Here is a 71130-nt window from a genome sequence, read left to right on the forward strand (position 1 = left end):
CAAGAGATTTGAACATTTGCTAAGAAAATGCTGAGCTTGTTTGGTTTGACATACGTGTGCAAGAAGACATTTTCGGTTATGAACATTAACAAGAACCGCATGAGGACGAGACTAAGTGACTTTCACCTGCGTGACATCTTGCGCATCAAAACCACTGTTTTTGAGCCAGACCTGGCCTATATAATGCAGTTGAGATCTCAGTATCACCCTTCACATTAGTGCAGTTAAGTTATTTGGTTAGTCTTTCATAAAATAGTTCATTTGCATTTAATGTTAATGGTTCAAAGAATGTCAGGCTGAATGGTCGGCCCCCACACATTTTCACCTCACCAAATCTGACCCTCCTTGCAAAAAGTTTGGAGACCCCTGACCTACAGCAAAGCACAATATGTTTATGTTTTAGATATCCCTCTCAACATCTTGTGTTGTGACAAGGTAGATAGTACTAACATAAACATCTGTATGATTACAGTAATTCCAATCCTTGAAGTAATCATAGGGAAGTTCATTAATTTGCATCTATGTTTTGTCAGCTCTCATCAAGCAAATACCTGTGAACTATGGGATATTGTCTGAACATTAATGCATACATAGAAGCATCCTCAGTGAATAATCATCTCTACAATGCCATCACCTGATTAAAGTAATATTTTAATAGGTGCCCAAAATGAAACATTGCTCCTAAAAATAATTATCAATCATATAAAATGGAAAGCATTTTTGATCCCTAGCAGTTGGAAAGGTTTTTTTAACCTCCTGGGAGAAATACCAGGTTTCTTACAATTAATTGCTATCCAACATTGATAATGGTCTACAAAGGGTTATGATCAGAGAAGATACACAAGTATCCAAAATAGTATAGACTACTGTTATGGATGGGTAGCTGTAGGGCAATATTGGACTTTGACACTGTGCAATGACTCTCAATAACCAGCCCTCAGTACTGTTGTTTGATGCTCTAAGCAGCTTTTCTTGTTCGCTGTTCCAACAACTTGTCTTATCAGGAATTGAACAGCTATTGCTTGGAGCTTGTGGTTTTAGGCCTGTTCTCAGTTGTCATTCCTTTTCAATGATAGTGTGATGAGAATTTTTTAAGTCTGTGCCATCCATTTGTCAGTCTGGAAATAATCAATATCTGACTCAAGTTGGTTAACTGCGGAGAAAAACTCATTGCTCTTGCAAACACTAGTAAGTAGTGTTACTTCATGATTGGGTTGCAGTAGCTCTAGTCAATTTGATCAGTCTGCAAATAAATGGCTTTACATCTGTATGGAAAAAACCTTTTTATGACTTTAATTTTAAATGACTTTTTACTAGATAAGAAGGGATTCTCTTTGCCCTGCCTAGAGATGCCAGAGTTCAAATATGGAACTGTGCAATGTTCCTTCTCTGAAACATTCCTGTCTGGCTAGGGGTGCTAAGCATCTGGCAAACCATGTTCGCTCGCTCTCTCTAATACAGGGTGCTTTTCCACAATTAAAGGAACTTATAACAAATAAAGCATAACTTGAATCAACAAAAGAAACCCCAAAAACAAAATTCATGCAACAAAGACTCTACAAAACAATAAAAGTGACTAACACCTGCTAATTTACAACTTGCCCAACTATGCTCATTGACTTTAAACAGGAACAGGGGCATCTTATCTGAACTGTTGAAACAAATACATGGTGCAATACAGATCAGCTACTGAACTATATTTGATTTAGCAGATCACTAGTTTGCAAGGTCATTTGAGAAGCTTCTGACTGGCCACAGACTGCTGAACTAAATCATTGACTTTTCCCTAATCTAATAAGCAGGTTACACATCATCACTGTTGCAACTGACTGACTAAGTGTGTTGCATTACAAAAGGGCTGTAGAACATCTCTTAGCTAAGAAACTGTGGGTTTCTACTGATTTAAGCAAAGAAAGTGCAGCATCATTTTTCATCTCAGCTGGTCTCAAGAGGAAAGAACAATCCCACAAAAAAGGTGAGAAACTGAATTTTAAGCTTGGGTTGAGATGCTTTACAACCAATTAATGTGGACCTTTGCTTTTGCAAACCTTTCATTTCTTAGAAGGATGTTTGCTCTACAGCATGAAGCAGCAGAAATTTTGGTAGGAGAGTCCTCATGCACCCTGTTCTTGATCACTCTGTCCTGTCCCCCAATTGCTATTGCTAATGAACAAAAGGCACATTAAATATATTCACACCCTTACACTCACATCTATTTTGGCCCTCAGTGTATCAATGCTGATTTTGTTTTCCCACACTGTGTTCTTGCAGTTTGTATTCTTTCAGGCCTTTCAAGACACACAAAAACCTGGCATTACCATTGCTATTAAAGATCCTCGGCTATCAGGTGGTATAAAAATGAAACAAATAAGCCATTAACAGGGGCTTGCATCAGTGATGTAATGCTACTCTTCCCCATAATTCAGTATAAGCAGGATCACCTTAATACTATGGAGCTAATCTTTATGTTAAGAAAGAAAACAGTCAAGGTTTTTGTTGTTTCAGCATCTTTAGAGAAGAAAGAATATTCCCAAAGAATCTACAAAATGACAGTGCATTGTTCTGTGAGTGGGGGCAGAGCATTAATGGTCTTTTTAATACGAGGCTGCATACACTAAGAATAATGTAACAGATATGAATCAGGGACTTGCAGTACATGATGTTATGTTCAGGATGTCACAAGTAGCACACAGGTGCCTGCAAAGCCCAAGCAAGCATTTTTCACAGTATGGACCCCATACTGTATGGATCATCATATACCCTGTTGTTAGACAAGTAGATTTCATTTGTCTGGATTGAAAACTGTGGCTTTAGCATCCTAATTTAGTAAATGTGTGATTTTTATTTAAGAACTCAGCAGCCTAGACACCTAGATTTCCTTGTTTGGAAATAGCCACTTTTCCAACATTGTCAGCAAATAATGTCTAAGATAATTCCAACATTTTAGACTGGTTTTCCTTGATGGCACAATTAGGCGATGAAACAATGTTTACTGTCTCTATTCCCTCTTTCTAACCCACACCTGGGAAAATAGCTTGCAGTTGCAGTTGTTGCAGATTGTACATTAAGCAAAAGCACATAGATGTAACTGCAAGGAGGACAGATAAGGGCAAAGCTATGTGATTTGGCTGATATGGTTCCTTTATAGGCCACATCCAGACGATCTGTGTAAGATTCTCTAGCTAACAAATAAGCAGCGGCAGTAGGGGAAGAAAAATCAAAGTGACACTGCCACTGTAAACAACAGAATATTTTTCCAGCACTCACTATGTGACTTAGCTGTTGGAGAAATTGCATTTTTTCCCCCAGAAAATGTCTCTGTTGTAACAGTATGTGCTAAGTGAAACAGTAAGTGCTAAGGGAATTGTAGGACTTCCTTAGATTTATTGTATTTTTGTTTTGCTTGGCAGTACTATGCTTAAAACAAATAACCTTCCACATTTTTTACAACTCCTTAATTTGATAGAAAAGAAATTGCTTTAGAATATGAATTCAAAGGGGAATAAAATTTCTGAGAAAATCTCCTAAGTTGCTTTTGGGATTCTTGTTTTAGCTAATGAAACAGCTGAGGAATGTGCACAACTGTCTGTCTTTTGTTGTACCATCCTCTTTCCATGAGACACCAGTCTCCTCAGCAATCTGTTCTTTCTTACATTGGTTTTCAGCAGCAGTCCAGATGATACAATTGTAGGGGCTCCAATTATTCCAGAAACAGAAAAGAAATCCATGATCTCAGTTCTTCTGTCAGACGCAGCTTCCCTAGGATTATGCCCCAGTATCCCATGTTTCCTCCCAGTCTCTCTAGAGGGGCTGAGCCATATTCCCAGTTTGCACAAGATAGTTTCTGGGCCTCGTCCTTATCTCACTCCTCTGTCTCAAGTGGCAAGAAACAAGCAAAGTATTAGCTATACCTACTGCCTGAGTGGATGCCTACTTGTACTCAGCTGTTCTGAATTTTATTGCTGACATGCCCAAGACTAGCAATTTATCTATATATATGTCCAAGACTATATATAAAGGCCTTGATTGTTTCCCAGGTTAACATATCATGACAAGAGGGGCAAGGAAGCAGCTTTTGCTTCTATTTGTTTGTGTTATACCCTGCTACATCTTGCTGCATTTATCTCCCAACATTTCTCACTCTATCGGAACCTGATCCTGAAGCCTGATCCTCTTTGACTGCAATATAATCTTTCCATACAGAGCTCTTCCAAGAACAGAAACCCCAAGAAGATGCTGAGGTTTTTGATGCTCCTGCTCTTTGCTATCTTGGCAGTATCCATCAACGAAAACAGGCAAGAATGTCTGAAAGGGGTTGGTCACAAGCTCAGACCAACTCAAGAGAAAGACTTGAAGGAATGTTTTATATATAAAGAATGTAAGTGCTGATAATTCTGCACAAGGACATACATAAACCTATACAACCATTAGCTGTTACCAGCTATATTAATAAGACACACCAAAAGAATTACAATTAAGCTTATTTCTTACTATTTCTTTATATAAAAACCAATGCCTAATACCTTCTCTTTTTGACGCCAGCTGCAAAACATCCATGTTTTGGTTTTATCCTTATGAAACCTGTGAGTTTCAGCCCACACATGAATTTTATCACTTGCTATAGGCATGATTTTAGTTTTTTGCAATTAAGGGCAGATGATATCCTGAGGCTGTTTACACATCAGTGCTTTACTTGTAAGTGGGGTACAGTCCAATCTAGAATAAAAAAGGGAAGGGAATTATATTTAGACATGAAACTGTGCCACCCAATTCAACTTGAGCTCACATTCCTACATAACTGGTCTCCATATACTTTTTTAAACATAGGGATGATATGTGCATTGGAGAAGTGAAGCCATATCCTTTTCTATTTTTTTCTTTTAATCTGTATTGATATGAGAGGAATTAGCTTTCAGTGCAATCACAATTTTTTAATCTAGAGCAGGGGTCCTCAAACTTTTCCACCAGGGGGCCAGTTGAAAGGTGCTAGTGCTGGGCGCAGGCTGGAAAGGTGGTGCTGGTGGGGCGCCCAGACTGGCTAGGGGTTGGGGGCGGTGTGTGTGGGCATGTGCGCTGAGGCGGGGGGCAGGGCGTGCAGTGAGGTGAGGCGGGGGGCGGGCACCCACCACGAGGTGGGCGATGAGGCAGCAGCTTGCTCTCTTGGAGAGCGTTTTCTCTGAGCAAGCAAACCCCTGCCTCCCCGCACGTGGGGCGAGGTGGGTGGCGGCAGGCACGCATATGGCGGGTCCAAATGGGCATGGCGGGCCGGATCCGGCCGTAGTTTGCGGACCCATGATCTAGAGGCTTATTATGTATATAAATGAATGATACTACAGAGGGGTGCCTAGCCTCTAAAACAGAAAATATAATGACACAGTCCAGGCATGGGCATGTGGAAGTTGCATTGCTTATCTCTAGTGATTTCATGGACAATTTCCTGTAGGTGCTTGTGATCGATAGATCACAGCTGCAGTTTACGCATTACCTATGTTTTTAATGAGAATAGTAACTGTTTTTTCAAACAATAAAATATTGCAAATTATTTCTGGAAAATGTGGGACCTATATTTCTAGCTTTTTTCTTCATTACATATCATTTGAACAATTTTCTCAAGTGCAAAATATGCATTCAAGCAGTCTTCTCCAACCTATTGTGTTAGAGTGCAATTTCCCCACAGCCAATCTATGCTGTAGAGCCTTTTTCTAACTATGCATAGGATTGCACCCTGAATCATCCAAGGGGATAACATACTCATTTTAACAGCACACTTCCATAGCGAAATGGATGTGAAATCCTGCTGGTATGCAAACTACCTGCATTGCACTTTCTGCCTGACAAGAAATGCCATGTACATTTAAAAAAAACTTACAAATGGTGCTTTGGAGATGAAGTTAGAAAATAATGTAACAAGAAATAATGGTATATTTCTGGCAAACAGTAAGCAACTAGCCATATGAATGTACATGCTCAGAAATCCTCCATTCTGTGACATTTATGTATATGCCACTCACAGTGCAATCTTTTGTGTGTCCACTCAAAATTAAGTCTTATTCCGCTCAATGGGACTTAATTTCAGGTAAGTGTGCATAAAACCGCATACTCAATCTCATGTTCTGTAGACAAAGAGACGCCAGTCCAGTTAATTACTTAAGGTGAAATTATAACCTCAATATCAAAATTTAAATAGAAAAGTTTCATAAAGAATTCCTTCTGAAAATGTTCAATGCACAGTGTTTAATTTTGCACAAAACTGCAAGTGTACAAAACTGCAAGAAAAATAACAGTGAACTAAGATTGTACTTCTCATTTTGAACTTCATGACTATTGGGAGCTCTTGTAGTTCTGAGTCTTTAGAGCTCTAACAGTGTTTAAAAGTAAGCCTTGAAGTGTTCTTTGTTTTTAATTCCCCACAGCCTCTTGTTGCTATGCAGAAATTACAGAAGAACTAGCTCATTCACCAGTAATTAAAGTAAACACCACCTACTGGAACAGATGTGGAAATCTCAGTAACTTGTAAGTTACTCATTGCTTTCTCCTACCAGGGCATTCTATTTTTTTTCCAATTTAGTCCAAGGCTTCTTACAAACATCCACCAGCATAACTCAATAGAAAGCAGAGTATAAGGCTGTTTCTCTTCTCCTGGTATAGTTCATATGTCTTTAATACAAATATGCAAAAAGCATTCCACCCAAGCATTTGTGTGTGTCCTAGTGCAGTTTTTTTCTGACATCCCACAGAAAGCTAATACACAAACATTACTGTCTGTGCACTTTCTTTTTGCTGACTCCTTAACACAGTCCGGTACAACAGAACAAAAGGCTACTTACAGTTATTAATTAGGCTATGCAGTTTAAAAAAACTCACTACAGAAACATAGATTATATAGATGCAGGTAGACAGAGATCTTAAAATTATTTTCCTTTGTAGAACATGTGATTTACATTTTCAGGTGATGTTTAAGTAGTAGAATGGTGCTAAAACTAGAGACAACAGAAATAATTTTCAACTCATAAACCAAAGTCTCTCAGTCAGTTCTAATTACAGAATGTTAATGTGTTATACTACATCTTTCAATCCAGTAAACTCTTGATGGTTTACAATATATGATCATGATTCCGTACACAGCAGTTCATTCATTTCTTGGTCGCAGAAAGATGCTGAGGTCCTCTGATTTAAAGCCTCTCCCCAAGAATCAGGTGATGCTGCCACTATTCAGCGACACTAACAAAGACCTTGGAATACTGATGGAGCACTTTCATTTATTGACTTTAATGGGATTATGCTTCATGTTACAGTGTTGTCTCAAGCTACAACGTTGTGTCAAACTGGCCAAATAGTATGTGTAATTATGATTTGGTGGAATGTCTAGAATTCAGCCTTTTTTGACCCTGGGAGGCTATGCTGAAAGTGCAGGTGAAAGAAAAGGAAGAGAAATTCTAGAGAGGGATCCAGCCGAACTGCAATCACTGCACATTGATTTGGGGTCACTTTCTTTCTCCCTCATCACTGGTATGGTATTCACCAATCCACATCAATGCTGGCAGCAAAAAGTGAGGTTACATATACATTTAAATTATAGCCAAAAACTGTACAAAAATTGTTCCTGCTCCAGGTGACCCTGTCAGTTGCAGAAAGGTAGCTGAATGGCAGGGAGAAGGCCTTTTTAGAGGTAGTTCCCCAGCTGTAGAATGCAATCTTCCAAAAAGCTCACCTGGTACCTTCTTTCTGGTCATGCCAAAGAAATACCTTTATATTCAATTATATAGTGGAAACAGCTCCATCTACACACAACAGACAAGTATCAGCAGGCTCAGGGAATCCACAAGTTTTGCGGAATTATAATGTTTGAGGGTGGGAAAACCCAATGAGGATTTAACATGCTCAGTGACTACACAGTGGTGAATAGGAAGGGGAGAAGAAACTAGGGTGGGATGTTACAGGATACCCAAGCCAAACCTGAGCATGACTACAACACTCTTGTTCCAGACTAGCTAATTCTAAAAATAACTCCTCTTTGGGGACAGAGATGGAATGCAACATTTTGTCACAGGTCCCACTTGAATACAGTAATAGCAAACTCATTCTCCAAGTGCTGGAAATGGCACCATCAACACACGAGAGAAGTATCGGCAGACTTAGGATTGCAGTTATACATGAAAATCATTAGGAGAAAAACCCAAGGGGGAAGAACCCAATGAGAACTGGGCATGATCACTGCTCAGAAATTCTGATTGATGGTGCAAGGATGGAGTGGAATATCTTTAAAAATCATATGACTGGCTGGAACTCTGAACAGGAGGACTCTGGACTGTAGGGGTGCTTTCAAAGGAGAGCTCCAAGTGCACAGCTATTCCATCTTTTCTTCCTTTACAGATTGTTTGTGGACATGAACAAAATAGGAAGGCAGGGTAGAAATACACAGGAGGGTTTCCAAGCGGAAGATGGCAATATCTGGATTCCAGGAAAAGTTCTCTGAAGGAGGCAGGGCAACTGTATGAGAAAAACCTCTTTTGGAAAACGTAAGCATTTGTTGCAGGTCCTATTAATCTGAGGCTACTTCCAGATGAGGATCTTATTATACCATTGCTGTGCCTCATCTACAGAATTTTACCTCAGCCACTTGTCATCTTCCCATGTTTTGCCACTGTATCTTTTGTCTTTTTTTCTTACTGGAGAAAATCCATTAAGAAAAAAAGAAGGAGCAAGGAACCCTCCATCCACACCCTGATAATAAAAGGCTCAAAGTTAGATTGTCAATGCAGGAAATAGGACAGGAAGAAGAAATAGATTTGACACACAATTTTCCTCGGTACTGAGAAATGTAAATGCATGTGTTATGTTGTGACAACACAGGGGTTAAAGAAGAGGGTTTTTATTTGATAACCTACTTAAAATGCTGCATGCCAGGAAACATATGCAGACTGATGACATACAGGAAGCCACATGAAATGGTAGTACTTTTTCATGTAACCAGTGTCTGTTTCTCATATAACAGGTGCGAGAGTTATATGAAGAAGATGGAATGCTTTTACAGGTGTTCACCACATACTGCTCGCTGGGCACATAGCCAATATGCAGGTGCTATTCAGTCTGTCCCTATATGCCAAAGTTTCTGTGATGACTGGTAAGTTGGGCATTTCCTTGTTCGTTCTAATAACACAAATACAATGCATCCACTTCGTGCTGCCTTGTTCAAAAAGAAAATTCTGTTTGCAACTAAACTCACACTTCAACCTCTTTATTCTTAATGACCTGGGGAAAACTTTAATTTAGAACTGAAGAAATAGGATTCATTTTGCAAGTTTGCCTTTCTATTGTGTGTTTAGTCCACTAGTAACTAGTGGACAGAATGCAGCAGAGAGCAGCAAACTGTGACCAGTTCAGCTTTGATAAGCTACAACACTGTTGCCAATGGAACCTGCAACACCCCTTTTCAGGTGTTATCCTATTACAATTGTAATATTTCATAATCACACAGTGTGATCATGAAAGTGTGCAACAGCTACTCCAGAGTGCAAGGGCTACTCCATTCTCTTCCTTCACACCAAAAATAATAACTAAAATGGGCAACTCTGTTTTAAATACTTATCACAAATACAAAATAAATGTATATTGATTGAATCAAAATTGGTTGGGGTAGGTTACACATTCTGCCTAACAGTATGATCCTATGCATGTATACTCAGAAGCAGGTCCTGTTATGATCCATAGGGCTTACTCCCAGGTAAGCATGTATTGGACAGCAAACTATGAATTCTGCCTAGCTAAAAAAATCCTTCCTTATTTTAATATTAATCTTTGTGACAAAAATGGTGGACTGCTTTTGGCAAAACATTGAGTCAATCAAAGTCACTTATCACTAGAATTTCATTCGGCTTCTGATGTCCAGTTTATCTTACCCAAAGGTTGATTCACATGTCTAAAAAATAGTGCATAGCACATTCTTTACCATTCAGAGAGCGAGTGGGGGAGACCTACTTCCCCTTATTAATGATCCACCTTCCACAAGGAAGTTAACATGTCAGGAAGAATACTACTAGTATAGGCCAGTGATGGCAAACCTTTAAGTAAACCTTTTTTTGCCCAAACTGCAACCCAAAACCCACTTATTTATTACAAAGTGCTAACACTGCAATAAAACCTGAATATTGAGGTTTTAGCTTAGAAAAAACAACCCACAGCCAGTCCAAGCATATATATATATTGGCAGCGCACTGACCAGCTATGGAAAAGCTTGGACAAGTCGCAGTTAATGGGTCGCGGCTCATGATGTCATCGCCTGGCACTACTACTCCTTTCCGAGCATGCGCATGGCCCCTATGTGCACTGTTATCCAATGCTCAGCTGCTGGGGCGATGCTGGGGTGACTTGGCTTGCGTGCCAACAGAGAGGGCTCTGTGTGCCCACTGCAGTACGCATGCCATAGTTTCACCACCACTGCTATAGGCTAAACTACAATCCTGTGCACACCTAGCTGGAAAGAAGTCCCACTGAATGGAATAGTACTTACTCACTTTTGAGAAGATATGTGTAGGATTGGTATTTAAAAGTTCACCCCAATATGCTAGTTTTTGTGGACTTTTTGTGTTTTTTTATTTTTTTTAATACTGGGAAGATTTCAAACATGCAATTCCCTGCCTGCACCTTGAAGTGGTACAATGCTATAAAGAGTGGGCCATGATGTGTTTACTGTCCATTTGATTCTGCCACAAGACACTTCATCATGGGGACAGTTCTCAAACTGCCTATGTTTACAGACCTCATTGATTAGTTGTTATAGAAAAAGCAATACTTATAAATAACTGTTGAGACTAGGGATGAATCATGCATAGGAGATCTTTTCTATACAAGTTGTTTTCCCCTGCACACCCAGGCAATGAACTAGAGGTATGAATCATTAGGTATGGTATAGCATGCCATATAAGAATAGATTTTCCTCTTTGTGCATGTGAGAGTCCAAAGAGCTTTTTGTGCACTGGCCAACAGTCTGAGTTTACGGGAGGTTATCTGTACACAGGTTGCAAAGCATACAAAAGGTGATGAAACCAAAATAAACATTGACATTTCACTTCCAGTCACTGATCACCTTACTAAAGAACTGCAAGGGTCCTTTAGTAAGGACTACACTAAAGCTACTTCAGTTTACCAGGGAGGGATGTTGCTCTATTTATGCAAAAGATATTTGCTATTACTGGGGCAAAAGCTAAAGAATACAGTGCTGTTTCCACTAGGCTGAAACCATGATCTTCTGTCACATAAAAGAACTGCAGGAATCAGAAAGATGAAGTATGCAAGGAAATGGCCCTTTTAAAAAGTGTTGTTGTTTTCCGCCCATTCAAGAAGTTACAAGCAACTGCAAACTAGCAGAATTTTTTAAAAAAAGGTGGGGGGGACTTGACAGCTCCTCCTGCCCTCTCACAAACAGTTATGAAGAAGGGGAAAGAAACAGGCAGGCTGGTTGCTTACTGCTGTCCTCCCATCTTTCATGGGATGAAGCCAGCAGGATCAGTACCTCCTTTCTCCTCTACTCAGAAGTAGTTCCTGAAAACAAGTGCAACCCTTCCCCCATGCTGACTTTCCTGCGATCAAGTTCAATGGAACACAATGTGCCTCTGACTAAATACATTGAAGATAATGCATGGGGGGGGGGGAATGTGATTTACTCTGGAGTAAGTGCCATTGAAAATAATGTGATTCACTTCTGAGTAGACATGAATATGGGCGCTTTAGCTAGTGGGTCTGGAGAGGAGAGGGCAGGGTTTAGGGCAGATGGTAAAGCAGCATTACATTTACTTTCCAGTTCACTGGGCAAGTTAGAGAAATAAGCAGAGAGAAGGTGGAGGAGGGAGGGAGGAGTATGTGGAAAAGCAATTGGAGGCTGATGAGCTTATTTCCTTCCTAAAGTAGCTGCTTTGTCAAAATCTGATGTGACACTTCCTCTTGCAGTACCACTACCCTGAGCCCAGCAAGGCCACCCCCTCCCCACAATATTGCAAGTTTAGCACACACTGAAGTATGTACCTTGGAAAAAACTCAATATATAAAAATGTTGCAATATATCTGGTCTGTAGAAATTCGGGATACAATGGCAGAAAGGACATGAAGAGGACAGTTTAGCATGTACATCATGTGGCATGCCAGTAAGTCAGGTATTATAATGTCAGTAAAAATGCATAGTTTGACACTCCTAGCTCCCAGCGGGAACAAGTAACTCCTAGAAATAACATAGCGCTACACCTAAATCCCAGCTGCACAAAGACTTACTTGGTATTTTGTGCATCTTTCATTTTAAGATGATGAGTCATGATAAAAAGGATTCTAAAGAGTATAATGAACATCCTAGTGCCATAGGTAGAAATTCCTTTATTTCCTAACACTACAATGTCATAGATACAATGACAAATGTCCATATTGTGTGGCCACAACTCAGAAAATCACACAAGCTCCACATGCTGATTGTTGTTTTCTGTTTCTTGGAAAGAAGCAGGTGGTGATATTCAAAGAATAAACCCAAAAATCCCAGTGGGCATGGCTTGCTTGATATCTATTTGTGGGGGATTATTTTAGTCACATTTTACCTTCATACCAAATGGTAAAACAAGTGTAATCCCTCCCAATATACAGTGTGGATATGCTGACAATTCCCTGAGTGACCCTGTTCATCTGCATGCACAAAATATGACTCTGACTGGACATGCCACCCTATTAATACTTCTTGAGGAGCATTTTGAAAAGAAAGTGAGGAATAGTGAACAGGACCCCTACCCCCTAAAACAGTTTGCCATCAAATTCTGTAGCCCCACATGCCTCTTCTCCACACTACTTTCCCTTCTAGGTTGGCAACAATATGGGTGGGATGGGGGGGGAAAGTAGTACTCCTCAAGGGGCTGCATTAATTAAGGCTCTGGTTGCCAACCCGAAGCCTGGGCATTAAATATTATTTCCATAAAAAAATGGTCTGCTTATGGGCAACTGTTTTATTTGCATTGTTTCTTCAAGTAGAAGCTGAAAGGGAATGCACACAAGAATCTATTTATGGTGCTACATGGCTTGTATAGATATCACATCCTTTCCTCTTATCTGGCAGGCACACTTGCTTCAAAAGCTCCTGCATCTATTCTTTGTGAAGTATTTTCACAAAGGGAACAGGGACTTGATTTTAAGGGGTTTAAGGAACCTTGCCTCAAGCTGTTTTCTTTTACTTGGAATACCTTGCTCCTAAAGCTCATCTTTCAGCACATGCATGATGGAGTTTAAAGAGGCCTTGGGGCAGCTTCCCTTTCCAGACCACCTTCCAAAGCATCCTTGGGGAATGACAGAGGAAGTTGTGAACTTGACACATTTAATAATTCGGAACACTAACATACAGTTTTATTTTAAATGAATGATCTGTGTTGAAGCAACCCATCTCTCTAGATGGGTTCACATGTCACACTAACTCACTCTGTAGAACAACCCACAGAAGACTCAACAGATGATTGGCATTATCATTGCTCCATCCCCCTCAGTCCTCCCGGCTCTGGTGCATACTCCAGTGTCCTTTGCAGTTAACCCACCTTGTTTGATCGCTGCTCTTATTTGTTCATGACCGTTTTTTCCCCTGGAGCCTCAAAAATGCACAACTGGGGTCATATTTTTTCTAACCCTTAAATTACCCAATCCTTGTGCAATGCAATGGTGTGAACAGTAGAGAAATGAGAAGGAAGCAAGCAAGCAAGCCAGCTGCTGAAAATGACTGTGCAGAATGAAGCCCACTTCTACCAATAATTCTTCCACTGGGTTCTTAATGGGAGTTGGGCCTTCTTCCCTATCAGCTTATTTTGGGTACTACAGCATTTTCCACCCTAAACAAATCAATGAAGTGATTTCTCCATTCCCTCTGTTTCCCTGACTCAGTTCTTTGTATGTTTGTTTTGCTGCTTCCTCGCTGTGTCCCCACCCCACCCTCTGTGTGTGGGTGTTTAGAGAGAGAAAAAGGGAGGAGCACCCCCGACAGTTTATAACTTGCTTCCATTTTGTGGAACCAGCATTCTACTTATACTGTAATTTTTCATGACCAAGCAGGAATCAAACTATAGAAAAGCCTCTATACTGTATAGTCTAGAGCAGGGGTCTCAAACTCGTGGCCCGCAGGCCAATTGAGGCCCATGGGACAATATTTTGTGACCCCCACTTGATATCAAAGTTTAGTGATAGTGCGGCCCGCGTGTTTTTCTCACACGCACCTGTGTGAGTTGTTACCCTGGGCGCAATGTTCTCTGTAAGCTGTGCGCCGGAATTTGATCACAGGTTTGCAGATTTCAAGACACACAGAGCCACTTTTCAAAATTTTGCTGACCCCTTCTCCTTTGATGTGGAAGATGCCCCCTCTGTGCTTCAAATGGAGCTAATTGACCTGCAGTGCAATTCTGAACTCAAAGCCAAGTTCAGGGAGGTGAGTGGAAAAGCAGACAAGCTTGGACAATTTTTGAGAAAATTGCCCCTTACCTTCCCTGAGCTTTCCAGGATGTTCAAGCGGACCATGTGCCTTTTTGGGAGCACCTATCTGTGTGAAAAGCTCTTCTCCACCATGAACTTTAATAAGTCAAAGTACAGGTCCAAACTTACTGATGAGCATCTTCAAGCCATACTGAGGGTCTCAGTTGCTTCCTCCCTCAAGCCAAATGTGGCTCAGCTGTGTAAGAGGAAGCACTGTCAGGTCTCTGGCAGCAAGGAGTAGGAGGAAGTAAGAGAAGCCTATGTTCTGAAGAACTGTTCATGTTCTGAATTATTATTAGTAAAGATTGAGAAGACTGGATCAGTTGTACTTTTTTGGAATACTTGAAATCCTTTTTTTGTGGAATACTTGATGCGGCCCAGCCTCACCCAGACTCTACTTCCAGCGGCCCCCAGGTAAGTTGAGTTTGAGACCCCTGGTCTAGAGCATGTTTAACAACAGATTATTCTCAATAATTTTTCTAAAGTGCAAAACACCTCATGATGACCTCCATTAATAGTGGAATCTTTTCTTTGATCCAGCCTCCTCCAGGCTAGTACCTTCCAGCTATTTTCAGTTCCCGTCAGTCCCAACCAATATAACCAATGGCTAGGAATGCTGAGAGTTACAGTTCAAAACATTTGGAGGGTGGCAGATTAGGAAAGACTGCATCTATAGGTCTCCTAAAGTAGATATTTATGGCAACTGATCTCTTTACAGTCATTTTTTTCTAAACTGTTATACTAACCGACCTACTGATACCATCTAGTCTAAGACTTGATTCTTTCAATATGACTGAGATACATGATACTTTGATCCTAACCTGTTGACAAAAGAAACTAGGTCAGACTGATAAAAGGTTGCTTCTGTTTGCTAGAGCAAAGATGGACAAGACACACATTAATTAGGCAAACGATAAAGAGAAAAAAACAAAATTGCAGGAGTAAGGATGGCCTGGACTAATTTTTTAATTCATATCTGAGGCAATGGGTAGGATTCAGATTTAATCTTATTTAGAGTCGTAGTACAATTTAAATACATGGGGCTTAACTCAAGACCTTTTGAAATGACATATTCTAGAGACCTTTTGAAATGGCATATTCTAGGTATGACTAAGTCTGGACACAACTCAATATGTCTATTATAGAATAAATTTACTTTGAAACACCAACAAATCATGGCTTGAAGGAATATATTCATCCCTTTTCATTGACCAATGCACATACTTGCTACAATTAAATGGTGTTAGACCCATTTTTCTTTCTGATGTGAATATCCTATTTTCATAGTAATGATGCATTATATACATAATGGTCAAAGCAACACACTACCTTTCTTTTTGTTTGAATGTATCCTAGGCACATTCCTTGCAAGAACTCATGTTTTGAAGTCTAATTTGTGCATACCTGTTTTTCTTTATGTATATACTGGCAGAAAATAAGGCCAGAGGAATTGTTACTGAGTCACAGTGTGGATTTGTAGGAGGTGTCTCCATTATGCCAAATAAAGTAACCATCTTGGAGCCCACAAAATGGAAATATTATCAGCAAGACCTGCCTGCCTTCCTCAGTGTTGTATTGAGAGGAAGGAAACAAAAGTACAAGCTAAGCAGTCATTGGTGCTTTGTTTCTTCACCTTGTAGGTACGAAGCTTGTAAAAATGATCTCACTTGTGTCAGCAACTGGTTGATGGACTGGAAAATTGATGCAAATGGAGAAAACCACTGTAAGAATGAGTGCATCTCCTACAGTGAGGTAGTGTATCATAAACTACCCATGAATCATAGAGAATATACCTATGTTAAAGAGTCAGAAGACTGCATATAATTCTGCCTTCAACTCATGCTGGTGTGCAAATTCATTGAAAGGCAACTTTTCTCGGTCCTCTGGCACATTTGACATTTTGAAAAAGTGTCTCCGTTACCAGTACAAATTTTTTTTTAAGTTTTATTTGAGATTATCCTAAAAAAACAAAAAGAAAACTACAAACAACATCCAACATCAAAAACATCGAGCCCGCTGGGTCAGCCCCCACACCCTTCTTTTTCCATTTATGATAACTTAAAAAACATATTTAAATCTATGCCAAGTCCCGTTTCTCTAGCCAATAATAAAAAAAAGTCCCAAGTTTGATAGAAGTCAGTATCTTCTTTCTCCTTCAATGATAAAGGTGTGTTGGTGTGTTGAAAGCACCCTTCTTTTATAGATTCTAACCTCCTGGGTTATTCTGAATTCTCACTTTTCTTGTCCCCTCCCAGCCATTTTTATTGCTTAGAATTATTGTCTACATCTGTTGAAATCTGTCGAGTGATATTGCTCTATTAACTTTAATATTTTATTTCTATTGCATTACATTATATGAATATCATGCCTTTTTCTGCAAGGAAGCCAGGGCAGTTTACTTAATCTCCTCCTCTCCATTTTATCCTCCCAATATTCCTGCAAGGTGAGGTGAGGTAAGATGGAGACACAGTGACTGGCACAAAATCATATAAGGGCACTTCATAGCTCAGGGACAAGAATCTGAGTCCCAGCCAAACACTCTGACCATTACACCATACTGCTTCACCTGTTGCCCCAAGAGTCCTTGGTGAGGGTTGGACTTCCCCACTAACTGTAGAAGATCCTTTTCCCTGTCTGTCAAAATCTATGTAGTGATCTCACTCCATTAATTTTAACTGAACCACTGAAAAGCTATGTGAATAGGGTCCAATGAGAGGGGATAAGCCCACTCACTCCCAAGGACCTTGTTGCTCATGACCAGTGGTCTTCCCTGCTGCACTTTAAAAACATTTCTTTTTAAAGCAGGGCATCCTTTTCCCTATCACGTTAAGGTCAGTGGAGTGAGACTGCTGCATTGCCTTTAATAAAAGGAAGGAATGCTGATCACAGCCATCACATCACATTAGCAGGTGCTATATTGCTGAATCCTGTTCTGATCAAACAAATCTTCCTTAGTAACTCTTGTACATGGCACCTTAATAAATAATAATTAACAGTATATGCAAAGTAGTTTAATTACATTTTTAAATGTGAAGCCAATTAGCCAAATGCTAAACCAGGTAAGGAACTGAGATAATATATTTTGATAATATTGAGAATATATTAATCTAAAACTGTGTTTTGAACACTTCTGAAACCGAGTCACACCTTTTTCCTGAATTGAAACCGCATAGTTATTTCAAGGTGTGTAAGAGAATCCTACCTCACATGTTTGTCCATGTCACTGTTCTAAGCAAACTTTTTTCAGTCAAAAGGCTTCAGATCAGTGATTTGTTCAGACAAAGCAGCAAACTTTTGCTGAAGGTAAGTAATTCTGCTTTTTCTCTGCACTGGAAATGATTGACTGATTCAGGAACATTTGATACAGGGACACAAAATAATTATCCATCCCAGGGAGGCAAAAAAGAGTAGTGAATCATACAAAGATGCATGAAGGAAGCCGTTTCTATACATGAGCATTCTTTCTGTATATTTTTCAGAGCCTAGTCATGTGCTCTGTTGGGAATCAGTGGTCTGGATTAAAGAATTTGGGTTTCTTTCATAGTGGTGACATTTAAATCCCGCCTTTCCTCTAAGGAGCTGCAGGCATTGCGCATGGTTCTTCCCTATTTTTATCCTTACAACAACTTTGCAAAGTAGGTTTGGCTGAGAGGCAGTTGCACAGTGTGTTGCAAGACTGAGTCACATCTGAACTTGGGTTCAATACAGTTAAGTAATTCTAGACTCTGGATGCAATAATTTTGCATTAGATGATGATGTGCACAGCTTCACTCACTTCAATAAGCAGTGAGCCATCTCTGCTGTTTTTGTGGGCTCTTGTTCATTCTGCCAAGTAGAGGTCCTGAACATCTGCCTTGATGTCCTGCCTTGATGGTACCATTGCATGCATCACACTGGTCCCAGTATGATGCTAACCACTATGCTATCATGGAACTCTGATAAAAATCTGGAATTCTGTTCAGGAAGTTATCAATGGTCCATAATTCATTGGCTTTGCCATTTTGCTGTCTGTTAATCAAGCCATTTTCAGGTGCTCCCCAAATACTTCTTGGATTGCGTGACTACATTTGGCAAGACAAAAAGAAAGTCATAGCTCAGTTGCAGAACACATGCTATGTGTGCATAAGGTCTTTGGTTCAATCCCTGGTATATCTAGTAAAAGGGATCGGGTGATGGGTGGTGGCGAAGAACTTCTGTCAAGTTGCCTTGGAAAGCCATTGTCAGTCAGAATGGAAAATGCTGGGCTAGACTGACCTACAGATTGAGTTAGTACAAGGCAGCTTTCTGGGCTCCTGAGAAAGGAAACTGAGATTTCTGTTTGAGCTGCTCATGCAGGTGAAAATAAAAGTGGTTTAGTCCAAATGGGATAGAGTGAGATAACACAGTGAAGACAGAGGATTTTCTTCTTTGTTTCTTATACTTTTAGTCCTTATAGTAAGGCAATCAGCAGCTTTCTGCTGATGACTGAAAAGGCTAGCTGTATCCTGAGTGAGCTGTTATCGCTGTGAAATCTTCAATCTGTCATCTGTCGTCATAATCCTGCCAAATCTTATCCTGCCCTAGACCTTGTTTTTCAAAGCAACCTGGTACAAAGATCCAGGATAGAAAGAAAACATGGCCCAGCTTGTAAAGCTTATCTGACAGCAAGAATGGGCCTGGCTCCTTCTAAGCTTGGCAAGCCAAGTGTTGTAAACTTTACCATCTTTGTCTCTCTGATTTCTAGATGTATGTTAATGGGACTGACATGTGTGAGAAAATGTGGGGGGAGTCACTGAAGGTGAGCAACTCCCCATGCCTCTGCCTACGGCTGAATGAAATGGATAATGCAGTAATCAAGCTGATGGAAGCGAATAGCAGGAATAGCAGTAGTGGAAGAAGCGATAAGGAACAAGACTGTCACCCCAAGATGGAGCTAAAGCAGAGAGAGGAAGTGGAAGCACACTAAGAGTGTGACAACACACCAAGTACTATGGTTTTATGGAGAGAAGCATTGTTACCTATTTGCTAAGATAACATCTGGTATCCTATCTTTCCACTGAAAATAGTGTTCAGCTTGGTTAACAACAGAAATGTAGTAAACTTACACTGAATGGTAGTCTATTAAGTGTACAATAACATTGAATCTAAACAAACAATGTACATAATTTAAAAATAGTTTATTGCTAAAAATGATAACCATCATCTGAGCCTTCAGCAAGTCATAATCTTTTTTCTCATGGAGGGTCTTGCCTCGATGCTGATGACTACTGACAGATCAGGGTGGCGGCTGCTGAAGGCTGGGCTGGCTGTGGCAATTTCTTAACATAAGACAACAATGAAGTTTGCCGCATTGGTTGATTCTTCCTTTCAAAAAGTTTTCACTGTAGGGTGTTATGCTGTTTGATAGCACTGCACCCACAGTAGAACTTCCAAAATTGGAATCAATCCTTTCAAAGCCTGCCATTGCTTTATCAACTAAGTTTATGTAATATTCTAAATCCTTTGTTGCAATTTCAACAATCTTCACAGCATCTTCACCAGGGGTAGATTCCATCTCAAGAAACCACTTTCTTTGCGCATCCATAAGAACTAATGCCTCAGCCATTAAAGTTTTATCATGAGCTTGCACCAATTCAGTCACATCTTCAGGTTCCACTTCGAATTCTAGTTTTCTTACTGTTTCCATATCAGCAATAAGGCTGTTTTGCTTTCTTATCATCCATGTGTTCACTTTTAATTTTCTTCAAGGACTTTTTCCTTTGCATTCATAACTTGGCTGTTAGGCACAAGAGGCCTAGCTTCAGCCTGTTTCGGCTTTTGACACACCTTCCTCACTAAGTTTAATCATTTCTAGTTTTTGTTTTAAAGTGAGAGACATGTGACTTTCAATTGAACACATAGAGGCCATTGTAGGGTTATTAATTGGTCTGATTTCAATTATGTCTCAGGGAATAGGGGGGCCTGAAGAGTGGGGGAGAGATGGGGGAACAGCTGGTTGGTGGATCAGTCAGAACACATACAATATTTATTAAGTTGGCTGTTCTTTAGTGTCTCTCCCAATGCCCAAGATGATTTGGTTCTCAGTCACTGCCTGACTAATCTCACTTGCTAATCTTGACTTTTCAAAGTCACCTGCCAACTCCTCCTGTTTATCTCTCATTCTGAACTTGAACTGTCTGGTTGTTAATGCAATATTGTGAGAAAGTTGGACCCCATCTCCACTGGCAGATTAATTAATTAATTTCTATACCACCCACCACCCGACGCTGAAGGTTTCAGAAGGATTAAAAAGTTTACTCACTATGTTGTGGGATTTGGTAGAGCCTGATAAAGGAATTGCTTAAACGTGGACTTTGAAATAAAGCAGTTGGTAAAGTTGCCACAAATGTTAATCATGAAAAGGAGAAAGGAGGGGCATGTGTACATACAATTTCCTCATTGCTATGATTACTCTCCAAAATGCCTCTACAGCTGTTATACTGTCAGACCACACCCCATTAACTCTCAGCCCTGCTTGTGTCCCTGGATTACATTGTGCCTGTAGAAATGGAAACACACTGAAATCTTGGCAGAGTGAGCCTTTGGTTCTCTTCTCACTCGTACAGCTGCAATGAATTCATTACACAGACTTGTTAGGTAATTCTCTTGCTAAAGAATTTTTCTTCTCAATAAGATGATCATTCTCAAGGGCACAATATAACAGTGAAATCTAACAATACATGTTCAGGATGTTTACCCATAAAATAAGCAGGCATACTGGATTCTCTCCAGATTTAGGATTTAAATACAGAACAAAGGATTAGTGGTGCCTGATCTTTGGTGGCACTAGTGGCACTCTCCTCCCATTATGCATCCCAGAAGTGTGATAATCTTAGCCGGGGTGAGGACTGCGGAATGAAACCTTGACAACATGGACACAAATGGATAACACAACCTTTTAATGTTTGATAAATTGCTCCCTTTCAGGGGACAATTATTGAATGAGGCTTTTGAAATCATAAATACTAAGGCAAAGGGGAGTTGCCAAAAGTTGCAAATGAAACAGAACAGTTCAAGCAAAAAGAATGAAATATTATACCACTCAGCACCACAATATCTGACAAAGTACCTCTCCAAGTCTAAATCTACTCATGTACAATGAACATCATCTGAGGCCCCTCTCCATGTGCCCCTCTCAGGGAGGTTCAAAGGATGTCAAGAAGGGAGAGGAAGTTCTTGGTGGTAGCCCCTGCTTATGGAATGCTTTCCCCAGTGAGGTCTGACTGGCACCAACACTGTGATCTTGTGACACCAAGTTAAGACCTGCCTCTATTTCTAGGCATTTGACGGGATAGGACAGTGTTTTTAACAAATCTGGTAATTGCTTACATGTTAATATTGCTTTACTTTTTGTATGGATACATTTTATAATATGTTATTATACTGTACTTTTAAGGTTTTAATTTTTGTGAACCACCATGAGAACTTTGGCTGTTGGACAATTTGAAATGTAATAAAATGCTAGAAAAGAATAACAGATAATAAAGAGCAGGGGTTGAAACCTAGGTCTCTCCAGCCAAAGTCCAATATCCTAAAACTTTTACTACCTTTATATATAATATTCTAGCCAGCTCATCCTAGTAAGTAAGTACCACACACACAAATGTACAGATATGGAAACATACAAAGCCACCTGCATTTTTTTTTTACTCTTCTTGGGGATACGGCTATGGAGACTGTCATGATGACTGCCTCCACAAAGTCTGCTTTATAAAAATGCAACAGAAATATTCTGTCAGTCTTCTGGTATGTCTTTGTACTGGTGAGTTGCAGCAATCTTATTCCATGAACTCAAAACACAAGACTACACTTGCTCACTCTCTCACATGCACACGTACATGCACTTTCTGTTCTCCATAAAGTTGTTCCTACCATTCTATCAATTACACTACAGCTAACATGTGAAACAATATTTGATTTATGAAATCTGCCACAACCATTTTTTCAACTTCTTTGTAATAAGAACAACTATTATGGCATGCAACTGCCATGAGTATTAAATTACTTGAAAGCACCACTATATTTTAAGATATGGGGCAGCTGTGCCCCCTGCTGGAAGTATCTACCTATCATATTACCTCAGGAACTGATAGGGATTTTTGCCTGCTGAGATAATTTTGCAGTCTTATAAAACCTCTTTGTAATATGGAGCTACATTGCAAAATACTCCAAGTAACAGTCAAGTCTCAGAGTTGTATTTAGGCTTTACCTAAATAGGGCAGTATGCATTTCAAAGGGTTGTAACCATTTATATCACAAAAATATAACTGCAATATACTGCAAAACTATCACTGAGAGTCAGTGTTGTGTAGTGGTTAAGATTGCAGGACTAGGACTCAGGTGATCTGGGTTCTAGTTTCCACTCAACCATAAAACCAAATGGGTGACTTTGGGTCAGTCATAGACTCTCAGCCCAACCCATTTCACAGGGTTGTTGTGGGGTAAGATTGAGAACAGAAGAGTATAGGCCTCTTTGAGTACTTTAAAAAAGAAAAAAAAGTGGGACATAAATCTAATAAATCAATAAAGCAGCTAAATGCTTTGCTTTAAATTCCTATCATAATTGTTTGCAGAGATATCAGTGAAAAAATAATGTTTTTATTAATTTACCCATTATTTAAATACTTATAATCTGCTTTTCTGGACATCAAGGTGGCAACCAAAATACAGGTGTAAAAATACAAAATTATAAGTATAGTATATTAAAATGATGCTTCAGCCAATATAAAAAAAACACAGTATCAACAAAACAGCAGCATGGCCAATAAAACTTACCAGTGACAAACTGTTTGAAACTGGAGGAACAACAATTTGAAAGTGTTTTCAGTACACAGGAGCGCATTTCTGCATCTTGGTAGAGCAGAAATGTAAGGTAAACATAAACCATATTTGGGGTTGGGTGAGAGCACAAAATTTGAACAACAACAGATCCCATCCGATTGGTAGGTTTACACATGGTGTACTGGTGGGAGACAAACATGTGGTGCATAAAGCATGGGCTTACTCATGGCGCAGCACACGGCATGCCAAGTTTAAATTTACATTTCTGCTAGAAATATTTTAATTTTTATTTAAAGTATTATTTCTATTTTTGCTGGTTTTTTGAGTTCCAGTTAACGGAGAGTCTACAGTATTTATGACTATATCAACGTAAATCAAAGTTTCACTATCTTTCAGCAGCCTAGTACGCTAACCCATATGTTTCTAGTGATTTCTTGAATATTGTTGATAAATATGATGCATTCTAATGAAATTATATGAAAAATTGCCTATCTCAAATATTAAGACCCCAACCAGACATATCTGGGGACAGGAAGGTAGAATTATGAGGTAGAGCTGGTGACTGAAACACTGACTGTAGTCAACATTTTCCCTACTACTGCTGCACAGTGATCTAGGAAAAACTAAACTCACAGTTAGGTAAAACTTAACAGAATATCAATTACTGGGTCACCAGTGAGTCTATTAAGCTTGTACCAGGCCAAATGTCCAACAGGTTTGCCTTGCTTAACAAATTTCACAACCTAATAGGTTATCTATGATAGCAAATTCAGTAGTTTCATACATATTCTGGTAAATTTGTTCCTTGGAATAAACTCAGCTCCCTAGAACTGGCTGTGGCCTGGCATAAAAAATGTTTGCTGAACAACAGTCTTTATTGAAAACCGACCTGTTACAAAATTTCAACCCTTGTAATGACGAATGCAATACAAAGTGACTAATGTCTAAACTGCCAACTTTGGGGTGAAAATATGTCCCTCAAAGAGAGATCAAGATGCCCACGAACTGTGCCTTAAGAGGCCCAAGGCAACTTAAACTGCATAAGGCAATTCAACAGATACTCAAGTAAATCAAAAAATTTAAGATAAAAGCCTTCAATTCGCTGACCGTGTAGCAATAATGCCACCTGAGGAGGCAGCGGGCGCAGCCGCCTTCTTACCTGGCCTCCCTTCCTAAAACGGCTACCACTAACCCAGTTCTGCAGCTCCCTCTCGCTGCTGCTCGCAAACCCGACTAGAAAAAGCTCTACACGACCCGTTCCCCGCCACCGCCCGGCAGGGCTGCACGCGCCGCGCTGACGCTGCCTCAAGTTGACTGCGCAGGCTCGGCCCACCCCCGCCTCGCGGCCACGCACGTGCACGCGCTGCTCCGCGGAGCCTGCTCGACTCCTCCTCCGGGACGACCGCCAGCCCATCCGTCCGCCCGTCCCTGCATCTGCCGTCGGCAGCCGCACCTCCAGGGGAAGGTAGGAACGGAAGGAAATCTGCTGGGGGTGGGTTGCTGGCTATTCGCTTACGTGGGCTTGGTTTTTTTTTGTTTTTTTTGTTTTTTTTTTTTTTTAATAATACTCCTTTCCGCTCGCTCCTGCCCTGCTCTGTTCGGGCTATGGAGAGAAACCTCTCGGGCAGCTCTTAAATAGAAGAACGGCAGAGTCGCGCGGCTGGTGGTTGCAGGGGCCTGACCCCGTTATATATTTATGTTTATAGAGCAAGCGAGCGAAAGCGAAAGAAACACATATTATGAAAAGTGGCAGGGCTTCAAGCATTGCACCCTCTCTGCCTCTTTCCCTTCTGGCCTCTTATTCCCATTTTGAAGATCGTGTGTGCGCGTAGTGGGGAGTACCTTCCTACCTCACCCCTTGAAGTGAGACAGTTAAGATGAACCGTAATTGTATTTTCGGGCATTTCTGCTATCTCGGCAGAGATAATAATGCTGCTTGTGTTAAGCTGTCATGTCTCTAGTGCTGCGATTTGCGTCAGGGCTGCAAGTGCGCGCGTACACATACACACACGACATTGTCACATAAAATAGCTGGATGTCCAATCGGTTAGACTTGGTGGGGAAAACTGACATGTTGTAGCTGACAAGTTTAAAATAAGGAACATTTGTAATTGGGAGACTATGCCGTGAAATGCACAACTTCGAAAGTGCATGGGTTACTTACCTGTGTGTTAAGAGTATGTCATTGTGTTCCTTTGGTATGAAAATCTGCAGGGTTTCCCCTAAGCTATAATGCTCTTCTCTGTCAGCTAAGATGTTTTTTTTTTTTAAACTTATACTGGGTAACAAAGATAATAACAAAATTGTTCCAATATTTAGAGCTGGTTTATTAAATAGGTCTTCTGGAGGAAAGTGGAGGTCTTCCAAGGCATGGAAGTGGGAGCAGATGGGAGCATAATAAGATGATAGTTGGATAGTGGTAGGAAAAGCCTGAAGAAAATGATTATCACCAACCTTTGCATTATTGCTCAGATGGTATCTGGAAGTGTTCTTAGTAAAACTGATGGAGTTACTGTAACTCATTACGTTCAGCACTGACCACATAATCATATTTGTAATTTTCAATATGTTTCTTGTTCTTCCTAGGACCAGGTCATCTTTAGGGTGATGGGCATCAATCACACACTTTCTCTGTCAGTCTGTCATGGCTTGTGTGACTAGTCCCAGCACAAGTGAGTTCTCTTTCATGGCAGACAGACATGCTCGTCTTGTATTGGCCCAGATCAATAAGATGAGATGTGGACAGCACTTCTGTGATGTGCAGCTCCAGGTTGGTGAGGAAGTATTTAAGGTTCACCGGCTTGTCTTGGCTGCAAGCAGTCCTTACTTTGTAGCTCTGTTTACGGGAGGAATGCAAGAGTCTTCTAAGGATGTTGTGCGGATCTTGGGTGTGGATGCAGACATCTTTCAGATTCTTCTGGACTTTATTTACACAGGTAGACAAACTTCTTATTATGCTTTGTGGAAGTGCTTTAATATCATGTGAGTTTGTGAATCAAATGTCTTGATTCAATCACTACTTACAGTTTTCAGTTTTACCACCAACTATTCATAGATGTCCCGTCCCCTGCTATCCTATCGGAGGGGCTTCTAAGTAAACAGATGAGCATTATCCAATATCACATTGAGTGGATGTAGGTTTTTCTACCCATTTTACACATTACTATTGGCTGTCTCTATGGGAACACAGTGTTAATGATGCAATGTGCAGCTCACTTCTCTGAAAGTAAGTGCTACTTAAATAAGTAGCACTTTCAACCAAATTAGCATAGACAGGTTGAGGCTGTACTGTAAAATTACTGTATTAATTGGTTCTGCCTGGTTTTTTATGTTTGAAAGCACTTCTAAAAGAGAGAAATCAACTAATATATTAGCTGTTAGACTGGGAATTGCATGTTAAAATGTGTTAAAATTTTAATTGCATGTTAAAATGAGGCTGTGTATTTTTGTCCTTTGTGTAATATATTTATCTATTTATATTTTTAACTGTCTTCATATTTAAGTTTTAAACAGAAAGTTAATTTATTCACTTTATTATAGCATTTTTGTGCTTAGATAATTTTTGCATAGTATATTTGCTATTTTATTTGATGCTATTGTATTGTGATGTTGTTGGCCAATTCATGGTTCTTTTTGGAGGAAAAGCAAGATATAAATAAATAGTGATGATGATGACTATGTAACTTTTTTCAACAAAATTATATTAGAAGCTGCTGTGGCTGCAGGGAATACAGAATTTCTACAGCTTCACAGAACATAACAGTTCTTATTCTCATAAATCAAAGGTGAGAGAGTCTGGACATCACCACTTCAGAGTGTGGAGGCTTGCATGTCTGAAGGCTCTTCCATAAACAAATGGTTTCCTATGCATTGACAGGTAGCATGTCAGAGAGAAAGGTTCTAATTTAGCTTTCTCTCTTACATGTTAATTTACAATGTGCAGCAACTGGGGACAAATACAGTGGTACCTCGGCTCACAAACGCCTTGGTTCACGAACAAATCGGGTCATGAACAAAAATTTCATTAAAATGTTGACTTGGGTCGCGAACTCCACATTGGGTGGCGACCAAGATCACAGCCATCTCTGCCCCCCACCCCCAAGTGGGGAGATGGCCATAATCACAGTTGCTTTTGTGCAGGGAAGGCATGCGTGATCACAGCGCACTCCTGCAGGAGAGACGGACACAATCTCGGCCATCTCCCCCGCAGCTGGGCTGTGCTGCACTCATCTTTCCTGCAGCAGCACTCGGGTGGGGGGGGGGGAGATGGCCGCGATCGTGCTGGGGGTGGGGGGGATGGCCGAGGTCGTGCCCATCTCTCCCTCCCCCAGCACGTCGTTTGCGCCTGTCTCTCCCCCCCCACCCCCCAGCACGCCAGGATGACAGACACATGCAGGGATGATAGAAGCTATCTTGGTCACGCTGGGGGGCAGGGAGATGGCTGCGCTTGTGCTCGGGATGTGTGGGGGCGGAGATGGCCATGATTTTTGTTGTTGTCTCCTTGCTTCACATTTTTCTGATTTAAAAAATGGTTACAGAATGGATTAAACTTACATTGAAACTTATGGGGAAATTTAACTTGGCTTACGACCAATTTGGGTCACGACCAGAGTCCTGGAACGGATTAAGTTCATGAGCCAAGGTACCACTGTGCAGAGGAGTCTTCAAATGTATGAGCTCTTATCTACAGTCTGAAGATATAACTCAGACACAAACTTACCACTCAAGTGCAACTTCTGAATATACAAACAGAGTTAGTTAGTGGTATGTTAATTTAACATTTTTTAATTGTTGGTTCCCTGTGGAAAAACTTTTAAACTATGCCATTCTGTCAATGTGGAAAACCCACTTAAATTCTAGTTGTGGCAAAACTGCCCAAGTTTACCATTTCCTAATCAGCTTATTATTTTAATTGCTGTTGGTTTTCCTCCAAGATATTGGTAATGAGACAATCGTGTGTGTGCATGTTCTTCAAGGAACAATCACAGCTTTTATGGGCAAAAAATTCACGATGGTGTTGACAAGGTTTCGTACTAGTTCAAAATCTGTTTCCCTTGTGCACTCAGGCATAGTCAGCATTGGTGAAAGTAATGTCCAGGAGTTGATTGTGGCAGCCGACATGTTCCAGCTCACAGAAGTGGTGGATCTTTGCTGTGAATTTCTAAAGGGACAGATTGATCCTATGAACTGCATTGGACTCTTCCAGTTCTCCGAGCAAATTGCCTGTCATGATCTGCTAGACTTCACAGAGAATTATATCCATGCCCACTTCCTAGACATCCAGAATGGAGAGGAATTCCTAGCCCTGACAAAAGACCAGCTTATTAAGATCCTGCGAAGTGAGGAGCTGAGCATAGAGGATGAGTACCAGGTGTTCACTGCTGCAATGCAATGGATTCTAAAGGATTTGGGTAGAAGGAAAAAATACGTTGTGGAAATACTGGATACAGTTAGATTTCCATTGCTACCCCCACAAAGACTCTTGAAGTACATAGAAGGTAACTGAGTATGTGGTAGCATGTGCATTTTTACTTCTTATACTTTCACTTCACTGTGTGACCCACGTAAGCTCTGTGGATTGATTTTGTCAAGGCTTAGCAGCTATGGACAAAGGTATTCAAGTAGAGGCACATTCTCTTACATTAAAACACTGCCACTTTGGGATCCATGATAATGTTGCAGTGTGCTACAATTTTTAAAATTTTATGTTGGTATTTAACCATTGGGATAAACAAGAAGGCATATATGAGTTTATTAGGGTTTTTTAAAAAATATGGACTACTTTTGTTTTTCAGTAAAGACAAGCTATGAACCCAACTAATCAGTCGATAAAAATGTAATCATGCAAAACATACACCATGGTTTATTTTAGATAAACTCTTACTAAGTATTACAATGTTTTTCTTCCCAAGGTGTTCCTGATTTCAGTCTTCGGGTGGCCCTTCAAACCCTCTTAAAAGAGTACTGTGAAGTGTGCAAATCTCCCAAAGAAAGCAAGGTTAGCAGTTTTCTGCAGGCAGCTAAGGCACGTCCTCGGAGGAAAGCCAGGAAGTACCTCTATGCAGTAGGTAAGGATCCTAGTTAGCATTAAGAGGTCTGCAAAACCTGGACTGTCAGGACCACCTTCTCCAACCTGGTGATCTTTAGTGAAGTGGACAGAAATCACAAGCATCCTGACCATTGGCCCCACTGGCAGGGGCTGAAGTCTAAAATGTCTGGAGGATCACAGGTTGGGGATGGCTGTACTAGGGAAATGCCTGAGAAGCATCTAATTGTTTATACCATTTCTGTTTCCTGCATAGGTGGATATACCCGCTTGCAAGGAGGCCGTTGGAGTGACAGCAGAGCACTTAGCTGTGTGGAGCGTTTTGACACTTTCAGTCAGTACTGGACTACAGTGTCTTCCTTACACCAGGCTCGCAGTGGCTTGGGAGTTGCAGTGGTAGGAGGAATGGTCTATGCTATTGGAGGTAAAGAACTTTTGAACAGGCATCCCTGTACATCCCTTAATGTACTTATGTATATATTTTGTTCTTTTATTTGTTGTTATGACATTTTAATCTCGCCCTATTTCCTCTTGCAAGGAACTCAGAGTGGCCCACATTATCCTCCTCCTCTCAATTTTACCTTCAGAACAACCCTGTGAGGTGGGTAGGTTAGGCTCAATGGCTGAGTGGCCCAAAATCACTCCATGAGCTTCATAGCTAAGTGGGAATAAGAACCTGGGTCTCCAGGATCCTTGTTTGATATGCTAACTACTATACTGCACTGGCTAATTTGCATACATGTATGCAGCCCTTTATAAAACTATGAAACCAGCAGGAACTTTTGCTTAACAAGTTGGTACCTCATATTATTTTCTTCTTTGTACTTGTATTACTGCTAAAAATCCCATTACTTGCTTCCATTCAGTAACAACAGTTTTCTGTGGGTTTTAGGAAACATAGGAAGCTCCCTGGTACTAAGACTATTTGTCCATCTAGCTCAGTATTGTGTACTCTGACTGGGAATAGCTCTCCGGTGTCTCAGGGCAGCAGTCTTTTTCATCACTGCTACCAATTCCTTTTTATGGGAGATGCCATACCTGGGACTGTCTGCGCGCAGAACTCTTTCATTTACCATTTCAAACACTAGTCCCTCCTACAAAGTATTGAACTTCAAAGCAGAACTGTGCTTTGACTCAGCTACTTTTGCAAAGGATGTTGTAAAATTGCTGCCAAAAACAAACTATATTTTGTACATAGTGGTGGTGAGAGTAACACTCAGAATGTTAAGGGTTTATATACATAGTTCTCTCCAGGCTTCTGCAGTTCTGTGATACGGAATTTTTTTTCCAATTCTGTTAATGGCTGAAGTAACCATTCATGAATTACGTCAGTTGGCGTGATATTCAGCAAAAAGATCCATTTTCTGCTTCCAACAAGCTCCTCTTTGGGTGTTGTTATCAGACAATAGGATTACAAAAATGAAAATTGGAGTCAGAATTTTATTCATAGATCACAACGATAGCAGGATTTCAGCTGCAAATTTTCAAGAGTTGGAATTTACTTTTTGCGGTGCTCAGACATTTCTGGCCCAGATTCCTGAGAACACTTGATATGTTCATGTTCTAAATGTTCCTTGAAGCATGCATGCCACAACAAGAAGAAATCAATAATTGTGGCTCTTGTCATCTGGCAATTTTTATGTTCTGTTTTTAATGCCACAGCTGTTTATAACTGATGCACTTAAGCTGCATAAAGCTGAGGGTATGGTCCAAGGGATCACAGAGCCAGAAAAAAGGGTAATCTCCTTGCCCAGAGCCTGTTCTATACACACAGCAATCCTTTCCTGTCCATACTCCAGATTACAGCATGTTTCACACTAAGAACTGAGGCATTACAAAAGATGATGGCAGAGCAAATTGTGCTAGACAAACAAGAAAGGCAGAACACACATACTAAAGCAAATAACTGCTGGAGCTTTATATAAAGGCAGAAGCTGGATTCCAAATGACTTTAGCTTCCTTCCTCTTCCTTTATATTTTTAAAAGCAAGATTCCATCCCGCATCTTTGTAGAGATAATACAGACTGGAAATTAAATTATAATTTGCTCCTATTAGCTATCATCCTGCCATTAATGTGCTCATCACTCAGTTTATTGCCTTCCTTTTTTCCATTAACTCATAAATAATTTCCAGGATACTTTGAATTTTGCACAAATTAAATTATTGCTTATTGCTTATACAGAATAGCATGATGGATTATCTATACTGAAGAACTTGCTTTGGGGAGGTTAGAGTATGGCCACCACAGTATAATACTGAAGTTCTTAGATTTGTGCTGCTATTAAAAATAATTTTTAAGTAGATCTCAGAATCTGTTCTGGAGTCATTTGAAGAGATGGGCCCAAACTCACAGAAGCAAAAAATGCAACTGGCTGTCATGAGTTTGGGATTGTTAGCCCTTGATTTTAGCTCAAGGGTATGATAGACCTAAAACACTACTGCTTCAAAGGTTTAAAGATACTGAGATGCAATCTCAGGTAGCTGGGATTAAGGTCTGCCAATCCTTTATGCTTTCATACCTATCTCTCTCAAAATATTTGGTAGACTTGCCAAACATTAAAATAAGGGTACCTCTTACCAGGACAAAATTAAAAGTTCCTCCTTTGGCAGATTGGGTGGGTTGGCATAAACGGATTCCTCAGAAGGATATGTGGTTGCAGTTTCATATCAGTTGAGGATATTGTTCACATACTCCTAGAATGTTCTATTTATAATGATCTTGGAACTAAATATATTCCTCCGTTGTTAGAATCATTGAAGGAAAGGCCAGCTCTTGTAACTATGTCTAATGCTGACAAATGTGTATCTTTTAGAACATATAAATTTCTTGTTGATGCTTTACAGATGCATACAATAAAATGCAAGGGATATATGGAGAAGTAGTCAACTTTCAAGTATTTATTACTAGAGCTATGACTGTGTATAATGGTGAACTACTAAGATACAATCAATTTTCCTTGCTTATTAAAGCATTAATTGTTCCCCTAGTGTTCTCTCTAATGAAGAATGTGTAAGAGTCCATTTACTGATCATACATTGTGACATGGAGAGGGCGTTAGCTCTGGCAACCTCTAAACTATTTTAAGACACTCAAATTGATGAGCCATTTTTCTGCCATTAGTTGAGAAGTGTGTTGAAGACAAAAAAAAGATACCTAAATTCTCTGTTTTTTCCTCTTCTAAGGTGAAAAAGATTCCATGATTTTTGACTGCACTGAACGCTATGATCCTATTACTAAGCAGTGGGCAACTGTAGCTTCCATGAATCATCCTCGCTGTGGACTAGGAGTTTGTGCCTGTTATGGGACTATCTATGCATTTGGCAAGTCCTTTGACTAATAAATCTACTTTCTTTAAGCTAGAAGCAGTTTGTGTTGGTACACCTGAGAATAGGAATATCACTGGAATATGTATGATGGCAGGAACTTAATAGGTTCTTAAAGTATCTTTTTTCGCAATGGCCAAGCAGAAATGTTTGCCTAAATAAAACAAAAGGACTTAGTTGTGAATTTCCTCACCATTAGCTTGCTCACTGTATGGTTTCTGTTTCCAGAAAGTTTAAAAACTTAAGCTGTTGCAAGCTATGGTTATACAACATAGTGGTTATAGACTTAGGTGCATAAAAATAATGATATCACACATGGCAGAAAAGTAAAAAGGACTACAGCTATAAAAATTGTTTTGGCTACTATTTAGATGCTTAAGGGTGCAATCCTGTATACATTTAGACAAAAAAAAGTGCTACAAAAAGTGCATCCTAAACAAGTTTAGATAAAATAATGTCTTATAACTTCAGGCATTCCCTATCTTCACTGGTTCTTGGTTAATGAAACAATACTTTTGGGGTCCATTAATCTAGAATCCTTCATTCTCCTTGCTTACCTGAGGCAGCCTTTTTAACCCAACTACAGATGTGGTTGCATCAAGGAGATGGTGAGCTCTTTGTGATGCATAGTATTTCTTAACCACATGCTTTCTCTGGTTTCCAGGAGGCTGGGTTGGAGCAGAGATTGGCAGTTCAATTGAACGTTTTGATCCTGAAGAAAACAGTTGGGAAGTGGTGGGCAGCATGGCTGTACCACGCTACAATTTTGGGTGCTGTGAAATGCAAGGTGAGTGGGCTTGTACTGTATATTTAGATAATCGTTACACATTCCTGTTTATGTCACAAATATTATTAAATGCATATTCATCATAGTGACACAGTCCCATTCCACACAGAGATAATTATAATAGCATTGAATACATTATTTGGCCTAAGTATTACCTTGTCCAGGTGCAAAACCTAGTGCTTCTTTGGCAACCATGTACACTGAACCGGCTCAATTTACCCATGGGGGCTTTTGCATTATGTTGGTCACCCATGGGAGCTATGTTTGCATGTTGTCTGCAGGCATCTGGCTTGCCATAGTTATGTCAAGTGGTAGCAAGTATTGTTTAAGGATTAGATGGTCCTGAAATAAAGGATGGACATCATGCAAAAATGGTCCCTACAGGCTCCAAGCATAATGCAACAGCCCCAAAATTAAAGTAAGCCATTGTGGGTGATTGTGTGCCATCTGGACCAGATCCACTTACTTGGGAGTAAGGTACATTTGCCTTGTGGGACTTCCGAGTGGACATGTGTAGGGTGATACTGATATCCATTCAAGAGGTGTGCTGTTAAGGATATTGCGCAGGTTGTGCATGATAATTTTAAATGTTAAGGTAAAAAATACTATGGTACAAAACAACTCTGACTTTGCAGAAAGCAACCTTGGTTTGCAGTCAGTAGTCTATCTAAACCCATTAAACCATTCATATTCTTGGGAATAACTGGCTGTGGGTTGCAGTTAGTACTGCCTGTTTTATTACCAAGTGTATTCAAGTGGCATGAGTTTAATGGAAAATACTTGTTTCCAGGTTTAATTTATGTTGTTGGTGGCATTGGCAATGAAGGAATAGAACTGTGTTCTGCAGAAGAGTATAACCCAATATCTAAGCGCTGGTCTGTACTCCCTGAAATGGGAACCAGAAGGGCATACCTGGGTGTGGCTGCTCTGGATGACTGCATCTATGCTGTTGGAGGATGGAATGAGAATCAAGATGCTCTTCCAACTGTTGAGAAATATTCCTTTGAAGAGGTAGCGTCCCCTTACAAGTTCTGTTCATTTTTAATTATGCTAATCTTTAACAGTTTGCCTAGATAACCATAAATTTCTTTGAATTGGTTATCGAGCATCAAAAGTTTTTTCTCCTCACTGTAGTTCAATCAGCTTGTTACATAAAGCTGTGCACAGTTATACATATTTGAAGTAGTACGCCATTTTGGGATAGATATACTAACTTCCAAACTGAATTGAGTCCAGGAATAATCAGTTCTTCATATTTCCAGAAGCTAGCTGGGCAGAGAGCTAATTGGCTGACTCTGTTTCTCCATCTGGCTGAATCAGTGGCCCTAGTGGCAGTCATGTGGCCTCCCCACCCCCCATCTACCCTTAACCAGACCATAAGTTTAAGAAAAGGAAAATGGTTTTGAAACAAAGAGCAAAATAATTCTTGTGCTGATCACCCTATGGGGCATGGGTAGGGGTGGAACAGAAGAATTAGAAACTGCCAAAGCAGTGTGTAGCATGACATGGGTAGAATGACTAACTATTGATGCTGAAATCGAAACTATATATATGTAGCAGTAGAGGAACTTAAGATGAGAGAAGCTGGGCTCCCCAACAGAAAACCTCTGAGAAAGATAATGTAGCCAAGATTACTACCTTCATTGCCCATCTTCTATATCTGATGAAGCACATTGATAACTACAAAATTCCATGTCATTAAAGAGTGTTGCAGCCCTTTTATCTTCTTGCTGCTACAGCCCAACATTGTTCTTGAAGTTGTGAACTTGGTAGCTGCAAAAGTATCAATTATTAATGTGGGCTGAAACACATTAAAATGTGTTAAGGATTAGCTTGAGAAACATACTTGCAATGTTTTATTTATAAAGGATCTCTTATTGGTGGTGGTGGTTGCTATTATTATTATTTTACATTTATAACTCACATTTCTTCTTCTTGCAAAAGAGCTCAAGGCAGCTTATAAGATTCTCCTCCTCTACATTTTACCTTCTCACAACCTGGTGAAGTACATTAGGCTAGGCATATGTGACTGACCTAAAGTCATCCATTGTGCTCCATGGAGGAGTGGGGACTAGAACCCAAATCTCTGGAGTCCTAGTCTGACACTCTAACCACTGTTCCCCACTGGTGCATGGGAAATAACTTACAAGGCAATTTCCTATTTAGGTTTTTCTTGGGATTTCCACTAACAGGAATTATTTTGAAAATCACTGCTCTTTTTAAGTTTAGAACAGAAGAATGAGCCTGCAGGGAACAATCTTGCTACCAAATGCTGCAACATGAGAGCAGCAGCTGTCTTTTTCAGTCCAGTAGCCTTTGTAATGGCTGTTGGTGAGCTACATAAATGTTCCTCTTCAATAGGGATGTGGAACCTCTGACCCATGAAGCCTCCATGCCCACCCAAAGAAGGAATCCCCACTGCTACCTCCATTCAGATTGTAGATATGAGCAGGAAGATGGACCAGACTACTCAGGAGACACCAGCTGCTCTTCCTCACACCATCTGATTGCTTCCATGCATTTCCTGAAGCCAGGGGCATGGTTAACACTGAAATGAGTAGCTTCTTTCCCCAGGAGCATTCAGATTCTTTCACCATTTGCTTGAACCCAAGGAAACAGTGCTGAAAAGACTGGCTGCCCCTCCCAGTACTTGCCAAAGTCCCTTTTTCCTTCCTGGGAGAGGTATGGAACTCTGTTCTTCTCCCAAGACAGAGAAAGGCAAAATAGGTGGGGTGGTAGGACATAAGCATGCTCCTGAAATCTTCTCCCCTGTGGAATGCCTGGTGGGGAAATTCGTCCCTACCCAATATTCTGCACCCCTGCACTACAGTCAGCTTCACTTCTTGGGGGGCAGGGCTTCAGGATGGTGCTAGAGCCCCAGATTGAGTCGGGGTCAATCTGTCATAAAGTGGAGCATGGTAGACTTTCTAGCAAGACTGCACAGTTCTATTTATTGTATAATGTATTTAGGTAGCTTTGATCTATGAACATTAAACTGGAAACCGAGTTACAAAGAGATCCCCTGCTTGGAGGAAGAAGGCAGAGTAGCAATTTCCCCCAATTTCTCCTTCCGCATGTGGAGTACAGTACTAGTTCACATGGGTGTGGATGGTTCCCCCAACCCTTCAGAGCAGATTTTTCAGGTGCTTAGGAGACTGCAGGGCAAATTGAAGAAAAATTGAACTTTACCAATAAAAAAACAAGTTAATTCAGTATGGCCTTTCCTTATTGCATAGAAAATGTATTTTAATACTTGTTTTAATCATTAGGAGAAATGGGTGGAAGTTGCTTCAATGAAGGCCCCAAGAGCCGGAGTATGCGTTGTTGCTGTGAATGGCCTCCTTTATGCCACAGGAGGCAGAACTGCTAGCTATGATTCAGCTGCCCCAGTAACTTCAGATTCTGTGGAGGTTTATAACCCACATACGGATACATGGACTGAAATTGCAAACATGATCACCAGTCGTTGTGAAGGTGGCATAGCAGTGCTCTGAAGAATGCAGTACTTGTACAAAATTTGGAGTGTGAATTAAGTGACTGAGAGATGTTGAGGTTTTTGGTAACTCCCAAGAAAGAGTGGCTACAATTAGAATACACTTCCAAAACACATGCAACTGTTCACTGCACTATATCTTTGTGAAGCACATGACTTTTGACACATGGGAAATCTGTCATCAGCTAGGGCAGGGGTGGGGAACCTTTTGCCCCAGATATTGATCAGGGATGATAGGAGTTACAGTCTATCCACATCCAGAAGACTGTAGATTCCTCACTTCTGTGCTTGAAGATAACTGGAATGAGTTTAGGCTTACTTGCTTTGAAACTGAGAATTTAACCTAGTTATTGTAACATTTTAAGGTGAGTGCAAAGTAGCCAAATTCTCATGAAAATCCATAAAGCTATTTATTTAAGAACAGGTTTCTGCTTATCATTGCATAAATTATTTTGCTTAGAAAGTGGCAACAAAATGACAATGCAGTTATTGCTTAGCAATATCTGTGGGAATTTTATTTAATTGCCAAAAACTTTTAGAATATAAGACTGTGTCTTTAATTCAATTACTTTCCATACATCCACAGAATAAGGGTAGCTTACATCTCACAGCTCGTTACTTCCTCTTCAGCAATCTTTACAATTCTTTCATGGAAAGGAAATCAAAATATTGTATGACTTGTAAAACACAACTACCTTCATCATTCCATTGACTTTGAAAGGATCCACTTCACATAGTGTGCTTTCATGTTGAAATGAGACATCTGTTCAATTAAAAGTATGTTCTATAGTAAATACTAGAAATTAGCTTGACAGCATGGGAGCAGTAGTAACTTAAGATCCTGGATTCCGCTGTACCACCTAAAATGCCTCTTCAGTCTGCAGACTGAATTGCTTCTATGTCTATTTATGATGGTGGATTGTTAAGATGATACGGGCATGGAGTAGTAAGAATTGACACACAACTTAGGTAGAGAAGGCTAATGTCTTGATTTTGAGCCTCCAGATACATGTGAATATTCCCATACAAGTTTCCCCATGCTTTTAAAGCCACATTCCACTGTTGTCCAAAAGATTAATTCTAATGCACACTTTAACTTGGAAGTGAACTTTACTAGTTTAAATGGAATTTGTTTCAAATGAAGTTCATTCAGACTCTCAGAAACACTTTGCTGAAGACTATTTCATGGTCAGGTTCTATTTTAAAAAAATAGGAAAAAACAAATACCTCTTTGTCTTATGTGTTCGGAACAGCTGAAATACAGTATATCTTATTGGAATGTGTTCTTTCACTTACATTTTTCCCTGTTACAAGTCCAACACAACGTGAAGCCTAGTGTGGTACACATGCTCCCTAGATTAAAAGAATTTCCTGACAGTTTGAAAGTGAATGCAATAAATATTTCTACTCCCCTATGTCATTTTGGGATCTTGGCAATTTGTCCTGCCACAAAGGTAAAAGAAATGCATAGGTAAGTTTTGAGTTTGAAAATGTAATTGCTTCACTCTGCTGTCCAAAACCTTAAGGCTTGCTCTTCGAGTTCCTAAGTGTATGTTTGTGGGTCCTTAAAAATGTAAAATTGTTTTCCTTTTGTTTTGTAATCATAGTAAGCAGAGATCCATATCCAGTACAAAAACTAAAGACCTTTTTACAATTAACATGAAAAATGCACAGCCTAACACAACTACAGCTTAACCTCCAATGGAATATTTGTTTAAAGGTTGTTCTCTGTACCAGAACCCTCTAAAATATGGAATGAGAAAACATACTGCCACATAGTTTTGAGCCCTTGAACCCTTTTAAAAATTACTCAGTTTCTTGATGCAGATTGTTTCCTGAGAAAACAACTATCACTAAAACAGCATGGTAATGATTAGCTTTAGATCCTAAGCTGGTTTACTCATGAGTGGGAACCAATAAATGAAGAGGGCTGTTGCCTTGACACTTAAAATTTTGATGGAGACTTAATAACCAGCCCTGTTATAAAGAGAACACTGAAAGTGTTTATGGATCCAGTAGATTGCTCTCCTCACAATATACTATACATGATTGCATTTTATATCCAAAAGCAAGCTAGATAAGTTTTGGCAAGTTAGAAAGTGCAAGAATGAAAACAAGCTCTTAATTATATACATGGTTTCTTGAGAGTAAATCCAATGTGTTCAATAGGACTTCTGTAAGTGGGTATAGGATTGATTGCTTACATTTATATGCTGCCCCATAGCCCATGGGACTCTCTGCAGGCTTAATAACATTCTGACTATAGCAAATAGTAACTTACAGAAGTTAAAATGAAACCTTGCACACAGAAGAAAGAGAGAGCAAACAAACATTAACCTTCGCAGAAGCATGATTATTTAAGTTGTAAATTAAAACAGCTGGTGATGAGATTTAAATAGCCTACAGAAAAAACAGTGTAGTTGCCCATAGCCATTTAATACTGCAATAACGTAATTGAACAACTGCTGTATCAAACTGGACAATTTCTGATGTTTTTTCAATATTCAATGCTTTCAAGTAGCATTTCACATTATCATGAAGCAAGGGAAGAGGAAGCCCCCACATATCCAATTTCTGGTTTAGCATGCAAATAAGTACATAAACATTTTTTGTACATAGAAACAAAAGAATTCTGCCTTTAAATGCATAAACTCTTTTCCAAATTACAGAAAAACCATATATGTAATCAATGTGTAAAGCTTTAGACCTTCAGCACCTATCATCTCCACCAACTTGTTCTTATTAAGCCCAAAACTACTAACAAGTTCTTAAACAGATGATTAAGCTGCAATTTTCTTTCTCAGCAGTCTTCCTGGAGGAATTACAGTGCATTTTCATGCAAGACATTAGTGTAAATCTTATTCAGGAGAGAACCCCTTTGGTAGGGATTGCTATTATTTCAATTGCTTCATTTCACTTACAATTTTACTTAAAGATTTCTCTGGATAGTTGTTTACAATAAATATTATGGTGAACAGAGAACCTGCAGCCACTACAGTTAAGACTGTTCTCAAGGCTTTAAACCAGCTGGGATAGGTGGGAAGGAGGGCCAGGTCATAATGCAGGGCTATCCCTAAGCCAATTATAACCATTGCTGCAGCTTGAGTGGGATCTTGGTAAAAAAGCAAGGCAAGCCAGGCCAAGAATGGAGAAACAACACTGTTAGCCAAATTAATCCAATCAGGTTTGGCAGGACTGCCTTCAGGAAGAGCAAATCCCCACCTGATACCTCCTAGGAAGGATACTATACAGGCACCATATGCAATATGAGCAAACACCAACTCTGAGTAAAATACTTCATTGATAACCATTAACAATGGGATTGAAACAAATGGAATTAATCCTGCAAAGCTTAAATAGAGGGCAGGCTTTGGAGAATCCTTAAGTGATGGCATGTCATATCGCACCAAACCCAGCTGGCGTGGCTCAGGTTCTTCAGGCTTTTTCTGCTTCTTCCATCTACAGCAAGAAGAATGAAAATACTGGGCCTTGATTATTGTGCCAGATGTTTGCTTTAACCACTCTAATTTTGGCAGGGCAACTTGGCCACACTCTATAGGGAGAAGATAGTGGACAACCTTACACCTTCCAGGCTGTGAAAGTCTTTGAAAGTGCAGTATCTGCAATTACAAATGCAATAATACATTAGTATTTGATAGCACTAAAGCTTGTGACACTTTAAAAAAGTGACCATGTTAGGCTGGGTCTCAGATATAACATTAATCTAAATGACCTAGAATGATAAAGGACCATGGTTTATGAGTGTCTTGATTAGACTAATACAATTATATATACCTTCTAGTCTTACATTTGTCAGAGGCCTTCTGTATAAAGGACTACTTGCATGCATATCTTAATGCTACAATATCAGGTATTCCTATAGCATTCACTAAGACCCAAGAAAATAATTCTTAAACTGTAATGCTTAAAGTTTCTGCAAGTTTCAAGACAAGCTGGACACTTCTTTTGACAGACAATTGGTATTCATTCCAGTGAACAATATCTATAGAGAAACTGTTATCTTTAAAACTGCAACTTTGGGATAGAACTCTACCTTGGAAGGAATCTGTAAGGAGCATCGTTGTAGAAGGTGGTACATTTTCACAGATTCTGAAAGACAGGAAGATTAGATTAATATGCACTGTGGATTACATCACATGGAATATTTTGCACTGATGACTAGTACAAACTGGTACATCACTGGTACATCACGAGTGTTTTGTGACAAAGACAAAAGCATGAGCAGAAAATAGTTAACGTGATTTTTCCTTTGTTAACACAACCTGCCAAAATAAGAAGTAACATTTAAAACTTTAAACAAAGCCGATCTACATTTTTCAACACTTACAGAATTGTAAATATGCCGTGAAACTTACCCAGCCCAACACGGGGTACGTGCTTAACGTATCTGTGCACAAAATAAAAGACAGGGTGTGGTTACTCATGTGCAGGACTTCGTTTTACCTAGTATTATCAGGACACACATTTCCTGTCCTTCATGTGCTAGAGAGAAGATTCATACGTTTTATTTCCGATATTTTTTGCGGGATGTGACTATTTCCAACACGCTGGTAATTTGCTCCACTTTCCCGTGCGTCTCTTCGCTACCCTTCCTGACTTGTTACACTGTCGAGATAGCAACGTACCTTCTAGTGACCAGAATCGAAGGAACTGCAGAAGCAAGGTGAATTCCAAACATTAAAGTTTAAATTTAGTTTCGAATGAGCTTTCGTATTTTATTAATTAGCTTTAATCCTTAACACAAAGAGAGAGAAGAAACGATTTTACAAAAAACTCTCAAAATCCAAGGGGACTATGCAGAAATTTTTAAAAGTCTCCTAAAACTGCATAAGATAGGGAAATCCGGCGTAGGCAGATAAAGTGTATTTTAGCTGTGCTCGAAAAATGGACTGCAAAAAAATCCCGAGTCCAACCCACATGGTACTGGAGAGAACGAGTTTCCTGTCCTCTGATCTAATTTCCTGTGCTCCTAATTAAGGGCGCCGGCTGCGCGTGTCCTATGCTTAGGGCTCCCGGCCTGAAACAGAACCTACAGTGTTTATTTGCTCGTTCTGTTTACAAAGAGAAGTTTGCATGTCTGTCCACCCTTTCCCCCTTACTTTCAGTGCATCTTTTCGGGGTTTCTTCCTGTTTATGAAATATGTCTTGCCCAGAGAAATATGGCGCATTTGGTCGGAATTCTGCGAACATTTCTAATCTTGAAAGTGGTAGACTGATTCTACGGGGAATTTTTTCCCCGTTAATTAACAGAATACATATAAAAGATGGCTATTAAAATATTTCCACAAACGAAAATAGAATCCCGGTCACTGCAGTAATCACTCAGTTTTCACAAACTTGCCAACACCACCGTTTTTAGGTAGATAAATAGCCTGTTCTGCTCAGATGTCTATCAAACAATTTAGGTACGATTTCGGTGGTAAACTGCCAAGTTAACTATTTCGTTTCTGTGCATTCATCTGCATCATTCAAGATTTAAGTTTGCTTTTCTCTGATTTGCTCTCAAATATTGTTACCATCTCACCCTGCTTTGCAATGAATAGGAAAGTGTGAAGTATTCTGTATTGGAAGGGAACAAGCGCTAGAGCCACATACATTGTGCTATGCTCTGAGCAGTTCTATAGAAACACATTGAAACATTTAAATAAATCCTACAAATCAGTAAACATACTTTACAACATATTTCACAAAAGTTCTTTATAACCCATCTAATTTATTATCAGGCAGCCATAAAATCTATGTGGAGTTATTTCCTCCATTCTTCCCCACCTTGCTTTGAGTAAGTTCAATTTTTATCCTATGCCTGATAGCTTTATTACATCTGCTGTGCTACAGAAATAATTTAGTTCTGTTCAACTGAGTGGAGATGGAAAGCAGTAAGAAATATATGAAGTCACTGAGAAGCTAGCCCGTTTTGCCCAACTGCATGTCTGAGAAAGTAGGTACCTTGTGTCAGCATAATGGGAGATAAGGTACAAAACTGGCTGTTTATAGTTCTCACTATTTGAAGAGATTAAATGATGTGTATTTCTGCCAGATTTCTTGGCTTATTCAGAATTGTTTGTTGTTATGCAATGTTTGAGAGGACCAAACTGTTTCAATAAACCTTAAATAATTCAAAGAGGGTAAGAGCCAATACTGAATTTCAGTTGTTCAATTTTGAACCATGACAGCATTCCAGAATTTGTACTGAAAACTGCAGCCATCCTGGAATCTGAAAATCAATTTTCTTGACCAATACCACTTTGCAGGATATTTTACAACATTTTATGTAGTATGTTTCATTTATGTAGCTATTCTATGTAGCTCAGTTTGATACTGCAATTGTTGCTTTGCTGGTTTTAGCTTGTTGCTTTAATGGCACACACATGCTATATAACCCAGTCACTTGCAGGGTTTCAATTGACCTACAATTGATTCAGGGCTGGTTAATAAGACAACTTGTTTTTGTATTTGGAATTAGAAATAGTTGAAGTTCAAATTTTCTGATGACACTAACACTTTTTAGGCTGGTTAAAACCAAAAGAGATTGTGAGAAATTCCAAAACAAGCTCTCCAAAATGGAAGAATGAGCATCGAAATGGCAAATGCAGTTCAGTATAAGCAAGTGTAGAATTGGGGAAAAAATATTGGGGCAAAAAATCCCAGCTTCAAGTATATGCTGATAGGATGGATCTGAACTAGCAATGACTAAACTAGCAAGAAAAAGGGATCATGGAATATTAGTGAAAAACTCCATGAAAATGTCAGCCCAGAGCTCAGCTGCTGTGAAGATGGCAAATAATTAGGAACAGAAATTAGAACTGCCAAAACCTTACTTTCCTTATACAGCTCTTTGGTGTGACTGCATTTAGAATATTGCATTCCATTCTGGTCGCTTTACCTGGAAAAAGTACAAAGAGCAACAAAAATGATTAGGGGGCTAGAGCAGCTCCCCAATGAGGAGCGACTACAACTGGGACTGTTCAGCTTGGAATAAAGGCAAGTAAGGGGGGTGGGGACATACTAGAGATGTTTAAAACTAATGCACAGTGTGGAGAAAGTAGAGAGGCATTTTTCTCCCTCCCCGTACTCAAACCCAAGGTCATCCTGTGAAACTGGTTGGAGGTTTAGGTCCAATAAAAGTACTTCTGCATGCAATGTATAGTTAAGCTATGGAATTTGCTCCCATGGGAACTAGTGATGGTCACCAAACTGGATGGCTTTAAAAAGGGATTGGACAGACTCATGAAAGAGCAGGCTATCAGTTGTCACTAGCCTTGCTGGCAATATGCTACCTCTTTTTTCAGAGGTGGCATGCCTGTATGTTAACAAAACTAAGATACAAGTATGGCTGGGGATTCACACACACACCAGGCACGATTCAAGGCAAATGAAAAGACCTTATTCCAGAATAATAGAGGAAAGAAAGCTACCAGTACTTCGCAAGCAACCACTGAATGAAAGCAGGACTACAGTTATGCAGGGCGTTGCACTATCTCCAGAGGTTGGGAGCACATTGAGTGCAATGGCAGAAACATATTTCATAAACAAACAGGGATCTTAGCCAAACAATCTTTGGCAACCAAGAAGTTAAGCAAGTCTACAAGCTATGTCCCTTTTTCTGTATAGGGACATAGGCTACATGGTATATATAAGTTTCCACACCATTTTTCTGCTATCATCAGTCTCCAAATAACAACTAGTCCAAGTAAGGACCTCTCAAAGTCCCCCCTGTGATTTATATTTAATTGATTTTGGAGAATGGTTGCCAGATTTTGAGACATTTCAGTAATTATTAATTTCAGAGCCTTTGCAGTATCATTTGCTAAGATCTCAACTACTGTCTGTGGCATAATTATTCCATTTATGAAAGTTAGGGCATCTTGAATTCCAATCCATGACCAGGCAACTGGGTGGTAGGAAGTTACTATTCTCTGAGCAATCCATTCTTCTCTTTTCCTTTGAGGGGTAGCAGCAATCTCATATAGGCAGAATGGAATATAGGATGTGAGCAATTCACATATAGGATGGTCTAGATAATCCAGTTCTCTGAGATGGCATTACAACCATGTGCCCACTAAGAGGAATTAGCCACAGATGTGGGAAGTCCTAAAACAAAGTTTAATTCCAGTTCCACCAACCCATGATGATCTGGTTACTTCAATATATCCCAGTCCTCAACAGTAAATTGGTCACTGAATGAACTAAAACATTCTGTTATAGCCTGATTTATTTATTTATTTAAAAAAACTGTAGGCCATCCATTACTGTCATCTCTGGATGGCTTACAACATTATTTCAGTCTTCAATAAAATAAGTTAACTAATCCACACTGAGCATTATTTAAAATAAATTAAATAAGTTGTTACACAATTAAAATTACTATGTGTTAAAATATTGGCCAAACAAAAAGTTACTACAACATACACCATTTAGATGGGTCTAATTCCATCTGGAGAATGCACTGCAATCAAACTGTCTGGATTCTCAAATGGGGTATGGGCCCCAATCTCCAGTCCAGGTGCAATGGAACCTTCTCATATCCCTGGTAGCACGCTCCAATTTGTTTTTCCAGAAACACCAACACCCATCTTGCCAATCTATGTCCACTATTCTGTTCTGATACCTGGTCTCTTCACATGTTTGGTTTTTCTTTTATGGGGTCATTATTGGGCTAGCCACTCTCCTCCATTAATAGGTTCTGAAAGAAATGATGACCTCTCCCCCTTCTCAGCTGCCATCAGGCATAGTCAACAGTTTGTTAAATTTAAGATTGTCATGGTCTTGGACAAAGATTCTATTGAGTTGTTAGAGGAATCTAGGGTCAACAGGGTTCCCTTCCTGCCCACCAGGTTAACAGAAGCCCACAAAAGTTCATACCTTCTATGTCATGCTTTCTGGTTATTTATGCCCCCTCTTGGAAGAGCTGCTATAGTAATGCTTTTTAAAGCCACACAAACTATAATTACATTCAACCAAATTCTTGCACAGTCCAAAGGGTTGTTGCTTTCCCTATGGAAGGCAGCTCTCCTGGATTATCTACAATTGTCTGTTCAGTTTCAGCTTCAGGCTAAGATCCAAACAGGTCTTTGAAAGCCACTTTTCTTCTGGGTACTTCTTCCTGTCCTCTCCAGTTGCTAAGGCCTTGGCTGCCTTGCTGTCATCTTCTTCTGGGTCAGATGAAGTACCTGACCTTGTCTGTGAGTCTTCTCCAAAGGGTTCAACCTTCTCCATGCAGTTGTGATGGATCCAAGTCTTAACATTCTGCAGCTTTCCACTTAGAGTGGTAAGCAGCACCTGGAAGGGCTCTCTCCAGCATGGAGCTAACAGTTCCAAGTCTTCACTAGCAACCAGTCTTCAGGTTGCTTATCATATACTGGATGGTTCAACTGAGAGGGCCGATTCCCCAAGATGTACCTATGGAGCTGGGAGACAAGAGACTGCAGGTAAACACGTATTCTTAAATTCTATTTTCCCCAGTAATAAGGGACACAGTTCCCAGGACGAGGAGGAGCCCATAGCAAGTAGGTGTCCACATAGAAGTTCAAAAAGGGAAAAGTCCCAAAAGGGTTCTTGGCATAGCTCGAATTATCCTGGTGCTGAAGAAAGTACTTTAGGCCATTTTAACATTGTTCTAGTACAAGTCTTTTTAGTTCAGGCTTAAAGTTGTAAAGACAGTGGAACCTTTTGTTGAATTTGGGTCTTCTGATCAAGTTTCACAACAAGTTCTTGTCTATAGCTATGGCACTTGCCCATGCATATAGATACAAAAATACTCCCAATTCATTTAAAATACATGCAAAAAGGAAATAAGATTTCCCCCCAAACAATCAGTACTTGAATGAAATCAAATCTCATGCTCATTAAGAAAATTCCATGGAAAAGATGCTTCCCCCCCCCCTTATCTCACATATCTGCTTACATTCTAGGTCTGGCAGATTCTAGGTCTGGCAGACACACAACAAACTAGGCTACTATAAGAAAATTTGGTACTATCAATCAAGTTTTCCAGCTTCCTCTACCTGCCCTATCCCATAATACACATGGATGAGGTGTGGAAAGGGGGTCTTGGCAAAAACCAGGCCATTCTAATTTTGCCAACCCTGATTCTGGTGCAAAAACACACACTTTGGTTTCCAGGATTCCCCTTCTGAATTTTAGGCCTGATTAGAGTATATAGATAGTATTAATGGAACTGACTCTTGTTAGCAAAAGGTAAAAAATAGTAGCCTCTGAAATAAGAAATTGCCAAATCCTCTTTCTGGTTTGGCAATTTAGTCATCTGGTCTTTTTCTCTCTCTACAATTTTAAACCAACTGAACCACAACTACATGCACAGGTAACTCAAGACAATCAATGCATCTACATAGAGACCATTCTAAACCTGAACTTCACATGGGTGAGAAATCCCCTTCCAAGCTGGAAAGACTCAGCTATTTTTATCTAAACATTCAATCTGGGCATTGGAAGGACAAATTTTCTTATAGGTTTTCTTTCCTTTTCTGGTAGCTGATACAAACATGATGCATTTCCTATAACATTTTTGTCTCTCTTCCATGCTTTGGAAGACTTCCCTTTCTAAAATATGCCCCTAGTTCCTTGTTAAAAGTGTAAAAAGTGACTTTGATTCTGTTTTTCAATACTCTCTCTACACAAATGTCCTCGAAGAAGCAATATAAACCTTGAAGACTGTAGATTCTTCTCTTTCTTTAACAACCCTCTTGCCTCCAAAACCTTCTCCATCACTGTTTTGCACAAACCTTTTTTTTCTTTTGAGTGTTAGTCTAAGCTTGCCTTTGCCTCAGGGGATTCGCCCTGTCTGGGCTGAACACTCTTCCGTGACGGAAAGCAGAGCCAATCCAACTCCCCACAACACTTGTACTTCGCACATACCCACGGGCCATCTGTGTGCTTTTTCTACAATTCTCACAAGATCCGATTCTTCCTTCTAAAGCATCTCCTTGGTCCTAGCGGTATGATCTAGCTGCAGTCGTCCTAGGCTTTGGATTGGCTATTTTCCCACCTCCAGGAAAACCTGTAGTTTCATTCAACCCTTTTCTTTCTTCCAGAATGATCAGCGATTTCTTTGACACCTACTATATCCTTTAGCTATTTTTTCTCCTGATTCCTTATTTATCAAATCACCATTTTCACTGAACAATATCCAAACGCTCAATTACTAACCCTCAAGTCCATCATTACCCAAGAACCTCAAACTCACCCACACCAAGCACTCCAGCAATCTAGATTTTCAAACACATGGTCCACGAGTATGTTCCCTTTTTCCTTACATTCCAGCCAAACCCACTTCCTCACTCTCCACAAGACTGCCTTTCCATCATAAACAATCAGTTTGCAATTTCAGTCACAATCACTTCCATCCACCTATTCAAAATATTTCTCATACTCGCTCTGCAAGCTTTCCTTTTCTCTGAGTTCTAAGTAGGAATAGTGACCCCTGCTGGATCTTCTCTTACCCTGCAGGGTATAGTGAATTCATAAAGCAAGCAAAAGCTTCACTGTCCCTTTAAGGGGAGTAGAGCTCAGTAAAGCAATCTAAGCGCATTCTAGGATTTTCTTACTTTCAGAAGCTTTCTCCAAACTCAACATAAAATCATTCTCATCAAAAATTTCCCCGTTGGCTAGCAGCTGAGCGATCATGCTTCGGTCAAACGTCCCTTAGGTCACTCAAAAGAACGTACAATGGAACCATTCTCTTTTTTTAGTCCCGTCCCACCAACTTCCAATCTTTCAAAAATCAGTCAAAGGATGTGCTTGATCTGACCGTCGTACTCTTGCCCCCACTCATGATCATATGATGTGTGTTCACCCAAATTCATTTATGGCCCTTGCAAACCAAGCTCATGAGCTCGTGCTGAGGGCTTAAAGCATACAACTGCAAAGTCAATTGCTTGCCTGGCTGCCCAGGTCCTAGAAACGCTTGCCTGGCCGCCTCTGAGGTCTTCTAGCAGTCTAGTGGAAACAAAAGGGAGGCGGGGTCTGCTTGCCCGGTTGCTGCCCAGGACGTAGCAGACAGCGACTGCGGCAATTGGAGGTGGAGCCTGTCTGAGTCCCAAACTTCCGGCATTTGCGGCGCGACCCGTACCCCGTCCCAAGCCGACTTAGGCACAAACCTGCCCAATAAACAATGGGGGCAAAGGAAGGTGGGGGGAGCTCCCCCCTTTCTTTACTCACCAAATACAGGAGCTCCAGAGCACCTCAGAACCATCGGTCGACTGGGAGCCAGCTTCCCTCCCTCTTTTTCATTGGTTTGTTTGTTTCCCTCTTTTGCCGTAATCCCTTAAATCGACTTCTGACTGCTTTTGTTCTCGCGCTGCTCTACTCAGATCCCAGGAGCCTTTCAAAAATAAGGCACAAGAGACCTCGCTTGGCCACGGAAGGCTATGAGAATCTCACCAAAGTTATAGTTTCGGGTCCTGCTGCAGTCGCCAATTAATGCCATAAAAATTAAGATGCAAGTATGACTGGGGAGTCAGACATACGCCAGGCGAAATTTAAGGCGAAAGAAAGAACTTTATTCCGGAATAGAGAACAACCAACTTCCAGTCGCTTAAAGCAGCGATGAGGGGCGTGTTCTAGCTTTGCCCCTCAGTGATTCCCTTTTGTTGAACAATGTTCCCACCCCCTCCCATCGTCACCTTGGGAGGGTCGTGAGGGTGGCTTTTACTAGTTTTTTCCAGTTTTGGTCGCTTGAACTGTTGCCATTCCAGTGTTTGGAATGTAAAATGCGTATGTGCACGCGTGCAAGCAGAACCTAGCAGCGTTCATAGCATTGCGGCTTTAAAGTCTGTCATACGCTTATCATGCATATACCAGCTGCTGAGGAGCTTGGACAGGCGGTGATCTTGCACCTATCTTGCTTGAGGGATCCCGTGAGCAGTCGTTTCGTCACCGTGTGTATTGAGTGCTGGACTAGACAGACCTTTGGTCTGACCTAGCAATGGCTTTTCTTATGTTCTTATTTGCTGAAGAGGCATGATTAGGCTCTCTGATAAATAGCAAACAACCCAATACAAACGGGCTGCATATTTATTTTGCAAGTTTTTCGGAGATGAAATGAGCGACTGTTTGATGGGCCGACACTCTTTAAAGGAATTAATGTCTGTCCCTTTAAGAAGGAAGAGAGCGTCAATAACACTGCTTGGCTGGGGAAGGAAAAACTAAATACAAACTTTAGGATGTCTTGTAGCTGCAAGAGTTTTGTAAATGCAGAATGGGCAGGCTCAGAAATGGAACCGTGCAAGATTACAGAAACAGCAGCTGCAGGTTGAGTTGCCTGTAGCCTCTGATAACACAAACAAGACGATCTGTATTCACGCATGTGCAAAGGGATATGGGAACTTGCGCGAGCGCTCTGGAGAACCTTTGCCTAGCTTGAGAGTATGAGCGCGAGAGACTGGAAGTGAGTGTGCATGCGCATTACGCTTGGCACGGCCTGGGCCAGGTGGGTGTGTTTCTCCCCTCTTCACCCCCCTCCGCGTGAGTAGCCCCGCCCCCTCCGGCCCCCGGCCGGGCAGGGCCGGGCAGCCATTTTGGGCAGAGCTTTGTTATGATTCGGTCTCGGGAACTCAAGCTACACGGGGAGTGAGGGGGGTGAGCTGGGGCCTGGTCCGGTGAGCACGGCCTTGTGTGGAGAAAAGGGACGATGAGTTGGACTTGAGGTGGCGTTGAGCGGCAGCTCGTGTCTGTGGGAAAACTGAGGTATGGAGTGAGCAAGGGGAAGCTTAGGGCAGGCAAGGGGCGGGAGTGCAAATAAGTGGACCTTTGGGGACAGGAATCTGGGGAGAGAAAAGAAAAAGGTGGCTAAGGGATCAGTGTTAAAATTAATGAGAGAGCAGCTTGAGGTAGTTGTCGCGGAGCAGCTGCGGAAATGTTTGGGGAAGAGCGTCTAGGGTGGCTTGATAGAGCTGTAGTTGGTAGGGATTTGGAAGAAGGCGGCGATAGGAAAGAGGACAGCTGGGGGACCCACTTTGAGATGTTTGTGCGGCAAATGGGGTCCGAAGGAGAGAGCAGTGGTATTAGGAGACCTGAAGAAGGGAGGTGTATAGGGGAGGATCAGCTGGGCTACAGTTGGAGAGAGGAGGGAGACTAAGGTAGGCCTCAGAGTGCAAAGTTGAGCGCGAGTTATGTGGTGAAGGCACATTGGTGTGTGTTTTATAGGATAAATGGGAGAGGTGAAGGCACCAGGGATGAAGTGGATACCGAATTAAAGTTTAGGGAAGAAACTATCGCAGCTCCAGTAAGTGGAAGGTAACTATGGGATTGGATTAAGCGGGTCTGGATGCTAAGAAGTAGGAAGTGTGGTGGTTGGAGGGGCAAGTCTTTGCGGTGTTGAGTAGGGCGCAGTTGTTTTTGTGGCGTACGAAGAACTGGCCTTGTGGGGTGAGGTTGGGGAGAGTACTGGTTTGTAGTGGAACAACTTGTTATGAACTAGATCAAAACGGTGACTGTATTGGTAACACAGGGTCATATTATATGAAACAGTTTTCACTTTCTTTTCCCAGTTCCAAACCATGATCAAGAATAAATACGTGTAATTATCTTTTGCCTTCCTGCAGAGAGCTAATGCTGACTGTCCTGTAAATACTAGCATAGTACTTGCTGAGCAGGCTGAGAAGGAGGGGGTTGGTATGGGTGTGTTTGTAGGGATGCACAGATAGAATATCTTGAATAAAGGAAGGCTTTATAATTGTGTAATGCTGAAACCTTTGATCATAGACACTTAGTTACATCTGCCTTCTCATTTGGGGGGTGTGTGGACAGTGGTTCTTTAGTAGTATCGTGTCTAGCTGCATTCATAGATATTTTGCTGTTTATAAAATGTGCATTTCATGCTTGTTGCTATGTTAACTATGCATTAATACAGTTGCAGAGAAATGGTTTTGCTGATAATAGTAGCTTTGTCTACCTTGCATTGGCATAAATTGGGGTATTGCAAAATTTATGCAAACCATGTCTGCTGAGAATGGTTTAAGGAAAATGGAACAACTCTTAGGGTTAGGGTTAGGGAAATATTGTATGGAAGTAATAAAGCATCTCTGTAATAAGAATTGATTTCTTTTGCATGTTTTTAATTCTGAACAATGGCCTATAAGATAGAAATGCTTATGATTAGAATATCAGTACTGTTGACCTTTAAAATAAAATAGAAAATACAATACAAAATTAGAGCCCCAGTGACTTGTGTTCCCTCGGTGATCATTGCTGGGGAAAGGAGTGCTAAATATACTTTGGACAGAGTAAGAGTTTTTCAATTTTGGTTTAGCAGGACATGTATTAAATTTGTATAAACTTGTTCAGTATTGTAGTCTTGTTTATGTTTACTTGGGAAGAAGACCCATGTAAGTTATTGTAGATTACTTTTGAGTAGACACAAATAGTGGATTTCACTGTTGGGCTATGTGAGTTCATCAGTGCTTTGGAGAAAGGCCTGAATTTTGACCAATATATTTCAATGAATCACTTTGCCATTGCATCCCCTTTATCTCTTCCAAATTTATAAAAATATATCTTTACAGTCAAAGGATGCATATTTGATAAGTGCATTATCCTTACTACTTAACAATATTAAACAAGTCTCATAAAATACTTCCCAGTCATTAAGTGTTAAGTGTCTGCATCTTTTGTAATATTTTGCAGTAATAAAAAGTGAAAATAAGAGCAGAAAGTTATCAAATTCTGTGAAATGTTAGCACATTTTTAATGTTTTATTGTCAACCAGGCTATTTTCAAAAACTAAAGTAGGCCCCATTCAAATGATAGGCCTTTTTCTGTGTTAAGTTTGCATACAGTTGAACTGTTCAGCTGCAGTCCTAAGCATAGTTACCTGGGATGAAGTGTAATTAAGTGTATTGGGACCTGATTCAGGAATAACTATTATAGGATTGCACTCTCTTGTTCTTAAGAACTATCTGGGTTAAATAGAAAAGTTTTTACTGAGGCTAATTTTACAGCTGTGATTGGAAAATCCTTTTATCAGCTAGGAATCTTTATGATGTTTGGGAGTTTGGAATGTTTTTATAGCAACAAATTAAGAGTATGGGTTGCTGTTGTGAATCAAGAGTTGTCATTACTTGTGACCCCTACACTGGTTTAATTATGATTTGTTAACCTTAAACAACTACAGAGAGAATCCATGGCTTGTTACTGAACTAAGATGTGTTATTTGAGCTTCACAACCCATATAGAGCAGCATTTGCATGTCATGACAACCCATGATTCAACAACAATCCATATTAGTAGCTGGGTTGTCATGACTTGCAAATCAGATCATACTTTGGTTTGTCATTATATGTGAGCCAAGCCAATATATCTTCGGGGTAGTTTACTGCTTTTTGGGAAATATGCATTTCTTCAACTGGATGCAGAAATAAAAATTGCTTCTGCAACTTTCCCATCTTTGTGTAGGCATATTTCTTCAGAAGTGCAGAATTATGGACCCACTGCGAATAGGAGTTAATGCTAGTTACATTCTCCCCATGAGGAAACTGCACATGGGGCCTATCACTCTTGCTTTGTAAAAGGATCTACATGTGATCTTCAAAACCAATGTGGTACTGTAGTTTGAAAATTGTCCTGGGATTTGGGTGTTCTGGAGTCTAGTTCCCACTTAACCATGAAGCTCATAAATATACTAAACATAGTTTCAAATTCTTTGTCAGAAACAAGTGCCAAAAAAGATAGCAATGGTCATAAAACCTATTCTTTGTGAAAAACTGGTATATTTGGATAATGTAAAAGTGGTACCTTAAGCATTTAGAGTGCAAAGATCTGATGAATACTGCTATCTGCTGTGCTGTTACAGGATTGGCCTACTTTTAGGAAAAGTTAGAAATAGTGTTCATTTAGTGTTAGCGCCCACTGTGATATTCATTGAAGCTTTCTTGCACATTTTGACAGAGGGGCGGCATAGAAGTCTCCTAAATAAATAAATAGTGCTTCTTGTAATGCATCTTGGGCATCTTTCCTGTTACTAGTCTTGGTAATCAATGTATGTAATATATGAACTTTTTATGCAGATGTCAATTTCTACACAGTTCTAAAAATGTTTATGCACAGGCAAGTGACAAGACCCTTCAAAAACTGAATGTTTTACAGTGAATTTTCTCAATATTTCTCAGAAATTGAGTGTAAATCAATTCCTTTTGTGTTAACATATACAGTTAATTAAGGCACAATTCTGTGCATGTTCAGACAGAAAATAATTTGCATAACTTCCAGCATTCCCCAGCTCGCTATGCTTGTACACGTTGGTAAAAGTTATATTGAGGAAAAAACAGGAATTTATAATCTTCATAAAGAAGATCAGTTCTTAAGTTCCTTGTTTGTCACAAGGAAGAACTTGGATGTTCCTGTATATGAATTCTAATGGGAAATTATTATTTTATGTTCTGGTTTGAATATGTGTATGGTAAATCCTATCAGATAGCTATTTCAGAAGTATCTAATGCTGGCTTATTCTGCTTCTCTCTGAATGTAATACTGGCCTATTTTTCATAACAAATGCTAAAAGGGAACTGGATTAACAGATAGTTAAGAACTGTGCAATGTATGAAACCAAATGTATATTCAATCAAACTGAACAAGGCTTTGCTTTACTGTGCTCTTTTATTTAGAATTTTAAAGATAAAATATTGCCTGAAACTTATGCAGTACTTTCATTGGTTTAATTTTTGGCATGAACACGGATATTAGCATTTTACAACTTTGTGTGTAAATAAGGAAAGTAGTAATTCAGGTTCAGGTGTAGCTGAACTGCCAAAAACTGCTTAGCTGTGTAAAAATGGTTGGCTTGTTTTCAGTTGGTTGGTTATGACATTTTAGAATACTCTGAAGAAACATAGGCCAACTATATTTTAGAAATATAGCAGTGTGCTTTATTTTTTAAAAGGGAAAATTCAAAACTACTTATTTATCATTTATGTAAGAAATGATTTGATCTTCAAAATAGCCCTGAGTGGTGCAGGTGTTTAGACTTACCCTATCAAGATTGTGACTCTATAGCAACCAGCTCCAAGCTATTTAAACAAAAATAACTTAAATAGCTTGGCAGTAAAACAGATCACATTCTACTTTGTTTAGATATATATATAAACAAACAAACAATGATCAGGACCATTTACTGGTGATGGAAATAGTATAAAGAGCTTTCATGTGGGATGACGCAACCAATGTGTCAACTTTGATCAGGAAACTCAAGGTTCATATTTCGGCTAACTAGTAGCATTTTGAAGTGGCATTAATAGCAAGAATAATGGCATATTTCACAATAATATCAAGAATGATACATTTATTTTAGTGTATAAAAAGGCCAACTATATTGTGCTTCCTAAAATTTATGTGGTAGATTGTACAAGCAAAGCTACTAGTGTGAAATGTATGTTGGAATGGATAAGTGTGTGTGTTCCCACATGTTTAGAAATTGTATGTTGCAGGACTACCTAGTAAGGGTGAAAAGGATCCCTTCAATTTTTTTTGTATTAAAAATGCATACACTGTGTAGGGCTCCTGTTAGTGAATGCTATGCCACCCATATTGAGATGATGGGTGATTTTTGCCCTTGCTACTACATTTCCATCAAAATTCTGCAATTCTGAGGCAGATGTGACTTTAAGCAGTTGTAATAAAGCAAGATCTGCCATAGCCATACTGTCAAAAGTAATTGTCTGTCCCCCTTGACTCATGTATAACTCATATCTGCCAGTTATAAGTAAGCTACAACACTAAAAATATTACCTTCAATATAATAATTATATAAATATTTTGGAGATATGGGAGGATGAGGGAAGTAGAAAAGCATGGCTAGTCAATTTAATTTTCATGGAGCAGACTTTGCTAAACCTCACAATACTCTTACATTTATTGGGATTTCAGATTTTTTTTCCTTGTATTTACAGACTGATAAAACTTTTTTTTATTTAAGAATTGTCTCTCTCATTAGCAGAGGTGAGTAATCAGCCAGTCTGATAGGGTAAGATGCCCTAGTCTCAAATAGTCTAGATGAGTGGCTTCAAGTTATAGTCCAAGCCTGGGGATTCTTAGAAACTCATCAGGGATTTTTCAATTTGAAGAATGCTCGCCACTATTCAACTTTTCTGCAATTAGAAGCTGTAGAGGAATTATGGATATATTTTAAGGTATACTGTTAGTATTGACTTGGAAGCCCAGTATCAGTGATCTCTATTGACTGCACTCTAAAATATTTAGTTTATTACACACTAGTTTATGTTACTTGGTGCTTAAGTTCAAGACATAAAATGCAAATTTTAAAATAGTAAGACATCTAAAAATAGAATAAAATAAAATCAGGAAACTGCCAGTGTTCAAGCTTCTAAGCAGTTCTTACAAGCCTATGAAAACAAACATGTTTGCACCAAAAATGCCTAGAGAATTCTGGTGATTAGGCACTATAGAAATGATATTAACATTAATAATAAAATATGTCAGTGTAGGTAGCAGGCATACCTTCTATTCCAAAGGGATAGAACTGCCATAGAAAAAGCTCTGCTATAGTAGCTCATCACCTACTACACCTCTGATGGCAGTGAGAAAGGAGGAAAGGATCCAGGAGAAAGATCTAAGATGGGTTTCTCAGGAGGGGTGGATTAATCTGGGAAAAGGTTTGAGTCCTAAGTTAGCAGGAACTTTAAAGTGCAAGACCAGCACCCCGAATTAAGCTTGGTGTAGTTGTATTAACACAAGCAAGATAAACTGGTTCCTGTGAGCACTCTAGCTGTAACATTGTAGCTTGCACTGGGGCAAGCAATTTGATGCCTTCCACTTCTTTTGGATTATAAATCATTATTGACTATTGAGCATGCTGGGTGGAGCATTGGGAAATCTAGTCCAAAACATCTGAAGTGCACCAGTTTACTTACTCCCATTCAAGAGTTGATTGCTGTTTCCCAAGTTCTTCAAAAGCTGCCCTTTGTAAAGCTCATTAAAATAGTCTCATCTAGGAACTACAAAGGCATTGAACCAGTTATCTCTGATAAGTAATTCACTATGCTCCTTCCTTTCCACATGCAGGTGAAAACAGAATACAAAGTAACTGTAAGAACACACAACTACAATCAAGAGTGGACAGTTGCTAGAAACAAACATTTGGGGGAGGACTGTATCTTGCATTCACTACATGTTTCTCTCTACTTTAGGAAATGGAAAAACTAAATGAACATTGCTGGGACATATTTTGTAATTTGGTGATAGTTTTACACTGGTATCCTTACCAAACCACATCTTGTGCCTGTTCACCCAAAGTTGTTGTTGTTGTTAGTCGTGAAGTCGTGTCCGACCCATCACGACCCCATGGACAACATTCCTCCAGGCCTTCCTGTCCTCCACCATCCCATCCCCTGGAGTCCACTTAAGCTCACGCTGACTGCTTCAGTGACTCCATCTAGCCACCTCATCCTCTGCCATCCCCTTCTTCTTTTGCCATCTATTGTTCCCAGCATTAGGCACTTCTCTAGTGAGTCCTTCCTTTTCATCATCCAAAGAAATGTGCCAAAATTCCTGGCTTGGCTTGGTTTACTGTGAACTAGTAGTGTGCTAATGTAAATAGCTCGATCACATTGTTGCCATCTTTGCACAAAAAGGGAATACATAACATTGATAGTCTAGGAATAAATCATGGCTTCTTGTTGGCTTACTAATGTTATTAGTAAGTTAGTTACTAATTTAGTAGTAGTTATTTAGGAGCAAAAGCCAAGAAATGCCATGTTTTCTATTTCTGGCTTGTTTAGTTCACCACTTCAAATCAGTTTAATCAGAGCAATCAGACCTTTTAAAATAAAAGACCTGTGTTGTTAGATGACTGAATATTCAAAATGTAAGCAAATTAGGAGCAAATTCTATGATCTATACAATTTAATACTGTAGTGAAGCTGACTTAAGCTTTTTAGTACCTTACTGGTTGTTCACTTTATTGTTATCTTCATCATTATCCTTCTCCTTTGGTTATGTAGAAAAAAAAATTACACACTAGAAATCTCAGCAAGCAGTGTACTTGTACAAAAATGAGACCCTAGCAGCAGATGATGTGGTAGTAGCAACTTGGGAGATGGTTGGCCCATGTAGCAGGTCTAAACTTCTCTGAGTTTTGCTAGTCAAATGATGGCACTGGCAAGTAGATGTATAAGGCATAAGTTCTGCTTAATGAAGCTAGGCCCCAGCTTCAGGTTCCCACTGACTGCCCTGTAATGGTGGCTCTGCCACTACTCTGACCCCACCACTGACAAACATGCATCAGAGTTGGGGGCAGTGTAATTAAGATGTCAGTGTTAGCAAGTGCAGGTAAGCAGGAAACTACATATACCACCAGTGCAGGAAACCTCTCTGCTAACTAGTAAGTCATGACCAGTGGCTACTACTAGAAAGATGTTTGTGGCAGTTTGTCCCAGGCCCCTCAAAACCTGGAGATCCAGACAGATGATCGGCTACCAGTAGAGATATGTGAAAAATTGTTCAAACAGTATTTCTATAATAAAATTGTTGGTGGTTCTCTCTCACGAGGCAATGTAAGGTAAAAACAAACTCAGTCTTTAATATGGTAAAGTGCAAGGCTATGCTGCAGTTTTGTCCAAGTTCATGCTATGCCTTTTGAACTTTGAAGCATGACTTGCAGTAGAATTTTCTCAGATTGCCGTATTTTCAGTGGTAGATCTGTGGGCAAGTTCTAAACTACCTTAGCTGAACACTGACCAGCAAAGACTAGTCTTTAGGTTACATACATACACATGATGCTATAATACAGGCTTTTTATAAGATATAACATCTAAGAAAACAAGAAAAATATGCAGTGTCATCTTAACAATGTGCATATACTTGAACAGCCAGAGCGCATATATGATTTAAGGCCTTGGTAATTATAGGTGGCCTATAAATATATGTAAATATTTCATCAGAATGTTTTGTCCTTTTTTCTACAAAGCGAACTTAGTGGCCAACAGCATAGATATACTAAAAATTAAGACAGTATTGACCAGTGTGAGAAAATACTTTAGCAGAATAAACAGAGCTGTTTTTAGTTCATCTTCTACCAAAGCCCTCTTTAGAAAGCCAGGCCTTTATGAGGCACTATTATGCATAGAGTGATGAAACCATACAGAACATTCTAGGGCAGGTGTTAAATTGACAATGTATTTTTGATGAGTGATTATTTTTAATACAAAGACTCGATACATGTTCCTGACCCAGGTGTTTTTGGAACAGGCTAGAAAATATCAACTTACTACTTCACCTTGGTTTTTGCTGGGCATACATTAGAAGTCCTTTTAATTCTCAATTGAATTTCAGACCTTGAAAAGTCTTAAGTGTTACGCAGAAAGACTTAAATGCTCTTGTTCTTGGTTTTGTTTTTAATGGATATTCTGTAACCTTACTCCAATGATTCTAGACTTGTAATTTTTGCCAAGGTGATAACATGAAACTTGGCATTTGTGTTTGAAGGCAAATGGCATCCTTAATAATGTGTTAGTATTCTGAAGTCTCCATGTGTATGCAGTTGCAGATTAGTCATAGCTTTAGTAGCTGATAGGCTTCACTAATTAGAAGTATCTCAGTAGCAAGGGGGATTTTAGTGCATAGTAAAAACTGAAGCTTTCTAAAGAGTTCTTAACTGGATTTTAGGAAATGCTTTAGCAGAAGCTTTCACAGATAAACTGAGTGTCTATATTTAATCATACCTTTAAATAAAAGAAAGGTAACACAGACCTTGCCTCTGTAATGGTTGTAAGAAGCATTGCTGTAAGGAGGCTCTTGTGCAATTAATTTTTAAGGTCTTGATTATTCTTTTATCAAGAATAAGACCTACATGAGCTTATTTTCCTTTCTTTCCTGTTCACTGTAATACTTCCTTAAATTCCTCAACTGTTTGAAATCTTAATGGGAAGGATGCAGTAGAGAGGAAGGCTTAGGACTGAAGCCAGGGTAACATAGTGGTGAGAATGTTCAGGAGAACTGGGTACTAGTCCCTGCTCGCCATGAAGCTCACTGGGTGATTAGGGACTGGTCACATACACTCAGCCTAACCGACCTCACTGGTTTGTTGTTAGGCTAAAATGGACAGGATACCCATGTAAGCCACCTTGAATTCCTTGCAAAAGGAAGAAAGGCAGTGTCTAAATGTAATCTGATGGTGATGATAAGCTTTGTGCAAAATTGGCATTTAGAAACAGGGTGCTTAAAAGTAATTTACAGCTGTAATAGAGACAGTTATATTCAATGTTAGTAGGCTAAGCCATTGAAATAATTAAAACTTAAGTCAGACCAACGCTGGATACAACTCAAATGTAGGAATAGGCTTTGTCTTAAGCCTTTTCATTTCGTAATAAATATATCACGTAAACAACTGCAAAATGTGAACATTCTGCATTTTTAATGTGTTACTTGCTTTAGGATGTTTCTGAAAGTGCTTAGAAAAGAAAAGATGACATAGATACTGGAATATTTTCAAATACTTTCTCCTAAGAGAATGGGCAGGTCTGATGTAGAAATTAAATGGGTACAGGTAGTCCCTGGGTCACAAACATCCAGGTTATAAACAACCTCTACTTAATAGTGTGTAGACTGTCATAAACCTTATAGGAAACTGTGTAATAATTAGGCAATGCATCATTGGTGGTAGCCTAGTTCCCTAGAGATACTTTATTCCCAGCTTTTTGTTCGAAAACATCAGCTTGAGCATACCCAATCCAATGTGTTTTTACAATAGTGTATACCAACACACACAGAGATTCTCTCCCTCTCCCCCCAGTACCTGTAGTTACTTTATTGTTACTGTATTATTATCATTATTGCAGTGGTATATTGTGTTTAAAATATTTTAGTGTGTTCTATGCATAGAAAGGTAAAACATATACACATACTACAACAAACATTTGGCTTTCATGTGATCCAACTTATGTACAAATTTGACTTAAGGATGTTCTCAGGAACAAAACTTGTCCACATCCTGGGGACTACCTGTATTTAATACACTTGGATGGGCATTCCTAACATTGATATGTCATAAAAATTTCATTATTTTATTTTATTAGCCAACTTGGGTTTAAAAATTGTTTAAACAATTTAAACAAAAATTTAAACAAAAACAATTTAAACAAAAATTGTTTAAACAGTGTTTAAAAATATTGAGCAAAAAAGAGAAACATTGTTGCCCACCCTGACTGTGTAATAGTATTTTAATTAATTTATAATATGTTGTATTAATTTATAATTACAATAATATTTAATATATGATGTTTAGTTGATACTGTCTTATCTAGTAAAAAGCCTTCAAGGTACAATATACATGTATAAAATAACATGTAGCATCTTAGTAAGTTGCATATTATTTCATTCATGAGAAAAGTTGCATGAATACTACCACAGGATGGTATTAAAATGCACATAGAGAAATGAGATATGATTATTCCTTATCAGGCATACTTAACTAATACAGGCTCTCTCAAAATGAAGGCATATAGCTAAACTTGTCTTAAACATTTCATTTATATTTAAGCTGAGCACATTCCAATTAAGGTTGTCTAGCAGTAAATGGGAGATATTTAATATACTCAGTGCTCTTGAACATGTTAAATCCTCACCTGTTTTTCTATTACCAGTCTACCCACTGTAAACAACTCTGTTCTGAAAGGATTGTCATGTTCCCATTATGTATGTTTGCATTTAATACACAGTTTGGACTTGACGCCTGTTCCTGTGCCATTCTTGATGGTTCCTTATTACCATTGATTCTGAGGTGTCCCCTTTCCATTTTAATAGTCAAGAAGCCAATTTTTATTATTCTGCCACAAATTTAAACCACTTTTAAGTGCACTTTATTTCCCCCCCAAAACAGTTTTAAGTTCAGCTACTCCAACCTGTTCAGATGTTTATAGTATGTAAGTTGAACATTGCATACATTTTGTTTTGTTCTGTTTTGTTTAGTTCTAGTCAGTAAATATAAGTCAGACATGCAAGCTCAGATCTCCCTCACTTTAAGACATCAGAAAATGTTCCAGATCAAACTTTTTTTTTTTTTTTTTTTTTTTGAAAACTAGCTTCACTAACTTGCACACTGTCTTTGTCCTTCTTCCCCATTACTGGGAAAGCTACAGAGTCATCTCTGCTTTAGTTTTTCATTCATTTGATTCAAGGATCTCTCACTTGATTAGAGTGTCTTGCTTGACTGATAACTTAGAGTGGGGGACCCTTACCACTCATTGAGTTTCAAGGCTGAAAACTGAACCTGATTTACCACATCCAAGCCAGACACAAGGTGCTGGCAGTTACAGATCTGAATGCAAAGAATGGGCCACAAACATTTTTGGATATTACAAACATTGCTGTATGGAGGTCCTGCAACAAAAATGTAGTGTATCCCCCGCCTAAACAGAATACCTTTTAAATGCCAGTCAGTCAAGCTCTTCTCAAGGATAGTCAGTTCTTAGTTTCCTTTTCCAATTGACATTCAGCATTCCACAGTTACTGCATGTGTTTAGTGCTAACTGGGTTTCACTTCCCTTGTAAATTTTATTCTGCTTTTGAGCAAACACAAGATTCCTCAAGCATATTGGTATCTTCCTTTTGCTTCTTAGTGACCCTGTTTTGGTACACTTTTTTGGCATTCAGTAACGGAGTAGGTTGTTAGAGGCAGAGATTTATATTCTTTCTTGGTTATATGCTAGTTGAGAAAGTGGTGACTTCAGATGTGGATTTGGTCAGGAGCAGTACTGCTGTAGGGGTGTGGCTAGAATTTTGAACTTCAGCTATAGAGGTTGGATTTTAAATCTCCGCTCTGACTTCAAGCCTTGTTAAAGTCACTCATTCACACATAATGACAAACCAGAGTATAAGTTGTCATTACATGTGAACTTGTGTTATGGTTTCTGGGGGTTGCTAGCCACAAGCAACCTAAGAAGAGAACCTGTGCTTCATTAGGTTGAAAACCCAGGGTTCTTCATGGATTAAAAACTCAAACTATAGTGTTTGTTTGACTACGTCATTACATATGACGTAAGTCAATGTCTTAGTCCAATGTACCTCCCAAGGTTATTATATGAAGATAAACTTAGGCTGCTCTTGGAGAGGTGTGTTACAAAGATGAACACTTTGAAGTTAATGATAAAAGGATATCATGTGAAAATAATTAGGCGTGTTGTAAACACTGACTTTCTATATAACTTCAATAAAAGTGGATAACATGGGGCTCCTAATATGATTTTGGTATTGTTTGGGCCCCTTCTTCTATGCTCACAGATACTTTTTTCCATCTCTCTTCAGAGAGTACTTCATGAATGCTTTTTGATGGAAGAAGACTGTCAACCAAATGTGAATTCTTCATTATAATACAACCATTTTTTCTCTCTTGCTTAATTAAAATAGGAACAATCCAGGTAGAATAGTTTAGGGGGAGAATGCTTTCTAGCCTGGCCTTTTACTTATTTTATTGAAAACATACATAGGAACAATAGAAAGACAGAAATTATTGTGATTTTTGTATCTTTATCAAATTGTTTTTAGTTCCTTAGCAGACAGGCTTAAGTTATAAGAAGTAAAAGAACTTTCATGCTACTGTTTTTAAGAAGGTCAACACAACTTTTTTAGCAACTGTAAAAGTCGTGAAGATGAACCTTGCATGGTAGGACTTCTAGGAACAAGTTAGTGTACAGTTCCACAATTTGCAAGACTTAGTGGGCTCGTGTCAGCCTCCTCTTTCCCTACTCCCCCTCCCTTATTGGAAACTGATTTGTGGCAGAAGATGAACAGAGTGGATTTGTGGATCTCACCATTAATCATGGTGTTTTTCTGAATGTTGTACAGATCTGATAAATACTTTTGAAATGTAATAGAGTTACACAACACTGTAACAAAAGAAAAAAAGTTTAATGAGGTGAATGTGCTTGTGGCTTTCCAAAAATGCACACTCCCTTTTAGGTATATTTTTTCTCATATGAGTGCAAAGAGCAATTAAGATGAGCAGCTAGAGGGGTAAAGGGTGCAGTCAGCACGAAGTGCGGCTTCTCGTGCTTCCTTTGGGACTCACCATTGCCACAAAGTTGGCATAGGTGCACCCTGAAGAAAAAAGGAACCTGAAGATCCAAGAAGAGTGCTAAAAGTGAGAGTGGACTGCAAAGGACAAACTGGGTAAGTCATTCTGATACTTTACCTCCTTATAATTATATGTAACAATGTGGTGTTGGCTTATACACAGGGATCAGGTTCATAGGACATACATTAATTGTCATTGATAGGTTATTGTCATGTCATACCATGGGTTATTCAAAATGGGCTGGGCTATTCAAATGGATTGGGCTTTTTAAAAACATCTCATGAAGAGAAGCCATGGCTTTTCTTGGGTCTTTTTGACCCACAGTGGGTTGTTGTGTTGTCTGAAATGGAATTACACAATCACCGTGTAACTACAATCTTGCTATTCTTGCCATTCTGCCTGGCAGCCATGATTGCTTATTGACCAGAGGTGCCCAAGTGGCACTTGAAAGTGGCTGGCAAAGACTTCCTCCTGTTCACACTTGGAAAACCAAGCTGGTTTTGGCTTGCTGTGGCCATTTCTAGCCTGGACAGCTGGATTTGGTGACCTCTGTTTAGGCAGCTGTGAGCTGCCCCCTCAAGGTGCTTCAGCAGTACCTTGGAGGAACTGTCCCCGTTTTTGTGGAGGAAAATGCACACAAATATCTGTGCTCATATTTCCTTTTAACCTAACTTGCAAAAATCAGGCAGGAAGGATTAGCACAAGGGATGCCTGTGGTCAGTCCTGGGCAACAGAAGGAGCGCCTGCTAACCAAACCTGCTAATAGGCTGCAGGTAAGCATTCCCCACAACCCTTTCACAGTTCATTCTCAGAAAGGGATCTGCTTGAGGCTTGCAAAACCCTGGGAGCGGGAGACCTAATGGTGAAATACTAATATTCTGTAGAGAAAACAAATGTACATTTCTTCCTTAACTTCATCTAATTCTACCAACATCAGCCTGCTGGTCATCTTGTCTCAGTTGAGAATACAAATTAACAGGAGCAAAAATGTTATATTTTGTGTTGGATCTGCGTCAAATTTGTAGACTTCCATTAGGTCTTGTGAAGACGCTTACATATTTTATGTTGGAAAAAGACTCTGTATTATCTCTTCTGTGTTCCTTGTTTTGAGAATTGCTGACAAGTAGGTATGTGGTGTTCTTGTCTTAGATCCTGGCCATGAGGTTTGATGCCTCACTTGATTGAAGAGAGACACTGGACCTAAATGGCGCAGCATGACTTTGTTCCTGCCTGGCTTAACTTCTCTACACCACAGTCTGCCAAGGTAACTATTGCATCCTTAGATCAGTCTCTTCCAAAATTCTGTTTTGGCAAGTTATAGTCAGATTGCCTTTTTGATTATAAGATACATAAATGACCTTATTAAAAATTTATATTAGTGGGAATAAGTTTAAGAAAACTTTCCTGCTATCTCAACAGGTTCATTGGCTATGTTTAGTCTGCTTTAAGAACACATAAATAGTGAGATGGTAAGAGGAACCTGAGTTAATAGCTGATTTGTCACTATGCCATCCTAAAAAGTACAGAGAGTGGCATTCTTAGATATAATCTATAAAATAGATAAAAAGCTCATTGGCAATTATCAATATATTAGTATAACATTAATTCCATGAGGTTTTTTAATGGAAATTAGAATGTTCATGATTCAGGCAAAATGTCTAAATTTGAAATGTATTAGTTATGACCAGAGTTTATTAGCAGTCAGAGTTCAGTGGACAATATAAGAATAGTAAATATAGGGTGCAATCCTATACATCTCTAGAAAGAAAAGGGCTTCTGGCTTCCAGTTTTCCCCAGCCAGCATGAATTGTTGACTTCCCTCTATCTAAACATGCATGTGGTTGCAGGTTTAATCAGCAAATGTGAACATCATGCAGAACAAGCATTATTTATGTTACTCAACTCTAGAACTGCATTTTATCAAGTGGCATGATAGTTTTTCTTTAGTACAATGCAAACAAACAGTGCAGGAGAAACACTTTTAGAAAATATTAAGTTTTTGTATAGCACATCTATAACAGCTTTAGTGATCACTAGACTAAGATCAGATCTGGTATCTTTTGCAAGAAAGATGATGCAAGGTTTATCAGATGCTTTATTGGAAAGCTCCAGTTGACTAGAATGATTTGTTACTGGAACTGATCAACAGAATTATAAACATGCATTATATGTAGATGATATTCTCCTTAGTAGAATGGATTCTTCGAAGCAGTGCCAGAAATTATATAGATAATAAATTTATATAATTTATATAGAAATATAACTAAAGTTAATGCAGAAGGCCAGAATGTATGAATATTGATCTATATGATCAGAAAATAATAATATGGAATTTGTGAATAAAAGCAGTGAAATGTTTAATAATTTTCTATCCAAAACAATCTAGGCTCTGTCTACTTGGCCATATAATTCTGCTGTTAGACATAGTAAATGCTTACTATTTTGTGGTTAGGAACAATATCTGTATCAAATGTATATATTCCTTGACAAGGTGTAGATTATATATAATTCCTAGACCAGATGCTGGTAATGTGGTGCCTTCTAGGTGTTGGACTAAAATTTCCATAATCCTTTACCATTGGTCATTTGGAGCCACGGGAATTGTAGTCCAAAATATCAAGGCCATCAAGTTCTCTATACTGCCCTAGACTGTTTTTGTAGAAAATGTGTCAGTTCCCTATTCCCAGTGAAACTCATAACAGTTGGCATAAATATGTGTAGTTATACACATTTCCAAAAGTTACTCTGAAACTTAATAGCCTTGTCACTGACTTCTATCATTCTATATTTACCTAAATAGACTACATAATGCTTGCATTGTTCTTTTGAAAATGGACGAAGTAAGGGCACTATCCTATGCATGTCTAAATGAAAAAAGTCCTACATTTCCCAGCATTCTCTATCCAGCAAGGATAAGATTGTGCCATTACTGCTCTGTCTGTAGCTATTCTGAAATAAAGAAAGCTGCAAAAGTAGATGATGTTCTTCCAGGCTGTTTTCTGATTCATTGAGCAGGAGTGGTTAAGGCACAGCTGTATTATAAGCAGAAACCTTTGTTTTCTCCAGCAAAATTAACTGTGGTCCAATTTCCACTACAATTTCCACAGTCTTTGAAAGCCAGTGTAGTATAGTCATTAGTATTGGCTTAGATCCAAGTTTTTATCCACACTTGGCCACAAAGCTGATTGGGTGACTTTGAGCCAATCACAGATTCTTAACCCAGCCTACCTCGTTGGTTTATTATGAAGATAAGATGGAAAGGAGGAGGATTATGTAAGCCACCTGGAGTTCCTTGAAGAAAAAAAAAGGCAAGAGTACTGCTATAATACATACAAATAAGTAAGTGTATATGGTAACTAGTCTGAAACCAATATGAACTTTGTTCAAACATATTGTATTACTTGTAGAGTTTCAGTTAGTACATCCATCTTGACCCTGCTGTTAAGATTTGTTTTTAGCAATGTCTTAAGGTACATACAAGAAACATTTGTTATGAATTTCTTAAATATATGCAGATTTATAGATTTTGTACTTTTTGCAAGTACAGTTTAGTGTAACAGGCATCTCAAAATAAGGCACAGAAAAAGTAGGAAAAATCCACACAGAGTGTAATATTGACCAAACTATGATTTTTAATCTTTTATATTAAATCCACTGTAACTTTTCATAAGCTTGTATCTTGAAGAGTCAAATTAATGTTCTGTCAACACCAGTTGCTATAATATTACTGAAGCTAAAGTTAGGCAGATGTAGCATACAGCATCAGTTTTACTTAATTCGCGTTAGTTTCCAATCTATTTCTAATTTAATTTGCTGGATCTTATAGCTTAGAACATGGTTTGGAGTTATGTTTCAAAGGATTACTTTATCCTAAACACATTCCCCTGTCATCCAAGGTGGTAGTTGGTAGGGAAGCAAGAGAAGATTTCTTAGTTTCTGGATCTTGGTTACAGAAATGGTTCCCCAGTGAAAACTGCCTGTGATTCTTGATGATAAACTGGGTGGTTAACGATGATACTGAAATGCTTTTAGTCATGCTGTATTTTGCCTAAAGCATTTTATGATGGGGGGGGGGTAATTTTCTTTGATTGATTTAGTATAACAGTATCTTAACTTCTTTTATAAGTAAAGCATTTGTTACATACTCTTACTAGTCCTCATGTGATTGCTGACCAGTTTTTACTTCACTTTATAATTTGGAAGTGTTTAATGTGAAAATGAGTCCCCAATCTATTGCACTTAGTCAATCAAATTAATGGATGATCATTTATCTTGAAAGGCAGTTCAGAAATCCATTATTTTTTTTAAACTGACTTTGTAGTTGACTAAACTAGCCTGCTGTGTTCCTGAATATAAAAACCTTTCTTTGGAAGACTTTTTATGGAAGATGAGTTAAAAGCCAGTGCCCAATGTAGTTTTAAATTACTTAAGCTGATCAATCTGTTAAGCCGTAGCTATAGCAAGAGAATTTGTCATAACAGTATATTTTAAAAGCCTTCCAATAGTCTCTAAAAAAGATTGCTAAATTACATTACTGAAGCTGGTATACCAACTTGACCTAAGTTTGTGGGAAGGGTAGTCATACTATATATCCTTTATATATTGCAGCAGAACAGCATAGGGTCCCTTGATAAGCTTCTAAAACCCATGTGCAGTTGACGAATGTACTTACTGATAAGACTGGAGTAAAAGCCCTGACATGTTTTGAACTCATGTTCCTTCATAGGCCCCTGGAGCCACTTTTGAGAAGCATGGGGAGCATCTTCCTCGGGGAGAGGGCCGCTTTGGAGTAAGCCGGAGGCGCCACAACTCTTCAGATGGCTTTTTTAATAATGGACCCCTCAGAACTGCAGGAGGTATTATAGCAAGAGCCAATCTAGGACTAGAACACACTGGGCAGTCTTTTATACTAATGGAGTGGACTGCTAGCACAGCAAGAACTACAGTTCCTGAAACAAGCAGAAGTGCTAGTTTCTGGAAAAGGGTAGGTCAACACAACTCCCAGAAGGGAGCTCTGCTAATCTTCCCTGAAGCATTTCCACCAGTTTCCAAGGATGTTTCAAGACCTGCTAGTTCCTGATGTACAGCAGGACAACAAAACTAGTGGATGTCCAACAGCAACTATTTTTGGATTATTAGTGTCATCCCTCTGTTAACTATTTCAAATGTTACATGCAAGGAAAGGGGTTTTTCAAAGAACCCAAACCTGTGTATTAGGAAAACGCTTGTGGGGTTTCAGCTTTCCCTGGATTTTTCTGTTTCTGGTAAGATTTAAAATCTTGGAGCACACTTACCTTATTAAAGTAGATAGTACTGTGATTCATGATGCACTGGAATTCATCTTAGGCTCTTTGCCTCAGTGCTCAAGTCTGAAAAATTATATATATGGGTAAAGTAAGTAAGGAACATAGTTCACTCACTCTTTATGCACCCTTTCCAGCCTGCCTTCTAGATGTTTTGGACTACAACTCCTAGCATTTCTGACCATTGGTTATGCTGGCTAAGAGTGGTGAGCCTTGCTGTCCAAAGCATAAGGAAGGCATAAGATTGGGATAGTCTTAATTAATGCAAGCCCAAGATCTGAATGAAATAGGGGAGGAGGTAGTACTGCATTGGTTTAGCATATTGTTGCACAGGCTTCTGTAATAGATCTGGTGCAGTATGGAAAAATTTAGGTAATATTTATTCATACAATTATATTATTTTACAGACTGCTGGCATCAGCCTTCCCTGCACCGCCATGATTCTGTGGATTCTGGTGTTTCTAAAGGAGCTCATGTTGGGCTAGCTGGCAGTCAGCCTGGCTGGCATGGTTCTTCACGGGGCCATGATGGCATGAATCAGAGAGGAGGAGGAAGTGGATCCCATCGCCACTGGAATGGCAATTTCCATTCCCGAAAGGGTTCATCCTTTCAGGAAAAACCAGCTGCTGAGGCCAGAGAGGAGAAGGAAGAAAAGGAGAAGCTGCAATTTGAGGAGGAAGACTTTGTAAGTATAAGTAGCATCAACAAGATTTTCAAACCCTTTTTTCCCCATCCCTGGCAGTGAAATCAGACCGAAGGCTGATTTCCTCTGTTTTCTGATTTGAATAAAGTACAGTACAGCTAGTCCAAGGGAAAAGTTTATTAAATTGGGCTACAACAAATACATTCAAGTAAAGGACACCAACAGAAAGAAAACAGAAATAGTATTTCAAAAGATCCATTGTAGCCTTGACATGGAATATTCCTAATAGTTTCTAGGTATCTCTGTTAGGATAAGGGACAGCTGACGGCTGGCAGAAACTTATATTAGGAGAAACTTCTACATCTGAAGGACACATGACCATGTGAGCCTGAGTACCTCTGGGAACAGAACCTGGTTACTTAGGTTTGTCATGTACATAGTGGGTTTTTATACCTCTCTAATGAGTAGAGGTCCTGCCAACCTTGCAGTTTGAAAGTATGTAAATGCAAGTAGATAAAAAGGTTCCACTTCGGTGTGAAGGTAACAGCATTCCGTGCACTTCGGTGTTTAGTCATGCCGGCCACATGACCACGGAGACTGTCTATGGACAAATGCTGGCTCCCTCTGCTAGGAAATGGAGTTGAGCACTGCCCCCTAGATTCAGACATGACTGGACTTAACGTCAAGGGGAAACCTTTAATGAGTAGGGGACATAGATTGCTTCACTTTCCTCACCTGCTAGAAAGAACAATTACAGGGAGCTTCATAGTTAGGATTATGTCAGTTTCTTAGTATATGAGAGAGCAGGCACCCTAAGCCTTCCAGAAAACCAAGAAGCATCTTAAAGTTTCTGGGCTAATTATTTGGTTGACAATATCCGCAGTTTTCATACATTCTAAATGAAGATGTTTGGGAAATGTTAGTCACAAATTATGAAATTTAAAACCAGTACCTTTTAAAGGCATTATATGGACAGGAAATTGATTTTTGCTGAGATATGTAACCTAGAATAATCTTCTTTAACAGACCATTGGAAAGTAGCTGGTGTGACACAAGTTATAAAATGATAATGACAGAAGCGGCAAGGATCCAGTGATTTCAAATTTTTCAGTTTACATGGTCAGATTTGGTTGAAAATATATTTGAGACTGCATTCTTTACTGGAAATTTATTTGTGAAATGTTAGTCACACATTCAA

At 39.4% G+C, this 71130-nt stretch overlaps 4 protein-coding genes and 1 pseudogene across 12 annotated transcripts in view; 3 read left to right on the forward strand and 2 right to left on the reverse strand.

Annotated features, from left to right (window-relative positions):
- Positions 1-1835: 1835 nt before the first annotated feature.
- On the forward strand, positions 1836-19573 carry LOC123029101 (riboflavin-binding protein-like). Its single transcript, XM_044441695.1, has 6 exons — positions 1836-1975; positions 4204-4378; positions 6414-6513; positions 8996-9124; positions 16119-16230; positions 19202-19573. The coding sequence occupies exons 2-6, from the start codon at positions 4234-4236 to the stop codon at positions 19421-19423; spliced, it is 708 nt and encodes a 235-aa protein (XP_044297630.1). The 5' UTR covers positions 1836-1975; positions 4204-4233; the 3' UTR covers positions 19424-19573.
- Positions 19574-19664: 91 nt separating this feature from the next.
- Positions 19665-20292, reverse strand: LOC123029107 (annotated as a pseudogene).
- Positions 20293-24655: 4363 nt separating this feature from the next.
- Positions 24656-37351, forward strand: LOC123029113 (intracisternal A particle-promoted polypeptide). Of its 5 annotated transcripts, XM_044441734.1 has the most exons (10): positions 25078-25140; positions 25864-26213; positions 28344-28775; positions 29190-29345; positions 29580-29747; positions 32508-32645; positions 33313-33435; positions 34226-34446; positions 36705-36951; positions 36991-37351. In XM_044441734.1, exons 2-9 carry the CDS (start codon positions 25922-25924, stop codon positions 36927-36929), a joined length of 1755 nt encoding a protein of 584 aa, XP_044297669.1. In that variant the 5' UTR covers positions 25078-25140; positions 25864-25921; the 3' UTR covers positions 36930-36951; positions 36991-37351. The 5 variants fall into 5 exon arrangements, with proteins under 5 accessions (XP_044297660.1, XP_044297669.1, XP_044297652.1 ...); XM_044441725.1 differs by lacking the exon at positions 25078-25140 and adding an exon at positions 24656-24742 and having other exon boundaries at positions 36705-37351; XM_044441717.1 differs by having other exon boundaries at positions 36705-37351.
- Positions 37352-39345: 1994 nt separating this feature from the next.
- TMEM69 (transmembrane protein 69) lies at positions 39346-49475 on the reverse strand. Of its 3 annotated transcripts, XM_044441790.1 has the most exons (5): positions 49127-49475; positions 45812-46356; positions 41305-41336; positions 40983-41038; positions 39346-40548 (listed from the first exon to the last, which is right to left on the reverse strand). In XM_044441790.1, the coding sequence occupies exons 4-5, from the start codon at positions 41025-41027 to the stop codon at positions 39823-39825; spliced, it is 771 nt and encodes a 256-aa protein (XP_044297725.1). In that variant the 5' UTR covers positions 41028-41038; positions 41305-41336; positions 45812-46356; positions 49127-49475; the 3' UTR covers positions 39346-39822. The 3 variants fall into 3 exon arrangements, with proteins under 3 accessions (XP_044297725.1, XP_044297732.1, XP_044297716.1); XM_044441797.1 differs by lacking the exon at positions 41305-41336; XM_044441781.1 differs by lacking the exons at positions 45812-46356; positions 49127-49475 and adding an exon at positions 41575-42173.
- A 994-nt stretch (positions 49476-50469) lies between these two features.
- GPBP1L1 (GC-rich promoter binding protein 1 like 1) overlaps positions 50470-71130 on the forward strand; it is a 29038-nt gene continuing 8377 nt past the window's right edge. The window contains exons 1-6 of one of the 3 annotated variants that reach the window (XM_044441761.1): positions 50470-50653; positions 51113-51202; positions 63218-64081; positions 65136-65250; positions 68713-68842; positions 69697-69974. In XM_044441761.1, coding sequence (XP_044297696.1) covers positions 65191-65250; positions 68713-68842; positions 69697-69974 — 468 coding nt within the window. In that variant the 5' untranslated portion in view covers positions 50470-50653; positions 51113-51202; positions 63218-64081; positions 65136-65190. The remainder of the gene's footprint in view (positions 50654-51112; positions 51203-63217; positions 64082-65135; positions 65251-68712; positions 68843-69696; positions 69975-71130) is intronic. The other 2 variants (XM_044441776.1, XM_044441767.1) reach the window with 2 other exon arrangements.

The sequence above is a fragment of the Varanus komodoensis genome, unplaced genomic scaffold (assembly GCF_004798865.1).
Source record: "Varanus komodoensis strain SLA01 unplaced genomic scaffold, ASM479886v1 scaffold1, whole genome shotgun sequence".
NCBI lineage: Eukaryota > Metazoa > Chordata > Lepidosauria > Squamata > Varanidae > Varanus > Varanus komodoensis.

Excerpts from the sequence above, each read along its gene's own strand:
- LOC123029101 (XM_044441695.1), top strand. The coding sequence starts at position 4,234 with ATGCTGAGGTTTTTGATGCTCCTGCTCTTTGCTATCTTGGCAGTATCC. Across the intron at positions 4,379-6,413 it reads ATGTTTTATATATAAAGAAT|CCTCTTGTTGCTATGCAGAA; the intron begins GTAAGTGCTGAT and ends AATTCCCCACAG. Across the intron at positions 9,125-16,118 it reads CAAAGTTTCTGTGATGACTG|GTACGAAGCTTGTAAAAATG; the intron begins GTAAGTTGGGCA and ends TTCACCTTGTAG.
- LOC123029113 (XM_044441725.1), top strand. The coding sequence starts at position 25,922 with ATGGCTTGTGTGACTAGTCCCAGCACAAGTGAGTTCTCTTTCATGGCA. Across the intron at positions 28,776-29,189 it reads ACTCTTGAAGTACATAGAAG|GTGTTCCTGATTTCAGTCTT; the intron begins GTAACTGAGTAT and ends TTTCTTCCCAAG. Across the intron at positions 29,346-29,579 it reads GAAGTACCTCTATGCAGTAG|GTGGATATACCCGCTTGCAA; the intron begins GTAAGGATCCTA and ends TTTCCTGCATAG.
- TMEM69 (XM_044441781.1), bottom strand. The coding sequence starts at position 41,627 with ATGTTTGGAATTCACCTTGCTTCTGCAGTTCCTTCGATTCTGGTCACT. Across the intron at positions 41,337-41,574 it reads TCGATTCTGGTCACTAGAAG|ATACGTTAAGCACGTACCCC; the intron begins GTACGTTGCTAT and ends TTTTGTGCACAG. Across the intron at positions 41,039-41,304 it reads CGTACCCCGTGTTGGGCTGG|AATCTGTGAAAATGTACCAC; the intron begins GTAAGTTTCACG and ends CCTGTCTTTCAG.